General features: G+C 40.4%; 3 protein-coding genes across 11 annotated transcripts; 2 read left to right on the forward strand and 1 right to left on the reverse strand.

Annotated features, from left to right (window-relative positions):
• The first annotated feature begins 15,869 nt into the window (after positions 1-15,869).
• Positions 15,870-18,521, forward strand: LOC106570472 (homeobox protein Dlx6a). Its single transcript, XM_014142852.2, has 3 exons — positions 15,870-16,607; positions 17,256-17,449; positions 17,764-18,521. Exons 1-3 carry the CDS (start codon positions 16,295-16,297, stop codon positions 18,004-18,006), a joined length of 750 nt encoding a protein of 249 aa, XP_013998327.1. The 5' UTR covers positions 15,870-16,294; the 3' UTR covers positions 18,007-18,521.
• A 3,323-nt stretch (positions 18,522-21,844) lies between these two features.
• Positions 21,845-24,336, reverse strand: LOC106570474 (homeobox protein Dlx5a). Its single transcript, XM_014142853.2, has 3 exons — positions 23,843-24,336; positions 23,273-23,457; positions 21,845-23,019 (listed from the first exon to the last, which is right to left on the reverse strand). Exons 1-3 carry the CDS (start codon positions 24,198-24,200, stop codon positions 22,708-22,710), a joined length of 855 nt encoding a protein of 284 aa, XP_013998328.2. The 5' UTR covers positions 24,201-24,336; the 3' UTR covers positions 21,845-22,707.
• Positions 24,337-29,829: 5,493 nt separating this feature from the next.
• On the forward strand, positions 29,830-60,306 carry LOC106570475 (protein argonaute-2). Of its 9 annotated transcripts, none has more exons than XM_014142856.2 (20): positions 29,830-30,578; positions 32,219-32,266; positions 37,583-37,778; positions 40,684-40,804; positions 41,078-41,259; positions 41,612-41,748; positions 42,097-42,249; positions 42,481-42,568; positions 42,811-42,958; positions 43,175-43,294; positions 43,521-43,643; positions 44,756-44,889; positions 45,129-45,313; positions 45,562-45,721; positions 46,226-46,316; positions 46,844-47,050; positions 47,373-47,507; positions 47,614-47,715; positions 48,042-48,241; positions 48,455-60,306. In XM_014142856.2, exons 1-20 carry the CDS (start codon positions 30,554-30,556, stop codon positions 48,561-48,563), a joined length of 2,664 nt encoding a protein of 887 aa, XP_013998331.1. In that variant the 5' UTR covers positions 29,830-30,553; the 3' UTR covers positions 48,564-60,306. The 9 variants fall into 9 exon arrangements, with proteins under 9 accessions (XP_013998331.1, XP_013998330.1, XP_013998332.1 ...); XM_014142855.2 differs by having other exon boundaries at positions 29,831-30,578; positions 44,753-44,889; XM_014142857.2 differs by having other exon boundaries at positions 29,831-30,578; positions 44,753-44,889; positions 46,844-47,038.
• Positions 60,307-60,948: the final 642 nt, after the last annotated feature.

Consider the following 60,948-nt stretch of genomic DNA (forward strand, 5'->3'; position numbering starts at 1 on the left):
ATCTCCATAGTCTTGAAGTTTGGGGCATATTATGATAATTAGCAAATTATGTGATATTGTCACGAATGTGATGATCGTTGATATACAAAACAGCCCTTTTAGTTCTATCCACCTATTCATACTACCTCAGGTAGATGTAGCACTAACTGTGCATATTAGAAAAACTGAATAAGCCTCTCCCATAGCTAGTCTTAGCAACTGTTGCTATGTGTAACATTGTTGACCTCCACCTCTCCCTCACTCTTCAAATGAGGAGGACAAGCCCATCGCGTAACGCTGTTGAAAGCTTTCCGCCGCCAGGCCTCTGGAGCCAAGCGATGACCTCTGACCCTCTTCTCCATGTTCCCTCATTACTTTTTAATGTATCCACGGTTACTTTAGCTGCCTTCCACACTATTCTCCCTGCCTGGCTGCCTAGATCTTAATGGGAGGAAGCACCTCGCTGTTCTTCCTTTGCATAGGGCCTACAAGCAACACACAATTTGTGCTTCATTTTTATTAACCAAAACAGCTAGCTTCTGGTCTGCGTTGCCAAAGCTCTCCCCAGGCAGACAGCCGCCCGCCCTATTTCCTGCCTGGTGATGACAGAATAAGCCCCTGCAACAGTAGGAGACCAGGATGCCTCAGAGGCCCTGGGAAATGCTGCTGTCGTGTGTGAGTGCGTGCGTGTGTGTGTGTGCGAGTGCGTGCGTGTGTGTGTGTGTGTGCGAGTGCGTGCGTGTGTGTGTGGTCTGTGAGATAAGGAGTGTCGTCTCACCACGGTGGTGTTTTGAGCTCTCTGAAATGCATTCACTATCATAGCGATGTCGTGTTTAACGCAGTGGGAGGCAAACACGGAGTCACAGAGGAGAGCCGGGGAAATGTGAGACACAGTAAAATGAGCAAAATACATACATTAAGACTCTCTGTATTCACTCCAGCACACAACAGAGATAAAACTCATTTCAATATAAATGGAAGACATGTGTGTCTTTTATGTCGTCTTTTTGAACATCACTTATGCTCACCAAGGAAATATCAACTAGCAGAAGCTTAGTTTTGCTTGGAAGTCAGGATGTCAATGTTAATTCTCTCCCCGTCGCTAAGGAGACACTCTCTGAGAGGGCGATGATTTCCTCCCCCTGGTCACCGCAGCTTTCAGTCAAAGGACTCTTTCTGTGGACAGTGTTCTCAGTGATGCAGAAATCTCTGTCTCTGTGTTGTGCAATCAGATACAGAGGAACATCTCCAAATCAGGGGTTCTCTCTGTAGGCATTGAGACCCGACACAGAAGGCCGCTACTGATTTTCTAATGGTGGAAAACGTCCCCCCTGCAAGCCTATTTAGAGTAGTTCCTTTACGGAGTGCCTTCTCACTGGGATTGTCATGCTGGTGTGACGATGGTAGGCTATAGTTATCGTTTCCCCTTACATACAGTAAGCAACGGCTCAGTTTCTTTAAGTTATCAGTATCGAAACGCTGACAAGGAGAGAGACACATCAGCAGGGAAATTGTCAACTTCAAGACAAGTTGCTAGGGAGCTATTGTAAACACTAAACATTTCAGGCTGTCAAACGTTCAAAGGTGGAAATCAGTGACACAAATAGCTGTTATGCACTGCCTTCAAATGAGCCCTCCGTACTTCACCTCTCTGACTGCCCCGAGCTGCCACTGAACATTCTGTAAAGGTCGGAGTATGGGAAGGCTGGAAATGACACATGGCATAGCACGCATACTTCCACTCTCATGAATATCAAGAGAGTTGTTCTCCCTCTACAGGGATAGAGGAAGTCATATACAGTATATCTCCATCTTTGTGTGTACCTGATATTGGTCTATCTTCATTGTTATGTCTCTACCATTGGTATGCATAATGTATAGTACCTTTGGAGTTGTCCTTTGTTACAGTCAAGAGTCCTCAGAGTCTGCTTCCATTGGACCATTGTTGTCTTTGTTCACGTATAGAACCACAGAACACACGGCCCCAGCATGTCCAGTCTTAGTAAAGAGCACGGCCCCAGCATGTCCAGTCTTAGTAAAGAGCACGGCCCCAGCATGTCCAGTCTTAGTAAAGAGCACGGCCCCAGCATGTCCAGTCTTAGTAAAGAGCACGGCCCCAGCATGTCCAGTCTTAGTAAAGAGCACGGCCCCAGCATGTCCAGTCTTAGTAAAGAGCACGGCCCCAGCATGTCCAGTCTTAGTAAAGAGCACGGCCCCAGCATGTCCAGTCTTAGTAAAGAGCACGGCCCCAGCATGTCCAGTCTTAGTAAAGAGCACGGCCCCAGCATGTCCAGTCTTAGTAAAGAGCACGGCCCCAGCATGTCCAGTCTTAGTAAAGAGCACGGCCCCAGCATGTCCAGTCTTAGTAAAGAGCACGGCCCCAGCATGTCCAGTCTTAGTAAAGAGAACTGAGTATCACATTCTTTTCTGAACTATTTATTTAGATTTAGTACAATTAGATTGAAATATTAAATATTACATTCAATGCATTTCAGGAGCTGTGATATTATTGAAAGAAAAAGCATGTCAGAAAATAGTTTGTCTTCATTCTACACAGGCCTACACAAATAGATTGAAAGTATATGTGGTAGTAGAATAGACACAATATTGCATTCAAATGTGCACTGAAATAAGGGTATTTATTACTCATTACTCAGGTATTCAATACTTATCCTTTCACTGTGCAAATCATTTTATTTTTTACTAATATGTTCATTTTTACAAAGAATAACATTGCACATAACCCAGTCCAATCACTGGAAGTAAAACAACATATAAGACGAGACCTCAAGTGATGTCAGCTAAGTCCATATGCAAAGTGACAGAGAATCGAGAAAGGGAGTGCGGCTAAGCAAAGGACAAGACAAAAATGACAGGGAATTTTGCGCCTGAATCCTTTTAGTAGCCCAGTGACACATGAATGAGTGGAGAAAGAAAGAGAGAGAGGAAGGACGGAGAGGCAGAGAGAGAATAAGTGAGAGAAAAAAAGTAGACAACCAATTTGGGAGTAATGCAACTAAAAACAGACAAGTGTAATTTCATCCATCTGGGCTGATGTGTAAAAGTGCTGCTCCGAACATTCCCCATGATTCCCCCTGATTGATCTCCTCCCGGATTGAAACGCCTATTATTAGCCACGAGCCTAATAGCACCAGGATGGCCCGCCGCTCTCCGAAGGGCCAATTCTCTGGTCGGTCATCTCTCCCCTCACTCTCTGCAGCTGTGGAAACCAACAAGAGAGAGGGGGGGTGGGGGAGGGTGGGGGATGGAGTGAGAGAGAGAGAGGGAGTGGGGGGCGAGGAGGTCTGGGTGAGAGTGGGAGAGAGAAAGAGGGGGCAAGGTGAGGAGGAGTAGATGGAGAGGGGGATGAGGGGGTGGTTGGAAGAGAAATAGGATGGAGATGGGAGAAAAGAGAGGGATAGGAGGATTGGGTGATGAAGAGAAAGAGAAATATAGGGTCAGGGAGGGTGACAGGTAGTGGTGGTGGTAGTGGGGTAGAACTAATTAAAAACATTCCGGGGTTGAAACGGAGAGAAGAGAGAGTGGAGAGATGGTGAAACAACAATGAGGAGAGGGAAATGCAATACAAACGGTTAATCATACAATTTGATTGAAGTATTTGCCATTTATCTTCTTATGTCATGATATTGAAACAACAAAATGTCTTTGTTCCATTTCAATCACTGCATTTCCTGTAACGATTTCACCCCTCATTGTTCTTGTTCAAATTCAAGTGGAGTTGTGCTCAATATTTATTTTGTAAAACGGTCAATTCATTTAAGAAAATGTGAAAACACTCTGACTTCTAAAGATTTCATGATTGAAGCTGCAATTGGACGTGATTGCCATCATGATGACAGTACTCACGTGACAGGAAATACAACCAGCCCTAATAAATGTGGTTAGACATAGCTTACTCCTACTCCATATCAGAAGTTGGCTGGCTTTCTTTGCATCTATCTGGACAGGTATTAGCTTTACAGGTTATATAATACAGTGTACCCCACTCTGAATACAAGGACAGATGGTCACCAATTTGTTGAATGCATCAAGATAGTATCTAGTTTGCAGGCTGATCCAATGCAACCACTCATGTTTCAACCCAACGGAGATCAATGGTGCCATAGCTACATGTATGTAGTATTGAAATATTTGATATGAGGGAGGTGAATGAGTCATTTTTGGTTGTTGCATCATTGACTTTTGGGTAATTGTAGTCATGATTTCAGGTCTTTGGTCCTTAGTTAAGCACCCATTCAGTCTCTTTTGAGTATTTTTGAATGAGCCCTTTGGTGAGGTTTGTTGCATTTCAAAACACACTGATCACAATGATTGGCTAGTTGGGTCAAATGGCCAGAAGTCTAAAAGTCTAAAACCCTCAACTTGAAAATGGCAGTTGGAACTAATGGAAATAAGAGTTTGGGTACTAAGGCATTAATAACTAAATTATATGGCTAGCAATACAAATTATCTTCCAGAGTGACCATAAAACGAATGCTCTCCTTGTTCTGTGATCCAGAGCTCCGAAAGTCAAATGTAGTTTATAATGGTTCAATCAGTAGTAAGGCAGGTTGGAATGGCTAGCTCGCTTTAACTTCATACAGTAAGGCTGGTCAGAATGGCTAGCTCGCTTTAACTTCATACAGTAAGGCTGGTCGGAATGGCTAGCTCGCAATTCTGCCGTAGCTGGTCAGAATGGCTAGCTCGCTTTAACTTCATACAGTAAGGCTGGTTGGAATGGCTAGCTCGCTTTAACTTCATACAGTAAGGCTGGTTGGAATGGCTAGCTCGCTTTCACTTCATACAGTAAGGCTGGTTGGAATGGCTAGCTCGCTGTAACTTCATACAGTAAGGCTGGTCAGAATGGCTAGCTTGCTTTAACTTCATACAGTAAGGCTGGTCAGAATGGCTAGCTCGCTTTAACTTCATACAGTAAGGCTGGTTGGAATGGCTAGCTCGCTTTTACTTCATACAGTAAGGCTGGTCAGAATGGCTAGCTCGCTTTAACTTCATACAGTAAGGCTGGTCGGAATGGCTAGCTCGCTGTAACTTCATACAGTAAGGCTGGTCTGAATGGCTAGCTCGCTTTAACTTCATACAGTAAGGCTGGTCGGAATGGCTAGCTCGCTGTAACTTCATACAGTAAGGCTGGTCTGAATGGCTAGCTCGCTTTAACTTCATACAGTAAGGCTGGTCTGAATGGCTAGCTCGCTTTAACTTCATACAGTAAGGCTGGTCTGAATGGCTAGCTCGCCTTAACTTCATACAGTAAGGCTGGTCTGAATGGCTAGCTCGCTTTAACTTCATACAGTAAGGCTGGTCAGAATGGCTAGCTCGCTTTAACTTCATACAGTAAGGCTGGTCTGAATGGCTAGCTCGCCTTAACTTCATACAGTAAGGCTGGTCAGAATGGCTAGCTCGCTTTAACTTCATACAGTAAGGCATAATATAATGAACATAGTTTCCTATTCTACAGGCATTGTGGCATACATAAGTATATAAGTGTTTACAAACGTTATCATCTGCATAGCATCAAGTCTCTCTTCCTCTTTTAATATTAGCCACGTGCAGAATGTCATTCACCTATATTACCTTATATACCCTATAAGCAAGGCACAATAATGCACATTCCTCACACTTGCTGTTTAACCAATGGTCACACTTTTGCAATTATCACCTTTCTCTCTCTCAACCAATGGGCATAAATCTTGGAATGTATTTATATGTCAAATTTACCCATGTTTTCTTACTTGCTGCATTACAGGAAAAGTTACCGACAACCCTCCACCTCCCCACCACCATCACCAGCTAAGACCCATCACTGGAACTCCTTTCTCCCAGCGCGGGGGATTCGATTCCAGCTGACCCTCATAGGACTACCTGCCAAAACAGCATCTGGCTCCGAGCTCGGAGATGAGGCCATTCCCCAAACTATTTCATATTGCATTTTGCCTCTATTGTTCATTCAGTTAATGAACGATAAAGCCTTAAACTCGATTGAACATATCATGTTTAGTCCAGTTAACCCACCTCTATAAAGAGGAATATTAGACTGTATATTAATGTATTGTCATCTCCATCCATTTTGTTGTGGCTTATGTATTTTAGGAACATGTATATTTAGCATTTTACTGAAACATTGGGATATGTAAAAATAAGACTATTTCTCCTAGAATGAAAACAATAAATGCATTTTGCAATCAAAGCCATGGTAACTTTAATTCAGCTTTCAAAACATTGGCCATGAGTAAACCCCTTGTTCAAAATGCAGTTTCAGGTAGGTGTTTTGGGGGGCGGTGTAGACAATAGTTAGGAAATATAATCTGACAACTCCTGCATTGTGGCTTTTATGAGAACCATGGCAGTCCAGTGAATGAGTTGGGCTGTCAGTCACAGTGCACATGACCAGGTGTGAACATTTTTTCCTTTTCTTTTTTCCGCCTCAGGTCACTCTGTGCTCTTAAATTACATGTTCCTTTTGTTATAGGCATAAATGCATTGTGTGTGCCACTTCCTCAATGGTTCCCACTTTAGTCAGTGCAAGTTCTCTTGTTTAAGCAAATGTAGGTCAATTTGCTCAAATTTGATTGTGAATTGTGTTTTCTGCTATGTGCAACTCCTGTTCTGTTGCATCAAGGATTTTAATTTCTCTCAATTTTGTTGAAATATTTTTCATTTTCGATGTTATTCAAATGTAAGCCTTTCCTAACCACAGGAATATTCCTTATTTTACTTTTTAGAAAAGCATTGTAGGCTCCTTTTTTTCTGAAAATATACAGAAATGCGATTCTCATAGTAATTTTGCATAACGGTCTGTTAGCCGTCATCCTCTCTACTGAATAGTGTAATATGTTTATGTTCCGTACTGTATGCCACATATATCATTAGGTCTGAGGTTTTTTACATTACATCTGTTCACTTATCCCTTCTAGTGGTTACAACGTGATGTAGATGACTTTACCCACAACAGCGTGGTGCAGGCTAGAGGATTTTACCCACCAGCCGACATGCATGCAAGCAACTCAGTCATATCAGAATTTAGCTCAATTCTGATTATGATGAAAAAGTGATTATGATAACTTTCTAGTGAGAATTTAAAGGTTTTAAATGTTTTTTGTTGTTGTTTTTTTACCTGCCCAGCAACTGTGAATTGGGCCTAGTTTTTGTTTTATAAAACTACAGCACACTGATGTGAAAACTGAAATGTTGATTTATTTATGTGCACTATCCCAGTCCCCATCAACTAAATTGCATAAATATGTTTCATAGTTTCCATATCCCTCTTCCCAACGTTTGTTACCCATTCGTTTGTTTTGTATTTACTAAAAATGTAATTACTTCTATTTTCTGAGATGAGGACAGCAGACTTTACTTTATCAAACGTGTGCACTGATCTAAGTGTGCACTGATCTATCTATCTCGTGAATTACCAGCTCATGAACCCATTGAGCCTCCCGTGATTTGTCATAGAAGTATTGTCTCTCGCACCGTGAGCCATGCTGCACAGTGTATTAACTATGAATACACTCCAGTGATTGTAATTGACATCGCAGTATGGAGTAGAGATGGCATTGCGGACAACTGTATAAGAATACCCTGTTGGAGTTATAACCACCTGCCTGTCACTAGCGGTTCTTTTTTACATCCATTATTAGACAGAAAATGCAAATAAATTGTTGAATGATTATGAACATGGTCTTTTGCTTGCTAATGCCTGCAATGCAGTGAAGAAAACGATATGACAACAATAACGTCTAATGTAACTGGCCCCTCTAACAGTACAACTGGCCCCAGCTTGGCCCCCCCAGTTGAAATGGTCTAGAACCGCCACTGCTGCCTGTTCAGACTCAAATATGCACAATAACTCCTCTTCAGTGGAAGGCCCCGCCGCGGGATCTCCAAGATGAATATGTAGATTTTTTTGTTTTATAGTTGAAGATCAAAGGTGCAGTATCGTAGCCTGCGTGGATTAAAGGGTTCTTCAAATATGATCAGTTGCAGCACCATATTAGCCTAAACTCAAACCAGGAAAACGTTTACACGGGGAGCCTACATGCAAATAGGCCTGTTATTGTCACATGATTTCTGCTTTGTCACCCGTGTGTGTATATGTGAATGTGTGTGTGTGTGTGTGTGTGTGTGTGTGTGTGTGTGTGTGTGTGTGTGTGTGTGTGTGTGTGTGTGTGTGTGTGCGTTTGCGTGCGGGGGCTAACCACTCTATCATATGTAATAATGTCATAATACAGTGTAATAATTCTGATGTTAATGTTATGCATAAAATAATTAGCCTATATTAATTGCAAATAATGTATTCGATAGCAATTCTATGTGAATATATGTGAAATTGTGAATATGCATATATTGTTTTGGGATGTAGACTATAACAGTGATAACACTATTGAGGCATTAAAATATGAATGTAGCCTTGACTTTTAGGGCACCATTGACAGTTGTAGGATTTTCGCACACATGGGAATTTCCCCCCCAAAAAAATATGTCATTCGGCCTCTGCACGCCTAAACAACAGTGGCCTCTATGTGCGAGATGACATGCTAAGCCATCATTCAACTCCACTACATGTTTCATCTGACAAATTGTGCCAATGCAGACCAAAGCTAGAAGCTGCAGTTATGTGATGTTGTTCCTCATTCATTCAGCTGAGTTATATTATGATGTATCTATTTCAAAAGTTAGTGTCTATAGGCCTATACGTGATTGTGTCCATATTTTGCATTTATTGTTGACATTTTTAAGTTCCACATACTAGGCTATGCATGCTTACTATTCTTCAATGGCAATATATATATATATTTACAGTATGGATATAGGGGATAAAAGACATATAACACCAATTATATTTCAGGAGGTTTGCAAATAATTTAACTATTGCCTTTGAAGTATATTAGAAGGATTTGTGATTTAAACCGAAGGCCTTACCGCTGTGGCTGCAAACGAAAAAATTACGAAATGAAAAAATTGCTCACGGAAAGAAAAGGAATCTTTGTTTGTCCCCTTTGTTTACCAGGAGGACTTCTTCCTCCCATTTTACTAATTCATTTTAATGGCTTTCAAACTGGAAAATGGAAATGTTGCTCTTGCCCTCTATTTCGACAGCAGCGTCCTGGCAACATAACACTTTTCTATCATCAGGGATAAACGGCATCGAATAGTACATTCTGATTTTTTTTTTAAATACATGATTGCTGGCCTTCCTGTCTGTCATCTCTCGGGGAAATCCTCTCCTTCAAACCCGAGCTGTGTGCTGTCAGACCTAATAATGCCGCGCATTAAGTCGAGAGAGAGAGAACGCACCAAGAGGGAAGCCACAGTGTTCTTATTTGTCCCCGTCGAAGATAAAAGGTGTTCGGCTCAGCCAGCAGCTTAATTACGATTAATTGCTGCGTAGACATCTTGGTGGAATAAATCGTCCAATTTGTAAATTAGTGATAGGCCTGACTCATTATGCTCTTCCTGTAAAAAACACTATGCAAATAACGTTAGGCCATATTGTGAGATGGGTTTGTATTTGCATAACCAATATGACCATCACAATAAGTAAATGTTTATCCTCAGTATAGGCTATGTTTTTACTATTAGATAGACATTCACTTGATATAAACCATGAGGGAGAAAGTCAACCTCATGATAAATTAATTTGATAAAAAGGCTTGTTTGTTAGGTGTTGGGTTGGCACCTAACAAATGGTGTTCATGCAGTGACCACTTTCTCATATTGACCATGAATAACCTCAACAAAACAATGTATTTTGAGTGTTTCGGTCATTCACAATTTGGAGAAAATTATCAGAAAATTGCTTTATTGATGTTTCTTAGTTGTTCTTTCGTTTCCAAAGATCAGTCTTAGCTTCAGGCTGTTTCAGTCAACGGAGTAATCATTAAAAAAGTAAACATCGAGTGTTTCCAGAGATGGCGAGAAGAAGAAACAGGCGAGCTTAATCAAAAAATGTGGTTCGTGTGTGTGAGTCACCTTTTAGTGCAGTAGTTTGGACTGTGTTGAATAAAATCAATTTGACTATAGAGGGTAATGGTGCAGCTCCTTGTTAATGTTTAATAATTGAGGCCAAAACTAGTTTTTTTTCAACCACACTAATTGCCAGTCAGTCCCTAGTTGTAGCCTATACCTTCACCTACCTATCCTGCTGTTATGGCCTTATAGAAATCATAATGTTTGAGTTGAGTCTTCCTTGTATTATATGATTCTGATGATTGAGAAAGATCCCTTGGCTTCAATTGAAATGAGTCAGATCAGTGTAACGCAGGGATGGGCAACTTTGATGGGGTTGGAGGACACACAAATATCTGAACTCACGAGGGGCCGCAGTTGCTCAAAATATTTAAGTTGTAGAGTTCATTTCGTGCAAATCTACACATTTTGCCATTAAGTGTAGAAAAAATGTTGCTGTTTTAAATCTAGTTTGCGGCAATTCTACACATTTTTCCATGGGGCGGAGAGAAGATATAGCAATTTTATAATTCATTTCATGCATATTTTTAATTTTTAGAGTTCATTTCGTGCAATTATATTCATTTCGCCATGGGTGGAGAGGAACATTTATAGTTTTTTGGGGTGGGGGGTTGGTCCGAGGGCCTTCACCGACTGCTGCCCATCCCTGGTGTAGCCTATTCATTTCAACATGTAAATAAACAGCAATGTTTTGTTATTGTGACCGTAATACTGTATAGTCTATATGGATGATTTACGTTCCAAGCTTTTACGCAGAGTCGTTGTGCGTAAACGTGCGTAGGTTTCGGTGAAGGGTTAGCCTAGCTCTGCTATGAGCAAACAAGGAACTCCGTCTGGTGATGATTGGGGGACTGCGGATGCTCATTGCTCCCCTTCTGATGGATATTACGGTCGGTGACCCTTGTTAGACAGCTGTGTTTCGGTGACCCATTTAAGACAGCTGCGTGTGGTATCTATCTGCGTTCGCTTTCCCCTCGCCACTTCCCTCACAAAGTAGCGGTGGAAATCCATCGACGCCTGTAAGTCTGTGAAGAGCCTATGGGTTTGAGTTCTGGAGACGAGAGAGACTTTTAAATGCTTCTGCTGGACTAGACTGGCAAGTCCCCACGTCCCAAACGTTTATGAAAACAGAGCTCTACAATCATGGAGGTGACATTGCGTACATATCTCTGCAGAGATATGAATGTGTTTTCTGCGGGCTACATGTTAACGCTCAATTACGATTAAACATATGTCGATATGTTCAACAAAGAGAAAATCACAAAGACACAAAGACATACAGACACAGACACACACGCGCGCAGACACACACAGATGCGCACACACAGACAGGCTAGCATAAAGACCGGCAGCCATAGTCATACACACATGCACACGCATTCACACACACACACACACACACACACACACACAGTTCCTTTTCGAAGAGACTTATAAGGCAATAGGCCTTTACCTCAGTAATAATGTTTGATAGTAACCACTGTTATTATTATTATTAGTCTCAGTAGTAGTATTCATATTTGTAGTATTAGTATTATTATTAGTAGGCTATAGTATTTATTGTATGTGTTGTATAGGCTATTCATATTGTGTATTATGTTTCTCTAAAAAGCTGACTTTTTGTGCAAGTAACTCATAGCCCATGCCGTTCCAGTTTAGGAATCCATGCCTATTCCCAGTAGTTTGATGTTTGAGTGATTTTAGAGAGTGATCTATTACCGTTTGTAGGACAGCTTGAATTAAAGACCACTTCTGTAAATCATCACAACCATTGATTTCAAGCTGGAGGTCAATCACCTACTACTCAGGCCAAAGCTAAAATAGTTTTTCATAGCTGCCATTTGATCATTATAATATAAACATTTGGTCAATTTGAGGCATAATCTCCCCTGAATTAGGCCCCAAAATAGAAATAGCTATAGCCATTTAGGTATTGAAAAGAGAGCAACATAGGCCTATGTATTTTGTACATGTATGTGTGTGTGTATGTAGCTATGTACGTATGCATATGTGTGTGCTCTCACAGTCTCATGTCAGAATTAGAAATTCATCCATGTTTCATAAACTTAAAATTTCAAATTCGTTCCAAATGTCAAATTTCGAAGTGTTTAATTTTAAGCTTAGGCATTAACTCAAAATGTTGGAATCAGAGGCAGATGCTTGTGCCCATCCACCATCCCCGTCCACAAGGCCCTAGCAAAACCGAACCCTACTTGAAGGTAACAGCACTCACTGTTGCCCCTAGTGGCCGGTTTCCACGTCATCGCCCGTGGTCCTCAGACATGGATGGACGTCGAATACTGATTTGTATCACAGGTGATCTAGCTGTGTATGTATGTACAGTACCAGTCAAAAGTTTGGACACACCTACTCATTCAATGGTTTTTCTTTATTTTACTATTTTCTACATTGCAGAATAATAGTGAAGACATCAGATATAACACATGTGGAATCATGTAGTAACCAAAAAAGTGTTAAACAAATCCAAATATATTTTAGATTTTAGATTCTTCGAAGTAGCCACCCTTTGCCTTGATGGCAGCTTTGCACACTCTTGGCATTCTCTCAACCAGCTTCATGAGGTAGTCACCTGGAATGCATTTCAATTAACAGGAGTGCCTTGTTAAAAGTTTATTTGTGGAATTTCTTTCCTTCTTAATGCGTTTGAGCCAATACGTTGTGTGACAAGGTATGGGTGGTATACAGAAGATAGCCCTATTTGGTCAAATACCAAGTCCATATTATGGCGAGAACAGCTCAAACAAGCAAAGAGAAACGACAGTCCATCATTACTTTAAGACATGAAGGTCAGTCAATCCAGAACATTTCAAGAACTTTGAATGTTTCTTCAAGTGCAGTCCCAAAAACCGTCAAGCGCTATGATGAAACAGGCTTTCGCGAGGACCGCCACAGGAAAGGAAGACCCAGAGTTACCTCTGCTGCAGAGGATAAGTTCATTGGAGTTACCAGCCAGATTGTAGCCCAAATAAATGCTTCACAGAGTTCAAGTAACAGACACATCTCAACATCAACTGTTCAGAGGAGACTGTGTGAATCAGGCTGAATTGCTACAAAGAAGCCCCTACTAAAGGACACTAATAAGAAGAAGAGACTTGCTTGGGCCAAGAAACACGAGCAATGGACTTTAGACCGGTGGAAATCTGTCCTTTGGTCTGATGAGTCCAAATTTGAGATTTTTGATTCCAACCGCCGTGTCTTTGTGAGACGCAGAGTATGTGAACGGATGATCTGCATATGTGTGGTTCCCACCGTGAAGCATGGAGGAGGAGGGGTGATGGTGTGGGGGAGCTTTGCTGGTGACACTCTGTGATTTATTTAGAATTCAAGGCACACTTAACCAGCATGGCATCCACAGCATTCTGCAGCGATACGCCATCCCATCTGATTTGCGCTTAGTGGGACTATCATTTGTTTTTCAACAGGACAATGACCCAACATACCTCCAGGCTGTGACCAAATAGGAGAATGATGCATCAGCTGACCTGGCCTCCACAATCACCCAACCTCAACCCAATTGAGATGGTTTGGTATGAGTTGGACCGCAGAGTGAAGGAAAAGCAGCGATCAAGTGCTCAGCATATGTGGGAAATCCTTCAAGACTGTTGGAATAGCATTACAGGTGAAGCTGGTTAAGAGAATGCCAAGAGTGTGCAAAGCTGCCATCAAGGCAAAGGGTGGCTACTTTGAAGAATCTAAAATATATTTGGATTTGTTTAACACTTTTTTAGTTAATGCATGATTCCATATGTGCTATTTCATAGTTATGGCGTCTTCACCATTATTCTACAAAGTAAAAAATAGTAAAATTAAAGAAAAAATCTTGAATGAGTAGGTGTGTCCAAACTTTTGACTGGTACTGTATGAATGTAAGTATGTATACTTTATGAAATTGTTCAGCATCAATATAAGCAAATATACTTCATCTGAAAACAATGATGATTATAGCAATTGTAAACATTGCATTTATAGCTTACTACTTAGAAATATAAATGCACCACATCATCATTTTTGAAATGTTATGTTTCCCCCCAAAAAACTATAGCCTACGTCCATCATCACACTGTCCTCAGACCATTTAAAACCAAAAATCCAGTGATCTTTCATTATTTTCATCACCTCAATAATCTCCACTGGTGTACAGCTTCCTATCACGCCTGCGGGACACTATACGATACATTTCCACATTTCACAGAAAACACGTTCGGAGGTCATACAACTGTCACGGTAGGTAGGTGATGCTTCGGTCTCTCCAAAAGGTAATGAATTATAATGTCTCAACTAATAAAGTACCGCGATAGTGAAGCAACAGCACGGAAAAGCCCCTGAATGTTTGGCTTGTGCCATTCAAATCCGATTAGATAAGGTATGGATCTGGTTTCCGTCCTGCGTGTTGACGTGAAACTCGGGATGAGGCATTCTACAGTAGGTTAGATCATTCAGGGATGGCGACGTCTAGGCTGTTATATCTCAGGTAAAGCCTGTTCTAATTCCCTTATTTAGGTTACTAAGAATTGCATTGATTCCTACCTGATTTACTTTATCTGAACAAATACATAAATCCCCATATAGCCTTTACCAACAAAAATACGATTTAAAAAAAAATCTATCATGCAGAAGACGTGTCTTTCTCTGGGGTCTCTTACCTATATGATGTCCATATAGAGGTATCCTAAAACGTCTCGTTTTTTTATGAAGGCCTTGGTTTAAAATCCAATATCAAAAGGCATTTCATATATTTCATATCTACCAACTGTCTCTGTGCTTCTCGCTTGGTCCACTGCTGGAAAATGATTATCCGGCTGGGTTGTGCACTTTTTAAATGCCACAAAGTAAATAACAAGCCTGGCAATAATAGCAAGGTACCAAGTTCTTGTTATAGAAATGGAGAAAATTGAAACTAAACGCTGCATTTAGACAACCATTTTTGATAAGAGGATAATTGAGGCGACACAGGCGTATAATTAGGGGATAATTTATGCTATATACAGTTTTATTCCACCTTCCCAAAATAAACCCAGTCCATAATCATTACAGGCGAATTGTTCTTCATTTTATAGCTCCAATTTGAATGATGTGTGGTGTTTAATCAAAGAGGTTTTGGTTTTAAATGATTGCGACAAAAATAGCTTTTTCATCACCATTTTGAAATAAATGAATGCCACACTTTGGGAAAAAACGTGTTGACGATAATGAAAAAATAAATAATGTGCCGATGTGAAAGTAAATTTAAAGACCGTTTTATTGCATTTGCATTGATAGTTTATATCGCAACAGTTTTTGCCAAACCGCAAACTGTATCATTTGCATGTATATTATACACTCTTAGAAAAAAAAGTTTCTGAATTGAACCAAAAAAGGTTCTATGCTTGCTTCATATATGGCAGCCCTTTAGGTTCTATATAGAACCGAAATTGGTTCCATATAGAACCCTATATAGAATCCAAGGGTTCTATGTGGAACCGATTTTGGTTCAGTGAAGAAGAACACATGGGGTTCTATATCGAACATTTAGGGGTGCCATATATGAAGCAAGCAATAGAACCCGTTTTGGTTCTATCCAGAACCTTTTTTTCTAAGAGTGTAGGCCTACTGAATAAAGGATACAATCGGTTCACCAGGACATCCACTCTTCGTATCTGCAATAGGACTGCATTGTTGTTGTCATCTTGTTGATTTGTTGCATGTCATTTTCTTTGAATAACCTGATCATTACGACAGTATGGAAATTGTGTCAGTATATTTCCAGGGTGATGATATGGTGTGTTCAAAATTATATTCGTTCGTTAGGCTAAATCAAACCGTGGGCTGTGCGTAATTTGGGGTTGAGAATGAATCCTTAAACAAAATGACTATTCCAAAGGGCTTCTATAATTATTATACAAGCTTCTTGCGTTTGACTATTGTCTGTAGGAATTAGGTTATCCTAGTGGTGGCTGCGGTGGGAGTTGGTAAGGTGGGTTAACTTGCGCTGAAGTCTCCGTGAAGCACACAACTGATGACGTTGGGTTGAATGACCAATCGGAAGGCGCTGCCCTTTGGAGACAAACCATTTTACTTGTAGTGTCTGCATCAAGTCTGGAAGCAAGGACTCAATTTTAACAGAATCCACCTTAAATCTCTGCCTTAACTTATGCCCACGTTGCGCCATACCGAGTGAGAAAATCAGAGGAGGAAAAAAATCGAACAAACTGAGAAATTCAGGTGTTAATGGGACAATATCTCTCCGTTGAGGAGAGAGAGACAACAACACAGCGAGAGAACCCATTTGGACTTGAGAGAGGGGGTGAGTGCTCTCAAGGTAGAAAATTTGATGATGACCATGACTACGATGGCTGACGGTCTGGAGGCTCAGGACTCGTCAAAGTCTGCTTTCATGGAGTTTGGTCAGCAGTCTCACTCACAACAGAGCTCTCCGTCGATGGCCGCCAGCCACTACCCGCTGCACTGTCTCCATTCCGGCTCGCACCCAGCTCACCATCAGCACGATAACTCTTCGTACTCCGGCTCCAATTCCTACAACAGGTCGCTACCGTACTCCTACGTGAGCCACCCCCACCACAGCCCATACCTGCCGTCCTACCACAATAACACAACTGGCGGCCAGGCAAGGTTAGACGGCACAGGTAAGACGCTTTCCATTCATGAGAAGAAATATGCTGTATGTCGTTTTCATGAACAGCGATAAAAATGCGAATGCTATTTATTTCTTATCAAATCGGTCAAGAACGAGATAAAGCCAAATAAACGTCCAGCAGATCATTGAGTTTCGAATTAATTTTGAAATGATGTCTGAATTACATGTTATCTGTTGACTCGTTTATTTTTCTACATCGATGTTTATTTCATGGTGTCTCTTGCTTTAGAACACTCCCCCAGATCGCATTCTATGGCCATGCTTTGCACGGGGTATAATGACAAAAGAGGAATCCTCACGAATTATTCTTGGAATTAGGCGGTCTACTCGCTTTGCAAGTTGTAATTAGCATTTCATTGACATGTCATTATGAGCAATATCCTAAATATGACAGAGGATTCAAAGATGATTACAATCAGATTGAGCAAATGTGACATGTGAATATGTATTAGTGGTCTGGATTTAATATAACTAAATGTATCATATTTTCATTATTAGATAGGCCTATTTAGCCATTTAAATTGGAACCTATTATAATCTACGAAATGAAAAAACATGATTTGGGGAATTCTTTACGATTTGTTGTGTAATATTTTTGGTCTTATGTAGTGGACTAACATTGCCCTTTTTTTTGCAGAGCAGCAAAAAACAACAGTGATTGAAAACGGAGAAATTCGTTTCAACGGGAAAGGCAAGAAGATTCGCAAACCTCGGACGATTTATTCTAGTTTGCAGCTTCAAGCTTTAAATCATCGTTTCCAGCAAACACAATACCTCGCCCTGCCAGAACGCGCTGAGCTGGCTGCATCTCTCGGACTAACACAGACACAGGTATTTTCAACACCGGAATTATTATACAGAAGGGTATATATTATGGTATTATTATTAGCCATTTATTATCATGTATTACTCGTATTATTATTAGGCATATTATTAGCATGTATTATTATTATTATTATTACTACCCAACAATTGCTCTGGGTGTTGTGTTGCATTGTAATAATGTCTTGTAGATGTTGTAATCATATTCAACCTTTCTATTGGTCTATAAGCCTATTTATTAACATGTTAATTAATAAATATATTAATGATTGTAACATTATCTGTTATCTGGTCTTCCGTTGCCTTCCTGACATCTCGTGCAGGTAAAGATATGGTTCCAGAATAAAAGGTCAAAGTTCAAGAAGCTGCTGAAGGCAGGTGGCAACCCGCACGAGAGCGACCCTACAATGCCTAGTTCCATCGGCCTGTCTCCCCGCTCTCCAGCAATTCCTCCCATATGGGACGTTTCAGCGTCCAGCAAAGGAGTAAACATGGCGGCCAACGGCTACATGCCCGGTTATTCTCACTGGTATTCCTCCCCACATCAAGAGACAATGCAGAGATAGACTGCGCAAAGGGCGGGGAGGCCCGAGGCCTGACTCGAGACTTTCGAACCTTCATAGTTTTACCTGCACAATTGATTTCCATCAGCCTCGAGATAAAAGTGTTGTCCCGTTCGAACAGCGAGATTCCTTGGCGAAAGGGTCGGCTGCTTGTGAAGGATACTTGGGGACAAAGTCTCTGTGATATGACACACGATAAAGGAACTAACCGTATTAATTTACCAATGACTGTTCAGTGGGATTGCCTTTGTTATGCTTTCATTCATGTCAACATCTGACTGTCAATATACCAAATATAGGCTATCACTGACATTTAGCCCAACACTTGGGCACGGAATGGACTACACTTGCGGGTTGAACATTATGCCATCTTATATTGTTGAAATCTAAACTTCACTTTGACTGAGTGTTTTTCTCGAACATGCAAAACAAAGCATTCTCTCTGTATATATATTCATCAATTTTAGTTGTACATACACTTTTTATGTTTTGTCTTTCATAAATGGAGTAAACCTTGACTTAAAACAAAGTTTCGTGTTTTGTACTGAAAGATAACATGATTGATATATGTCATACATGACTGATGAGCCATTCCTTGTCGAGGTCCTATGGACGTTCTAAAATGTAGGTCCCATAGGTTTTTCATAAAAATATTACAGGCTATCCATCATAGCACTATGTTTCCTCATAAAATATAAATGTCCAATGCACTGCAAGCGAACAAAATAGCCTATAGTCAAATACATAAAAAAACACTAGAGGAAATTAACTTACCCTGTTCCGCTTTATCAATTTATCCCGAAAAAGATGGTCGCTCCATGTCCAGTTAATCTTGTGATTTTCTGCCTCAATTATTAGAAGTATTGACAAAATGTTTTTCTCCTCTCTGCCTGTCCTAAAGCAAGACGTTAAATGCCAAGCTCCACGGGATCGATCTTGAACAAAGCATCCAGCTGCAGTCCCGTTCAATATGAAGGAGATATTTGGGACAATTTATGTGTTTTATCCAAGTGAGGCTTTTTTTCCATTCTCATAAATGCAGGCATAATTAGGGTAATTTTTGATGCAAGCCCGCTGATTACAACGTTTTTACCGTCAAAGATAATTACCTGTAATTTTCTACCACTTTTAATACTAAAAGGCATCTTTATTTGGATTTGAGGTAGCACAGACGGAACAAAAGAGGGAAATTATTAGGTTATTCATATACAAATTGCTGAGAGCAGTGAACGGTTGGGATATTATCTGAAATTACAATGTTGAAAAGAAGAATTTGAAAGTGTCTGCAGCTGTCAAATCGTGGATGCCCCACTGGCACACAGTATACCTGCATGGGCCCCACTTAACTAAAACCTACAGGCCCTATCACCACCATATCTATATGCCTATATTTGCAAATATATATATAAAGTCTGATTTATTGCCCAAACTCTCGTAAACAACCTTTCACTTAAAAAGTTCCTATATTTACCGAGAGTAACTCGTAAAGCAGAAAAGTGCGTGGTGTGCGGAATTTCTTCTACCAAGAAGTATTTTCACACCCAAAGGACTTCCCGCAAATCACTAGCTTTTACAATAAATAAGCTTATATCGTCATAAATCTGTCATGCATTTTAAAGGCTATTTTGAAAATCGTTGCAATAGGAAGAGTCAATGTGCATTGCACATGTTTAATATTATGTAACTCAATTGATTAATATTATATGAACAAAAATATAGAGCTCAGATAGAAAGCGGCTGGAAGTGACAGAGGGAACAGAAGACACAATGAGAAAATCAGAACTAGCGCTAGAAGGGGGGGGGCGAGAGAGAGAGAGAGAGATGACAACACTCCTGTGTGGCTTTCTGGTCAAGATATAGATTGATGCAATATGTTCCAGGATAACCTGATCATATTTGATCAGTTTGGCTTCTTGATTGCAATTGATTATGGCCTATGGAAATAACATTGTCCGAAACGCCTGACAAATTAATAGGCTAGAATGAAAGTCAATATTTACGGGCTTGTGTTGAATGCATGCTTCTCAGATTTGATCCATTTTCGTTGTTTTATTTAGCGCGTAAGACATGGGTTATGTATCACAAATTAACTAGAAAAATATATTCAAAATGTAACCTAAAATAAGGTAGGTTAAAGCCTTTAGCCTAGGCTATACAAAACAAATGCAATCGGTATTTAAAAATTACACGAAAACGAAAGTATCCAACAATCTTTCATCAAGTGATTCACAGAGAAAAAAACAGCCTTACCTTCATATGATTCTTTAGCCTACAATAGTGTTAGCAGTGGTCAAAAAGGTTGGACTTCGGTAGGGAACACTGTCTGCGACAGTACACTAGTGCTCGTGGATGAGTAAGCATATCCAGGTGTGAAAGTGCTTGAACACCCCGGTACCTCTTATATATTGCCTGCAAAATTAGCTGTTATTACTGTCACTGTTTAGTGATGGTGAGCTAGAAAAAAATAATTCTGCCATCAAGAAGCAAGCGCATCTTTGCAAATTATAGATAATTGTCAATGTCCAGATTATGATAATGGGGCCTAATCCTGGAGTATAATTATTGTTGAGTGTTACGGTTGAAGCTGTCCAGTAAAGCTAACTGTCATTATTTAGACTCGATTTGTAGGGGAGTGGAACATGTTCAGTTGGAATTTAACGGGGCTCTTGATATAATGGCATGGTGTGTGTGTGTGTGTGTGTGTGTGTGTGTGTGTGTGTGTGTGTGTGTGTGTGTGTGTGTGTGTGTGTGTGTGTGTGTGTGTGTGTGTGTGTGTGTGTGTGTGTGTGTGTGTGTGTGTGTGTGTGTTGGGGGACGTGGGGTGGAGGGGGCATAAACAGTAATATGAAAATCAAACGTAGAGTTCTCGAGCACTGGCAGTGTAATTATGTGACCACGCGCACTACGTCGAGGTTTTGGATTAGCGTTCAGCAAACCATTTTATTTTGTGCACAATGATTTCACTGATTAGTTGTTTGCTACGGCTATGTTGAGCCAGGACAGTCAGGTCCGTGGGGAAATCAGAGGAGACGGGCATTCAGTTGCATGCACACCATGTTAACATTGGTGTATTGTGTATTATGCATTGTGTATCCTAAGGTCAGATGCTTCGCAACAGTATTTTGTGTCCAGGCCAGATTTAGTTTGTGGTAAACGTGTCCTCTCCGTGTGTGCGCACGCGCGCGCGCGTGTGTGATTGTTTCTTGGTTGATCGTTTATATATGCATAATGATAACATGTTTAATGTAAAGTCTGGAACAAGAACCCAATTACAACACATTCATAGGCCTTGATTTTCGCTTCAGTGGAGTATAGTTTGTTTAGTGCTATTCAGTAGCAACACTCGTTGTAGGAGGCCTACTGCTGGTAGCTAATGATATGTTCAAATGTTGAAGATTTTATTTTACCCGGAAGGTCTGACGGAGGTGGGCTGTGGCCGGGAGCGGCAGAGCTCTGGAGCCGGTCTGCCCCCACAGGAATGTAAATTGTCTCAGATCTTCGTACCGCCCATTCGCCTCCTCTCTGCCATTCAAAGCAACTAATTCTAGGGGACAAAAAGAGAGCACGGCTGCAGACTGTCTGCCAGACCGACACCCATATTCTTTGGGGGAGGTTGAAATCCAGATGCAACTCCAAAACACGAGAGTGAAATGTGCTAACATGATTTAAAGAATAGGCATTATAATAATACATGTATACTAGAATTTACCTGCAAGAAAATAGTATCAACAACAATGTCTGTATCTTTACAATAATCTGATTTAAATCGTGTGAATGATTGATTATTTTGTTTGGTTTACATCTCGTTCACCACGGACAACAAGAAAAAAACTAAATAATATGTTTTGTTATGACTGTTTAATAAAGTAGTAACAATGGCATACCATTCCTTGAATATTTGTCTTTCAGAGGAACATCATTGACAACTCTAATAATGCAATAGTAGGCCTATACCTGCAATCAATTCATCCACATTGAATTGGACGTCAAAACCAATAGACACTCGTAACCTACGGTTCTGTTTTAGTCCGTTATGGATCCGCTCAAAGCATAATGTACTCTGGGCATGTAATATGCGCATAACCATAAAACAGGTTGTAGTACCAAACATGAATAACTACATGACATGACACGAACAAATCTAGCCTAACCTTTTGGCATAGCAGCAGGTAACTCCCCCTGAGAATTCCGCGCTTGTTGAAAATGAAAAATAGCCTAATTGTAGGCCTTTAGCTTAAGGTCAGTATACCAATCTCCTTGTTGATAGTTTTGTCCCCAAATTAATATTTAAAGTCAATCACAAATGTGCACAACTGACCAAATATGTCACACAGACAGCCCAGGCAATTCATCTCGAGTTTGATCTGTACATGGATTTAAAGTGTCTCAGAATGTGGGCACATTTTGTAATGTTACGGGGTCATTGATTTTCAGTGCGAATAGCCTAATCATGAGGGAGGACTTGTTGGTAGGCTATCAGCAATTGTTTTTGTCTAAGTCATAATTCAGGAGGGCGCCATTAAAAGTCTCTGGATTGCATTGTCAATTTAAAACGTTTAATTAGTCTTCCAAAATGCAATAAATTACATGCACACATTTACACATTATACACGTTCTTCTATGACTGTCATCAATACATTGCATATTCCTCTGGACATTTTAAACACGAGTCCCTTACAATGTAAATATTTGTTGAACTGGGTTTCAGTATAACGTCCCAGATCCAAGAACCAAAGAGTGCTGTATCGAGTTGGGGGCCTGGAGGTGAGAATTCATGGCACCAGCCGTGGAGTACCAAGACGCGGAGTTTTCCAAAAAGGTGGAGGCCGCGGAGTTGATGTTCTGCGCCTGGTGGCTGTGAGGCCTGGACGGGCCATGCGTGTCCCAGACGGCGGGGGACTGCGGAGAGTTGCATGCCATAGGGTCGCTGGAGCTCGGACTGTGTTCCGGTGGAAGCTCACCATTCTTCATAATTTTCTTCAGTTTCGACCTTTTGTTCTGGAACCAGATTTTGACCTGGGGATGGATGAGAAATATGTCAAAGTGAGTTAATAAATAACAGCATATTAACATCCCAAAATGCCATTATACAAAAGTACGCATACGAATTAAGCTTTCGATCATTTTTCAAGAATTCATTACGCACACTTTACGCATTACATGTATATTGTAAACACAATGCAAATTTGAACTGATCATTTTTATTTAAAAAACTAAAACACAATGAAACTGAACACTCAATGAAATTGGAGAAAAGTAACCTATTTACCTGCGTTTGCGTGAGTCCCAATGAAGCGGCGAGCTCTGCTCTCTCTGGCAGCGCGAGGTACTGTGTGTTCTGAAATCTCCGCTGCAGGGCAGCTAGCTGAAAACTGGAGTAGATTGTCCGTGGTTTTCTGACTTTCTTGGGCTTTCCGTTTACCATCCTCACTTCAGGTTCTGCTACTTCTTTTTCTGAAAGAAAGAAATCAATTGCTTTATCTGTGGTGTACTAACAAAGTATTTGCATAACACAGTCATATTTCCTGGATATTCCATCTATTTCAGAGCGATCAAATCAAGAGGACATCTGTCGATTTATAGGCGGAAATTGAAGTCAGTGCGTCTCGCAAAGAATCTAACGGGTAGAGGAAAAGTACGTCCTTTTTACAGAATAACTTCGGTGAAAACTTTGTGCCCCTTTACCAAATTTGATTTCAAGAATTTTACCATGATGGAAAAATAGGCTATCCCAGTTTGACATACACGCATGTAAAAATTGTGTGAGGTCGAACACGACACAAATTTGATTGACTAATAATAATAGCCTAATACAAATACAATAAAACTGTGTAATTACCCTGCGGACTTAATGGTTGTACTCTGCTATAAGTTCCAGCATATTGGTGGTAAGCAGAGGCTGTGTATGCGCTGTAGTCTGGGTATGTTTTTGCAGGGTAATTTCCCGCAGATCCGTTTACGCCGTGGTACTGGTATTGATAGGCATTGAGAGGTTTCCCATACGAGGTGGAATTAGGCGAACAATAGCCATGGTGCACTGCTCCAGCCGGGCTATAGTAGCCAGAATCCGTGGCCGTTGACTCGGGTAGCGTAGGGGATTCCTGAGACGGGTGGTGCATTGTGGTGGAAACCTGAAAAGGGTTCTGGAAGTCGGCAGGTTTGAAACTCGGAATCCTTCGGTCGAATACTCCAGTCATAGTTCGAAAGCAGCAACGTTAAATGGCAGCCTAACTCCAATGAGACGTCTGAAGACTGACTGAAGACTACACTTGCATTGTGTGATATGTGCTTACACCGACGGCGTCTCTCGAACTTCTGCCAGCCCCTCAGCAAAGACTTGGTTAAATCCTAAATTGCGCTCTTACGCACTGCAGGGAGGATCTGGTTCCATTGGCCAAGGCGCGCAGGCAGCATACACCCCAACTCGCTCGACCAGTTTGCCATAGGCGATATACGACTCAGGCTACTTTGTTGTGTTTTTACTATCAATCAAAACGGGCAATTAAACTGGGTGTCATGTCATCGATTGACAATTTAGGGTGGTAAATTGCAGTATCCAAAACGTCTACAAGAATATATCAGTCTATCATGAGCTTCAGCATTAAAACATCACGACTGTTGTGTTGCCTGGCATTCATAATTCAGCTTTCGACAAGAAACGAAACAAAAAATGAAATTACTACAGTATTTATCTTACAATGTCTCATGATTGGACTTAATGCAGAGACAGAAATGAAACAGTTTCGATTGCCACAACATAAAATGCAGGTGATGCAACTAACAGATTAAACTAGATCTGTGTTTCACTTGCCTATTCATAAATGAAGAAGAAACAAGTGCTTTTGTGTGATTTTACCCCATATTGTCAGCCTAAAGGCCTATATGCCCATTAATTTGTAGGCCTATGTTAATTTTAACGTCACAGCAAGGTCTACCTCATCCGCATAAAGATGAACATTTCTGCATAAAATTAATTATTAGGCTATATCACACATTTCTCTTACCACGGTGAAAATCTATGGAAACTACCTAATTAAACTCGATTATTTGTCCCTCAACAACGGCCACGTTTAACCACACCGAAAATGCATTGAAACAACGGAAACAGACAACATTCATTTACTTTATCACTATGTTCACTAAGCTCTGTAGGGTCTGTGGATGTTGCACGCAACTGAACAACGCGCGTATTGTAGTAAAATGGCGTCGCTCGGTGGTGAATGAGGGAACGTATGATCACTTTGTGCGAAGCTGTGGAATCAGTATAAAATGGCGCCGCTCGGTGGTGAATGAGGGAATGTATCATTACTTGGTGCGAAGCAGTGGAATTAGCGTCAGCCACACGCGACAAGACATTCCAATAAAATATTTGGGGACCGGGCATCAACGTAGTAGGCTATTGTTGCATACTGTATGTAATCAATCAATTAAGACAAAAAAAAGCCAAATCCAAAATAATGAAGGTTTCTTTAATTGTTATAGGTCTATTCATTGTAGACCTACTCCATCCAGCATTTTGGATTTGAGTACCGAATGTTAACTTTATTTGAGGGTATTTCCATACATATCTGTTTTATCATTTAGAAATGCTGCCCAATATTAACTGAATGGTGAATGATGACTGGAGTAATTTTCTTTCTAAGTCTATAATAAAGATGTTTCTGAACAGTTCTACATGAATCCTGATAATGTCATGAAAAATGAATAGGCCTAATGAGTCAGATGCCATTCAGAGGCTACAACAAAACATGCACACTTTTCATCATTACCTAACAGGGGAGGTTAGCATTATTATAAAAATAAAATAAAACATTGGGGGGCGGGGGTATAATCTTTGTGCCTCTTGTAACCTTCTCACTCATCATTATTCACAATATATTCATGATTGTCCATGATCATGGTAGCATCCAAATGAATGTATACTGAACTAAAATATAAATGCAATATGTAAAGTGTTGGTCCCATGTTTCATGAGCTGAAATAAAAGATCCCAGGAATTTTCAATATGCACAAAAAGCTTTCTCTCAATTTTTGTACACAAATTTGTTTACATTCCTGTTAGTGAGCATTTATCCTTTGCCAAGATAATCCATCCACCTGACAGGTGTGGCATATTAACAAGCTGATTAAACAGCATGATCATTATACAGGTGCACCTTCTGCTGGGGACAATAAAAGGTCACTCTAAAATGTTCCGTTTTGGCACACAACACAATGCCACAGATGTCTCAAGTTTTGAGGGAGCATGCAATTAGCATGTTGACTGCAGAAAGGACCACCAGAGCTGTGGCCAGAGATTTGAATGTTCATTTCTCTACCATAAGCCACCTCAAACTTTGTTTTAGAGAATTTGGCAGTATGTCCAACCGGCCTCACAACCGCAGATCAAGTGTAACCACACAAACCCAGGACATCCACATCAAGCTTCTTCACCTGCAGGATCATCTGAGACCAGCCAGCTGATGAAACTGAGGAGTAATTATGTCTGTAATAAAGCCCTTTGTGGGGAAAACCTCCTTCTGATTGGCTGGGCTTGGCTCCCCAGTGGGTGGGCCTGGCTCCCAAGGACACCTACAGCACCCGATGTCACAGGAAGGCCAAAAAGATCATCAGGGACAACAACCACCTTAGCCACTGCCTGTTCACTCCACTATCATCCAGAAGGTGAGGTCAATACAGGTGCATCAAAGCTGGGACCGAGATGCCATCAGACTGTTAAATAGCCATCACTAGCACCTTAGAGGCTGCTGCCCTATATACATAGATTTGAAATCGCATGCCACTTCTATAATGGAATGCTAGTCACTTTAATAATGTTTACATATTTAGCATAACTCATCTCACATGTATGTACTGTATTCTATTCTATTCTACTTTAATTTAGTCTATGCTGCTCCGATATTGCTCATCAAAATATTTATATACTCTTTATTCAATTCCTTTACTTTAGATGTGTGTATTGTGTGTATTGTTGTGAAATTGTTAGATATTACTTGTTAGATATTACTGCACTGTTGGAGCTAGAAACACAAGCATTTCGCTACACCCGCAATAACATCAGCAAAACATGTGAATGTGACCAATACAATCTAATTTGATTTGAAGTGGGTGCAATCGGCCCCTCTTTAATATAGTTAGGGCCTATATATTTAATTAATTTCCTAATATAAAATTCAACTCAGTAAAATCGCTGAAATTGTTGCATGTTGCGTTTATATTTTTGTTCAGTATAGAAGTGTTCAAAAACATATTCTAAACTCAGCAAAAAAGAAACGTCCCTTTTTCAGGACCCTGTCATTCAAAGATAATTCGTAAAGATCCAAATAACTTCACAGATCTACATTGTAAAGGGTTTAAACAATGTTTCCCATGCTTGTTCAATGAACCATAAACAATTAATGAACATGCACCTGTGGAACGTTCGTTAAGACACTAACAGCTTACAGACGGTAGGCAATTAAGGTCACAGTTATGAAAACTTAGGACACTAAAAAGGCCTTTCTACTGACTCTAAAAAACACCAAAAGAAAGATGCCCAGGGTCCCTGCTCATCTGCGTGAACGTGCCTTAGGCATGCTGCAAGGAGGCATGAGGACTGTGGCCATGGCAATAAATTACAATGTCCGTACTGTGAGACGCCTAAGATAACACTACAGGGAGACAGGATGGACAGCTGATCGTCCTCGTAGTGGCAGACCACGTGTAACAACACCTGCAAAGCATCGGTACATCCGAACATCCCACCTGTGGGACAGGTACAGGATGGCAACAACAACTGGCCGAGTTACACCAGGAACACACAATCCCTCCATCAGTGCTCAGACTGTCCGCAATAGGCTGAGAGTGGCTGGACTGAGGGCTTGTAGGCCTGTTGTAAGGCAGGTCCTCACCAAATATCACCGGCAACAACGTCGCCTATGGGCACAAACCCACCGTTGCTGGACCAGACAGGACTGGCAAAAGTGCTCTTCACTGACGAGTCACGGTTTTGTCTCACCAGGAGTGATGGTCGGATTCGCATTTATCATCGAAGGCATGAGCGTTACACAGAGGCCTGTACTCTGGAGCGGGATCGATTTGGAGGTGGAGGGTCCGTCATGGTCTGGGACGGTGTGTCACAGCATCATTGGACTGAGCTTGTTGTCATTGGAGACAATCTCAACGCTGTGCATTACAGAGAAGACATCCTCCTCCCTCATGTGGTACACTTCCTGCAGGCTCATGCAGCATGACAATGCCACCAGCCATACTGCTCGTTCTGTGTGTGATTTCCTGCAAGACAGGAATGTCAGTGTCCTGCAATGGCCAGCGTTGAGCCCGGATCTCAATCCCATTGAGCAAGTCTGGGACCTGTTGGATTGGAGGGTGAGGGCTTGGGCCATTCCCCCCAGAAATGTCCGGGAACTTGCAGGTGCCTTGGTGGAAGAGTGGGGTAACATCTCACAGCAAGAAATTTTAATGGGACACATTATTCAATTTCTGTTAGTCACATGTCTGTGGAACTTGTTCAGTTTATGTCTCAGTTGTTTAATCTTGTTATGTTCATAAAAATATTTACACGTTAAGTTTTCTGAAAATAAACGCAGTTGACAGTGAGAGGACGTTTATTTTTTTGCTGAGTTTATTCTTACTTACAATAAAACTGGCACCAAATTGGCACAGGACATTATTCTGTTCCTATTGGGGAAAACATAATCCAAAGCACAATCAACTGCAAATGCATCCAATGAGTTTGTAGAGTCACAAGCTTGACGTAGTCATTGCTTGCTAGGAATATGGGACCAAACACTTAAAATGTTGACTCCTTTAATACACTATAAGTGAATTTATTCAAATACTTCAAATGGGGAGACTAGATACATAAAGTGCTTTCATTTCTAAATGGTAAAACAGATAGGAAAGGGGGGTACCTAGTCAGTAGTAAAACTGAATGCATTCAACTGAAATGTGTCTCCGCATTTAACCCAACCCCTCTGAATCAGAGAGGTGCGGGGGGCTGCCATAATCTTCGGCACATACTGTATGTATGAAAATACCCTAAAATAAATGGTGATATTCTGTACTGTCGCCTAATATGAAAAATTCTAGCTCAATTCTAAAATGCTGGAGTATAGAGTAAGATAACAAAATGTAACTTCACTGTCCAAATACTTATGGAGTGAAGTGTAAATAGGCCTATATTACTATGAGGTAGTCTAATGATTGGATTTGTTTGTTCATATTGACCTAATAAGTTCATGGGATGAGTCCTCTGAATAGAACAGAATGAATTAGTGTCCATTTTGTGAAATACAGAAATATGTCTATCTCAACCCCACCAAATACACACACTTGGAGAGGCACACGGTTAGCCACCAGGGAGCAGCACCCCTGGATCAAGAGCAGTTTTAGGTGGTTAAGTGCCTTGCTCAAGGGAACAATGGCAGGAAATGGTGCCAGGGGTAAAACACAGCAGCTTGCCAGTTCAGTTCTGTATTTTTTTCAGAAATTTCTGGCTACTGGTCTGTCTCTCCAACCTCTAGGCCACCTACCACCCCATTGATGTTGATCTCTTTCTGGTAGGCCTAAGTTTACAAGTGGAAGTGAATTTTTTTGAGGAGTTGGCTGGGCCCCTAAACTCAGTTTAGCATGTTAGGCTGCCCCTACTGGTCAAGCCACATTTTTTATTTATTTAACTAGGCAAGTCAGTTAAGAACAAATTCTTATTTACAATGACGGCCTACACAGCCTGGATATACAGCCTGTATTTGAACCAGGGTGTATGTGGTGACGCCTCTAACAATGAGATGCAGTGCCTTAGTCCGCTGCGCCACTCGGGAGCCCATATTTGAGGAGGATAAGCAGGGGGACATAGGACATATGGCATGAGAAGGCTGGGCTGCCTTGGCCTACAAACCTTCTCTACCAATGTGTACAGTAGGCCTAGGCCTACTAGCTACACCAATACAAAATCATCCAGTAACAATAATGAATGTTAAGCTAGTTCGCAGGACGTTTGTGGAATCTACGAGATGGGTTTATCAGTGAGCATTTATTTAAAATACAACATGCCCCGAAAATGACTGCTGTTTCTTCTTCCAGTGAAAGGCATTCGGCAGCGACAAAATTAAGTAAAATTACACATTTGGTTGGTAACGTTACAGCTATTTTAATATTGTAGTGTTTACAGGGCCTAAATGAAATACATTCATTGCACTTTGGTTGATTCATCTTCCTCTGAATTTCGCAATGTTGTAAAATGAACACGGCCAAGGAAAGACCGCGCGGGGATAAGACAGTGGACTGTGCGTGTGACATCACACAGATCCTTCGCTAGCCTCTCTCGGCATAGCTCCGGTTTGTGTGTTGGGGGGATGGTGCCGTGCCGAGGATGATAAAGCTCTCGTGGTGTTGTAATTTACTGCTTGGCTAAAACCTTCCACTTCCTAACCGAGCCGCCCACACTGTTTTATATATATAGTACCCATTTACGTATGTATTTTGGCGACGTTTGAGTAAAGTGGAGTACCCGTACGTACGACCACAGAGTGCACGCTGAACAAACGATAAAATGTATTCCAGTGGAGCAGCTGGAGGTAAGTTTAGCATTTTGCTAGTTAGCAAGACGGATAGCGAATAAATGTGCTGATAGTGATAGTTTGGTCTTTGGGGCCTCCAATCATTTTCACGGTTTTGTTTTCATTTTGTAACATTGTTCGCCAAGCTCAGTTTAACATTTCGTCCCTAGCTAGCTAGCTAGCTAGATCTCGCGTTAGCAAGCCTTGCCACCGTTTGCCCGGCCTGTTGTTGTTAGTTAGTTAGTTAACTAATGTTAGCTAAGCCTGTTGACCTGGCTAACGATAGTTGAAGTCGATTAACTTCATTCTTGTTCAAGTCCAATCCTAAAGCAGGAAACATTTGTACAAATAACATGGTTAAAAAATATATATTTAAAATAGATGGTTGGCCAGTAGCTAGCTACCGAGCTAGCTCAGAGGAACTCATTTTTAGTAGACTAGCTAACGTTAGCCTGCTAACGGGTAGTCGCCTTGTTATCCAACGGCGGCGTGTTAACCTTTTCAAATGTTAGCCAGCTAACTTGGTTTGCGTTGTAATTAATTAGTTAGATACCTCTTAACCATTGCTTGTTGTCTAACTTGCTAACTGACTAACCCGCTACATTTCGGAGACTGTTTGCACCGAGTTATTCTCTTTGTCGTTAGCTACCATTATGGGGACCAGTCAGCTTGCTATATATTGAGCAAGCAACAATCCTTAAGTTGTGCATCATTAGCTAGCTACATTTAACTAGCTAATGAGTTGACATTGAGAATGGGGAACTAATTGTTGGATCACTAACAAAATGCCGTTAAGTGAAGGCCAATTAAAGGAAAGATCCTCTCCCAACATGCTGTTTTAGTTTGTGCAGGTGGGAACATGGCCTGGTATTTAGGTTGGGATAAGCATCCATGGTGACTAGTAGCGTTAGCGAACAGATTTTATGCTATACTACTAGTGGGTGATTTTTTTTTTTTGTTAAATTTTTTATTTATTTCTATTTAAAAAAAAAAAAATTATTACTCTTAAGTTGTTCAAAGTGGAGCCAGTTATGTGAAAATGAATATTTGCTAGAAAATAAGGTTGCATCACTGATACACTGGTTGACTATTTCCAGTTAATTATTTCCAATCCTTCACTTACTGAGAATGATGGTGACCAGTTTCAGGAAGATGGGTGGTTATAGGAGTGGTCAGATTGCCAGGTTGCTGAGCTGCTGGTGTGTACTTGTTGATAAGGGAGCTGAAAAATTGGCTCAGCAGTTGTACATGATTCTGTTCTAAGGCTGATAAGAGGGTGAGGCATTTGGAAATGGGTAGTCAGTGTGCCAGAAGATGCAAGCAGGTACGATATATGGGTTGGAAAACCTACCTCAATGCAGGGATGAGGGATTCCACTAGTCCAAATTATACCTTAATCCACACTACTCCATCGAAGATTGAAATACTGCTAGTTTTCCAGTGTAAACAAGTGTACTGGTAGGGTCTGTAGTAGCTAGCTATGCAGCAATAAACTATAGGGCATGAAAATGAACATGGAGAATGAAGTGACAAGCTTTTATTTGGGCATTATATATAGGAGGAAGTTCTAAGAATATTACAGAACATTTTGTGATCCATGCAGCCTTCATTTAAATCATTGTGAGTCATGTTAATTGACAAATGTTTTTCTCTTCTAGCTGCTGAGATGCTTGAACCACCTCACTCCTCGGGGTCAATTGGCTCTGGTAAGCTTCTTTCACACCAGTCTTAGGGTACTTATTATGGTTTGGAGTTTGAACTGTGGCATGTTTTCCCCCCTTTAGTTAAATTTGTTTGGACTGGTGTGAACCAGGGCTGTGATGATACCAGTATTGCAATATTTTTTTCCATGGCAAAAATGAAAACACAAAGCAGAACAAGCTCTTTGGTCCTTTAATCTGCTGTATGTAAAATATTGTGTGCTATAGCTAGTGTTGAGCGACTAGTGCATTTTGAGGTTTATGTTAGATTATAAAAATAAATAACAAATGGGGGTGTCTTATTTATTCTAATATTTTTTTTACATGAATTGCGTTATGTGGGTTGAATACTGTAACACAGAATAAAACAATTGAAGTCCCATGATGGTAGTGACTGCCCATTTACTTGTCACTTAACCATCATTTATTCACTTGAATAAAATATTTAAATTGTGTATATTACATTTGTTTTATTTGACTTTATTTCATTCCAAGTCAGCATCTCATCTCTATAGAGCTTCTGCCTATGCTGTCTGGCAAAATCACCATTTTTGTATACTGAACAAAATATAAATGCAACGATTTTACTGAGTTACAGTTCATTTAAGGAAATCCAATTTAAACAAATTCATTAGGCCCTAATCTATGGATTTCACATGACTAGCCAGGAGTGCAACCATGGGAGGGCACAGGCCCACCTACTTGGGAGCCAAGCCAATCAGAATTAGTTTTTCCCCACAAGGGCTTTATTACAGACAAATACTCATCAGCTGTCCGGGAGGCTGGTCTCAGACAATCCCGCAGGTGAAGAAGCCGGATGTGGAGGTCCTGGGCTGGCGTGGTTACACGTGGTCTGCGGTTATGAGGCCGGTTGGACGTGCTGCCTAATTCTCTAAAATGACATTGGAGGGGGCTTATGGTAGAGAAAGGAACATTCGGTTATCTGGCAACAGCTCTGGTGGACATTTCTGCAGTCAGCATGCCTTGAAACATCTGTGGCGTTTTGCCAAAACTGAACATTTTAGTGGCCTTTTGTTCCCAGCACAAGTTGCACCTGTGTAATGACCATGCTGTTTAATCCGTGTCTTGATATGCCACACCTGTCAAGTGGCTGGATTATCTTTACAAAGGAGAAATGTTCACTAATAGAGATGTAAACAAATTTGTCCCAAAATCTGAGAAATCAGCTTTTTGTGTATTGAAGAATACTGGGGTCTTTCATTTCAGCTCATTAAACATGGGACCAACACTTTACTGAACAAAAATACAAAACGCAACATGTAAAGTAGTCATACTTTAATGACGGCTGAATACCAACTATCAATCACTTAGATCATGTATTTTCAGGTAGATGCCTTGTGAAGCAACAGCTGCTCTCTATATCACCTCACGATTGAACATTGTTTTCTTCTGTGGCGGTCATAACAAAAAAAAAAAGGCAGATTAGTACCCTAATAAATAATATATTTTATACAAAAGTATATGGACACCCCTTCAAATTAGTGTCCATTTCAGCAACATCTGTTGCTTGACAGGCTTATAAAATTGAGCACACCGCCATGAAATCTCCATAGACCAACATTGGCAGTAGAATGGCCTTGCTGAAGAGCTCAATGACTTTCAAGGCTGTTATAGCATCAAAGTGGGGAACAACTCCATATTAATGCCCATGATTTTAGAATGAGATGTTCGACGAGCAGGTGTCCACATACTCTTGGTCATGTAATGTAGATGCACAATGGATTATGATCGTAGTTAATTACCAAGTTTTAGGTGCTTAAGTCTGTAGACTATTGGCCTGTTGAACTACAACTCCCTACTACATCGCACAGTTCAGGCTGGATCTGATTTATCTCTAGAGAAACTGATGTGTGCATTGAGCTCACAGAGAGAAACACATGGAATTCAAATAATTGAACTGACACCAGTCAATTAGTTAAAAAATAACCACAGTTTCAGTTAATCGCTCAGCACTGGCTATAGCTTGGAAAATAAATGTGACTGGATGACAATGTTTTAATCTTTTTTTATTTAATTTTTTCTTCCAACAGTAGGGCTGTTTTTCCTAAAGAATTTAAATCTGTTTTGTTTCCTTTCTACAATGCTAACGGGTATCTCAATACTGGTGTTGTCCCAGCCCTAGTGTGAATACACTATCTGCACTTGGGAATGCACAAAATTACACAACGTGAGTCGCTCAAAGGGTGGAGCTATAGGCTACTGAATTTAGCCTACTCGCGTCGTACGATGGAGCGGCTATTGCGCTGTTTCTTCCCGCATGTTGTTGGAAGACCAAAGAGAAAGTAATATGATGTTTGGGACACAAGTTATGCTGATTAATGATAATACATGGATTTAACGTGAGACTTTTCTCTAAACAAATGACTGGTATGAACACGATTTTGTTAAGCCATTTTAGTTTGACATTTGGCAATGTGAAACCAATCGGACCAATTTTTTTTTTTTACAAATAACCACACTGATTCAACTATTGCACAGAACTACAGTACCAGTCAGGTTTGACACAACTACTCATTCCAGGGTTTTTCTTTATTTTTACTATTTTCTACATTGTAGAATAATAGTGAAGACGACGACGACAACACTATGAAATAACACACATGGAATTATGTAGTAAACACATGTTAAACAAATCAAAATATATTTGAGATTCTTCAAAGTATCCACCCTTTGCCTTGACAGCTTTGCATATTCTTGGTATTCTCTTAACCAGCTTCATGAGGTAGTCACCTGGAATGCATTTCAATTAAGGTAGGGGCCCTTGGATATACAAAAGAGAGCCCTATTTGGTAAAAGTCCATATTATGGTAAGAACAGCTCAAATAAGCTAAGAGTAACAGTCCATTACTTTAAGACATGATGGTCAGTCAATGTGAAACATTTAAAGAACTTTGAATGTTTCTTCAAGGGCAGTCCAAAAAATAAGTTAATTAGTTACCAGCCTCAGAAATTGCAGCCCAAATAATTTCTTCAGAGTTCAAGTAACAAACACATCTCAACATCAACTGTTCAGAGGAGACTGCGCGAATCAGGCCTTCATGGTCAAATTGCTGCAAAGAAACCACTACTAAAGGACACCAATGATAAGAGACTTACTTGGGCCAAGAAACACGAGCAATGGACATCAGACCGGTGGAAATCTGTCCTTTTGGTCTGATGAGTCCAAATTTGAGATTTTTGGTTCCAACCGCAGTGTCTTTGTGAGACGCAGAGTGGGTGAACGGAGGATCTCTGCATGTGTGGTTCCCACTGAAGCATGGAGGTGGGGGTGCTTTGCTGGTGACACTGTGATTTATTTAGAATTCAAGGCATACTTAACCAGCATGGCTTCCACAGCATTCTGCAGCAATACGCCATCCCCTCTGGTTTGCATGTAGTGGGACTATCATTTGTTTTTCAACAGGACAATGACCCAACACACTTCCAGGCTGTGTAAGGGCTATTTGACCAAGAAGGAGAGTGATGGAGTGCTGCATCAAATGCTCTGGCCTCCACAATCACCTGATCTCAACCAAATTGAGATGAGTTGGACCACAGAGTGAAGGAAAAGCAGGCAATAAGTGCTCAGCATATGTGGGAACTCCTTCAAGACTGTTGGAAAAGCATTCCAGGTGAAGCTGGTTGAGAGAATGCCAAGAGTGTGTGAAGCTGTCAAGGCAAAGGGTGGCTACTTTGAAGAATCTCAAATATACCATATTTTGATTTGTTTAACAATACATTTTTTGGGGTCACTACACGATTCCATGTGTGTTATTTCATAGTGTTGATGCCTTCACTATTCTACAATGTGGAAAATAATGTAAAAATAAAGAAACCCTTGAATGAGTAGGTGTGTCCAAACTTTTTACTGATACTGTATGTGTGAAAACACCCTTAAGGTTACTACAAGCTTCATTCCGTTGATCTACTCGCTTTTAGAGCAGCGGACAGCTTTCGATAACATGATGTCCCACTACCATTTACAAGGGGGCGATGGCAAAACATTTGTATTTATTTTTTATTTTTTTCATTTTGTGAAAGCAAGGAAGAGTAGCTGTCCTTTGCTAGCCTTTAGAGCTTCACACATCTTTAAATGTCTTGATTCTGGCAGGCAAAGAAAATTGGATGTAAAATAGGGCAAGTATAACTGTAGGAATCAATTAGGTAGTGTTTACTGGCAAGAAACACCGGACAACAGCTGACTGCACTGGAGCACATCGGCCATGTCCGAAATCTGTCTTGCCTGCTACTTACTAAAACGACATACTGTGTACTAATTTTACTGCGTCCTATTAAGAACTAATGCAGTAGGTAACATATCAAGATACTAAGCTCACCCATCCTGAGAATGCGTCATGTAATTGTATTGATTCCTGCCATTCATTCATTTGGGTACAGGGCGTCCCCTTATCTGATTATCAGCTGTTGTCAAACAGACTCAGGAATAACGATTCTCTTCTTCAAAAGTGTGCAGTGAATTCTAATAGATGACTAACCAAAATGAGTAGAACATTGAGGCATTTAAAGCATACTCGATTTGAAGATTCACATACTATAATTTTTTTTTATCACATTCCTAAAATGCCTACTATTTAGAACGCAAGTCCGGTCGTGTCCGAATAACCATTATTTTCCAAAGGGACTTGTTTACATCATATGTCCCGAATTTCAGTGGTCTGATATCCCCTTCTCTACCTATTACAACAAAGCTGGTTATCACGTGGGATGCCAGTTATTCTTAGACATGCTGATTAGAAGTTGAAAATTTGACCCTCTCGTCATAGAAGCTTAGCTATCTGAGGAAACGCAGATAATCCCTAGGATTAACAGACCGCTAAAGAAAAGACTGACTTTGAACCAGTTTTGCCAAGGCAGCAGCTAGTCTTCCTGGGGTCCAGCAAAATGAAGGCAGTTATATACATTACATTTCATAACTTCACAACACAGTAAGTGTGTGCTCTCAGGCCACTACTCCAATACGAAATCCATGTGTATGTGGGTGTGAGTTATCGTGTGTGTCTCTTCACAGTCCTCAGTGTTCAGTAAGGTGTCCAAACTTGGTCAGGGCTCACCAACCAAATAGTTTCATGCAGTCAAATGCTTTGAACATACAACTATTCAAATTCTAAAAATAATATTCTAGAACAATCTTGTTGTGCGTTAGCGCAAACTGACCTGGGACCAGGCTAGAACAGGGTGTCATGCTAACTTGTGATAATGAACATAGGAGTTGGAAAAACTGCACAAACACATTGGGACTAGGCAAAACCCATTCCATCTGTACAGTTATTAACTTGTTCCTTTGTTTGCTTCCTACCCCTGACCCCTCTGATCCAGATCCCCCGTCTCCTCCAGTGCCAGAGTATGTGTTCAAACCCCCCTCACGGCCAGACTTTGGCACCATGGGCAGGACAATCAAACTGCAGGCCAACTTCTTTGAGATGGAGATCCCCAAACTGGAGGTCTACCACTACGACATCGACATCAAGCCAGAGAAATGCCCCAGAAGGGTCAACCGGTATGGAACCGTTTTATTTGGTTTACAGGCTTTCACCTGAGTATTCAACTATCTAGTTAGAAGTTGCCAACGTTCCAGAGTATATCTAAGTATTTTTTTAACCTCCTGCTTTGGGCTGGTGGTGTTAATGAGTAGTTCATAAAATCATAATCTATGAGCAGAATTACTTGTTTTACCACAATTAGCTACGAAATCCCTAGTTTGAAAGAGACTGTTTTTCTGGAAGGTGTGCTGCGCCACTTACCCCATGTAAGCTAGGGATGGGCATGAGTATCGAGTACTTGAACGGACGTCAAAACTTTACCTTTAACCAGATATGATAAAAAAAAAAAATGCTGTACAACTATTTGGTGTATTTTCTTGAAGACTACGTTAATTTGCTTTTACTCTAGAGTTCCATTTATGCATATCCATTTGGGCGACATATCAAAAAAACAAGCCAAGTATCACACAATTCTGCTCCCTAAATTCCCTTACCCTTCCATGTCTCTCTCACTCAATTGCGTTCTGACTGCTCCCTCCACACATGCGTGCTGAGTGGACTTAGAGACGTTTTTAATAGGCATTTATTTCTCTAACTGATGGGATACACAAGCTACATTCCTTTCCAAATGATGACAGTTTCATCACAAATTCAAAATGGACTGGCTGACTGAAGGTGGGAAATATGTGTTTAAATAATGAGCTGAAATTATGGAACAATTGCATAATTTTCTGTTTGGGGTTTTAGCGGTTGTCACTAGTTACCACAGCCACAAAGTCAATCGCTATTTGTGACCCACCGGCTCGATTCTGTCCTATGCAGCCAAATTTGAAATAGTATATATTTTTTTACATTGGATAAAAGTAGAGACTCAGCTAGAAAATGGTATGTCACACTACAGTTGAGGAACAATTGAAAAGTAATTCTGCTTTGAAAGTTGATAAACTTGTAACCCCACTTTTGAGAAAATGGCTCTTGAATGTCTTGGTACACCTACTGGAGAGCTCTTTGTCTACACTCATTCAGCATCGTTCACACCCTTAAGCCTTAGCCCCTCCCAACTTTGTAAGGATTCACATGTGAGGCCATGTGCTAAACAGTGAGTACGGTCGTGTACTAAACCACCAAAGCTTTCATAGCTTACGGTTGTGAGTGACGAAATTAAAAGCAGGGCATTCTATCAGATCATTTTAAAACTTGGACACTTTCTCGTTGGCTTAATGTTATATCGTGATTTGACTTTGGTGCTAGTCATTATGTTCTTCACATTTAGTCTCTGGTAAACACACTATCAAATCCCAAGTTTATTTGTCACATACACAGGATACAGAAGGTGTAAACGGTACAGTGAAATGGTTACTTGCAAAATAGAGTTAAAATTTTTTTTTAAAATAAAGATGTGTAGCTAGCTAAATAATGAACCATAATCCCAACTCAGAACGTTACCACCCTGCATGAATCTACAAGTAGCTAAACGCTAACCAACTAGGTTCAACGTTAGCTAGCTAACATTAGGCTATTGCTAGCAATGCAAATGTCTTTGAGATACGAATAATATACATACACGTAACATTAGCCAACGTTGGCTGGCTCTCTCGCTAGCTATCTAACTGTATGCTTTAACTTGCAATGAGACCTACTTTTGGACAAAATTAGAAATGTATAATATATTCAATTGTAGCTAGCTAGACTCTTACCCGTATACACAAATTAACGCTTCTCCCTCTGTCATGGATGCCATGGTTGCCCTTCGTTTGAAGACGTAATCCAGAGATGTTTTATACAACAGCTTTCTGTGTTCTCTTTTCAACTCCCTTGTAATCAAACGCCTACATTTTCTCCTTAGCTATCATACTCTTGCTTCCAACAGGCATTCTACTGATTTCAAAACTCGGTCCTCCAGAATGTGGAGAGCTATCGTTCAAAATCTGCGTTAGAAAGGATTACCTACACATATTAAGCAGCTCATTATAGACCGAAGCGTGCTACATGGCAGACCAATCCGAACTCATCTCGGCATGTCGAATCCATTATCTCAGCCAATCATGGAAAGCGGGAAGGTTCCTGTTTTCTACGTGGCTAAACCAACTAGGCTCGTAATTTAACAATTGTATTCGTATTTACAGATGGCATACAAGTTTGTTAATAAGGCACATGAAAGTTCACGTTTTCCAGAAGGCGTTTCTGCTCTAAAACGTATTTTGCTATAAAAAAAAATGTTAATGCTCAAATGCCTTTCCTGTGAAGTAGTGATGCGCAATATTCACCTAGTTTCCTGAAACGTGTCACATATCGTAAAAACTCATGAAAACCAAAAGGAACATTTTTAGTTTTAGTATAAGGTTTGCAGTGTGGTTAAGGGTTAGGTTTAACATCTGATTTATAAGAAGAGAAATTGTAGAAACAGTTGCGGTTTATGACTTTGTGGCTGTGGTAACCAGTGACGACCCTTGTCTGCGTACTGCTTGTGCCATTTACAATTGGTTAGCCTAGGCTATAAACCCCCAAAATATAGACAGGTTCCACACTGAAAATATGAAAAAAACATTAGTTTGATAAAGACAAAGATCAGATACATTAAGCATAGGTCTAATCACCAAACAGATGTCGTGGCCACAATTCATCCCCATGCAATGTTCATTGTGGAATTGTTAATCCCTTTAGAAAACTCCAAAGAACAGAATAAACTAAATCAAACGTCAATATCGAAAAGACCGATTTTTGGTTTGTAACCCTGAAATGTCTTTCAACTCTCCAAATTGAGCCCTGTTTCAAATGATCACTCTTTGAGAATAACTGTTCCAGATGCACATCACTTCTGGTATATTACATAGTTTTTATGCTATAAAATAGGTGTCTTGACTTTGATAAGGAATGTGTACTGTGTTGATAATGTCTCATATGCTCCATTTTTGTTCTTAGTGAAATTGTGGAGCACATGGTACAGCACTTTAAAACGCAGATCTTTGGGGATCGAAAGCCAGTGTATGACGGGAGGAAGAATCTCTACACAGCCATGCCCTTACCCATAGGGAGGGAAAAAGTAAGTCTCCCCATTTGACCTAAGGTGTTTGTGATGTAATTGTGATGTTATGGGACTATCGATGTGAATACATGCAATGTGATAGTATATTAATGACATCCATTATATTGGATGGAGAGTGGTTTTACCTTGTGTATAGGCTACATATTCCATGTAAGGTCTTGACTTGCCTGGTGATATGAGAAATGTATTTGATTAAGCTTTTTGATGCTTCGACTGGGTAGTCATGCCAATTTTAAACACACTAAAACACCTGTACACGCACACTCACAGGTGGAGCTGGAAGTGACCATCCCAGGCGAAGGGAAGGACAGGAGCTTCAAAGTGGCCATAAAGTGGGTGTCCTGCGTCAGTTTGCAAGCTCTTCAAGAAGCCCTGTCTGGACGACTGCCAAACATCCCCTTCGAGACCATCCAGGCCCTGGACGTGGTCATGAGACATTTGCCCTCTATGAGGTCAGTCTTTTCCCCTTGAAAACGACCAGTATATTTTTGCTAAGTAATATTGGTATTTAATGGTGGTATTTAGAGTTGCATACAAAGTTCTCAGACCAAATGTGCAAATAGGCTTAGCTTTACCATGTCTGCTATAATACATTGGTCCACATACTTAATGACCCTCAAGTCATTTCTTCAATCTTTCCCTCAAATTTGTTCATAAATCACTGTTTTCTGTATACCTATGTACACACCATTTACATCTAGTGTATTTGGCCCTGTTTATTAAAATTCCTCTGTCAGGCTCCTTGTAAAGCCAGATTCTGTTGACTGAGGTGAATCACATTGTCTCCCCACCCTCTTCCACCAGGTACACCCCCGTCGGACGTTCTTTCTTCACCCCTTCAGAGGGATGCTCTAACCCCCTGGGCGGGGGCAGGGAGGTCTGGTTTGGGTTCCACCAATCAGTCAGGCCTTCCCTGTGGAAGATGATGCTAAACATTGACGGTAGGTTTCACACAGGAAATGTCTGCGTCCCAAATGGCACCCTATTCCATAAATAGTAGGGAGTGTGTCAGATTAGAGTACATCTCTGTGTGGGGTGTGTGACTGGAAGGAGGATAGAATCTCATTCCATGGTATGTTTCAGGCAGTAAATACATTTAATTCTTCCTAAAGTGCTGATTGGGTGGGGCTTGTACTTTTGAGGTGATGCCATTGGTCCTAAAAAGGTAAACCCAACCAACTATCCTTAATCGAGTGCAACCAACATAATCGTAAGTTACAATATGTATTTTGAAGCTGGAGGATAGGTCTGTGAATCTCATCGCTGTGCTTGGTGTTTTGTTGTTCCAGTGTCTGCCACCGCGTTCTACAAGGCTCAGCCTGTGATTGAGTTCATGTGTGAGGTTTTGGATTTCAAAAGCATTGAAGAACAACAGAAACCCTTAACCGACTCCCAGAGAGTAAAGTTTACCAAGGAAATCAAAGGTAATCATTCATTACCAGGTAATCAATAGTTGCGTTGGGTTGATTGTTTTGTCTGTCTGAGTGAAAATGCTTTAATACTTATACCCAACAATTATGTATTATAATAATAAATATTGATATCTATTTGTGTATTGAAGTAAAATCTGATTTGAACTCTGTTGTTTCGAAGTTGAATGTGATAAAATGGGAAAATGTTATTGTTCACAGTATGTGTGAATCCGACCATTGTTTTGCCGTTGTGATTCTCAGGTCTGAAGGTTGAGATCACTCACTGTGGTCAGATGAAAAGGAAGTACAGAGTATGTAATGTTACCAGAAGACCAGCCAGCCACCAGACGTAAGAAAGGACACCATAAAAGATTCACAACTACTGCCTCAATTCCTTTAGTATCTTGTGATATAACCAGGCATGGTTTGCATAAGGATGTAAAACAAAAAAAACTGCTTAACATATCTTTCATATACAGATTTAAGAGCAGATGCCAATCAAGACAAACAGAAATCGCCACTTGGGATCTTGAATCCCTTTTGAAAATCCCTTTTTTTCCTCCTTTATTTCTCTCATCTGTTTGACCTCAGGTTTCCTCTGCAGCAGGAGAATGGCCAGACCATAGAATGCACAGTAGCACAGTACTTCAAAGACAAGTACAAACTCATACTGCGCTACCCCCACCTCCCCTGTCTACAGGTTGGACAGGAGCAGAAACACACCTACCTCCCCCTTGAGGTCAGTCTGCAGTCTACCCTCACAACCTCAGATGGTTTACTGCTGGGTTCAAATTGATACAAAGAATGAGGTCCTGGGCGGTATTATAGAAACTCCAGTTTGCCATTGAAACAGCGAAAATGCCTTGTACCTCTACGGTGTGGGAGACTAATCTCCGGGTCGATGATGCCTTCTTAATGTGTCCCTGAGGGTATTAATAAAGTTGTATGTGTCCAGGTATGCAACATAGTAGCTGGCCAGCGGTGCATCAAGAAGCTGACAGACAATCAGACGTCCACTATGATCCGTGCCACAGCCCGATCGGCACCTGACCGCCAGGAAGAGATCAGCAAACTGGTAAAGTTACTGTTACTGGAATTAACTCTAGCACTGAGTGTCTTGAAAGCTGCTTTTATGCACTTAAAGTATGTATTTGGTTGTAACTGAATGTACAATGCCTGAACTGCTGTTATTGAACCATTGGTGGCCTGACCATATGTAAATGTTTTCTTTCAGTCTTTCTGAAGTCCTAGTGTATAATAACCCCTCTGAATTATTACCGCTGAACCTTTACCCTTTTCAGATGAGAAGTGCCAACTTTAACAATGATCCTTACGTGCGTGAGTTTGGGGTGATGGTGAGGGATGAGATGACCGAGGTGAACGGCCGAGTCCTCCAGGCCCCATCTATCCTCTATGGAGGGCGGGTAGGTTTCTGCCATTTAAGCTGACTGATTTGATTAGATCATTCAAAACCACTTATTGCCTCTGATGTGTAAGAACAGTGCACTGATGAACCACAGTTCTGTAGGTATATTATGCAAGAATAAACTTGGTACTGAGCTTTTTGGTGTGTTAACGTTATATAATTTGTGTTTTGAATGTGAGACATATCCCAGTTGGGTGTAATTGTCCTCTTTTTTTTATTGCTTAATCCGTGTAGACTTTGTTTTTTAACCACAAGCTCGGTTTCCATCCAATTTGCAACAGATTTTCATGCAAATAATAAAAAATCTTAATAAACAATGTGCATTTTCCCACCAGAGATGTTTTGATCAAACTGACTTTTTGCATATCAAAGGCTATGCATGATGAAGTAGTGCACATAAAAAAATAACTTTTGCTATTAAATTCCCATGTACCGAATGAAAAATGCAAGTTAAATGGGTTTCCATCGCATTTTCAACTTTACTGATGGTTTTGTCACAAACTGTTGTGTTATACAGTGAATGTGCCCACTCTGGTCTTGGCACATGCGCTCTAGCCTACAGCTGGCAGATACAGTGCGGGTAGGCTACCTACATGAGATTATTATGGATAAGAGCGATATTTGTATCTGTCAAACAGCAGCCAAGCATCGATCATCATGTCACCAGAATAAGACCCTCAATATTTATTGGAAAGGAGCATCATCACCTTGCACTTACTTCACCCTGTGTAGTTCATCATAACTTGTTTAATTTGTGGCCTAATAATTAATAAACTGCATGCTTTCCTGAGTTGTAGTGGGAGGACCACAAAACATATCATCGTGTGACTCCAAGTTCGCTTCGATAGGATGGTTATTATATCAGTATTTGCACATAAAGGTGTTTCCACCGCCATTTCTTAGAGACAAAAAGATCCCACCATGTCGAACTAACAAAATGTCTGTCGGCATTTATAAAATTGTACCTGTATTTTATGTTTCCATTAATCTAGTCGTGACTTTTTTTTCATTTGTCAGGTAATTCATCCGCATGAAATGGTTGGCTGGAAAAGTGGTTACAGACAACTATTTGTTTCTGACCCTTACCTCTTCTCCCTTTTACTCAAGCAGAATAAAGCAATAGCAACTCCCATCCAGGGAGTGTGGGACATGAGGAACAAGCAGTTCCACACTGGCATAGAGATCAAGGTGTGGGCCATCGCCTGCTTCGCCCCACAGAGACAGTGTACTGAACTCCTGCTCAAGTAAGAACTGCATCTGCAAGGATGGGGATCTATTATCAAGTTATTGTTGCAGAAATCTTGATACTATTAAAAACCATTCATTTGTTCTACCAATTCCTTGATGGTATTAAAAACATTCATTACTTCTACATATTCGTTGCATGTTTGCCCTTTATGATTTCCATATTTTCTGAATCTGATTAACATATTTTAGGACTATTGTTTCCCCATCTAACCCCTGATAAACCTGTTTCTCTCAGGGCGTTTACAGACCAGCTTCGTAAGATTTCTCGTGACGCGGGGATGCCCATCCAGGGCCAACCCTGTTTCTGTAAGTACGCCCAGGGGGCGGACAGCGTGGAGCCCATGTTCAAACATCTCAAGTACACCTATCAAGGCTTGCAACTGGTGGTGGTCATCCTGCCTGGGAAAACGCCCGTCTATGGTGAGGAAAGTGGAAACTATGTTCCTAAGTGAATGGCTGTCTCCTGTTTTTATAGATCAACCTGTAAATCCTCTTGGTTGAGCTAGAACGCTGTGCTCTTAAAGGGCTTTTAGTATGTTTCCTGGATTATCTTTCCAACTGTATCAAATCTCATATGTAGACTTTCTAACACACTCACACACCGCTAGCTGTATATCTCTCCTGTTGTGCTGACATGGCCTGTCTCCCTCCCTCCCTGTGTGGTGTAGCTGAGGTGAAGCGTGTTGGTGACACGGTGCTGGGCATGGCCACCCAGTGTGTCCAGGTGAAGAACGTTCAGAAGACCACTCCCCAGACCCTCTCTAACCTCTGCCTGAAGATCAACGTCAAGCTGGGCGGGGTCAACAACATCCTCCTCCCACAGGGCAGGTCAGTGTAGAACCTCTCTCATTAACATGGGCATGAGTACTTGCTGGTTGTTGTCATCAATCAAATGGAGTGTTGTACATTTGTTCAAAATGTATAAACCGGTAAACATTTGTCCATGACATCTGAGACTGATGGCTTGTTTCAACATGCTCATACACCTATACATCCACATGCAGGGCTCAAAGCTTTTTTACAAGGAGCACGTGTGCGCCTAAGTTGAAAAATATAGGCGCACACAAAGGAATTTATGAGCACAGTGAAAAATATTTGAGGTAATGTTAGAATCCTTAAGTATTCTAGGCGCTCTGGTGCTCCTACATATAAATTAAAGGTTGGACTGCAAATTATTTTGGCGCCTATGCAAGTGATATGGTTGCACTGTAGAGCCATGACATGCCGTAAATGAGATTAATTTGTTTCAACTATCATGTTTCTGTCCATTCTTCTGTTCACACTTCTCTAAGGATGGTTCTGGTTAACCTTGTGGGTGTCTGTTCTTCCCAGGCCCCTGGTGTTCCAGCAGCCAGTCATCTTCCTGGGTGCTGACGTCACGCACCCTCCTGCTGGAGATGGGAAGAAACCCTCCATCGCGGCAGTAAGTCAGACAGACCAGACTCTCCATAGGGCCTTGTGTCAACTACCAGGGAATGTAGGGGTGCATCTCAATAGTGTACAGTAGTTTATTTTACTATACCCACAACCATGTTCTGCTAGGGAGGCGGGGTGCATCTCAATAGTCTACTGTGGTTTCCTATATGTCAAACATCACCATCTGAAATGGTGGAAGCAATGGCACTGATACTCTAAAGTCTAGGGGTAAATTTCAATAGTTTACTGTGGTTTATTTGACTATGTCCAACATCTAAAATGGAGAGGACTAAGGAAAACTATAGTCTACCTACCACTCCACCAAGCTCACTGATGGGCTTCCATCTGACTAGCAAAAAAATCTTCTAAGTGTGCCCTGTGCTTCCTCAGAGATGTGATTCTTCATGATTAATCAGAAATTCCTGCTTATCTAGCTATCCTCCATTCACATATAGTTGAGATTGACCTATTCCCCTAGCCAAAATCCCTGATGTGTAATATTGTCCAGCTCACATCCCTGTTCTTCTTTTCTAGGTGGTGGGGAGCATGGATGCCCACCCCAGCCGCTACTGTGCCACGGTGCGGGTGCAGCAGCATCGCCAGGACATCATCCAGGACCTGGCCACAATGGTCAGAGAGCTGCTCATCCAGTTCTACAAGTCCACCCGCTTCAAGCCCACCCGGATCATCTACTACCGCGACGGCATATCTGAGGGCCAGTTCAACCAGGTTAGACTTGAGGTAGACTTGAGGAAATAGGATTTCAATTCAATTGCATGATCTGTAATTGTACTGTACAAACCGTGGGGCATGAGTAAAAAAAAAAAAAATGTTGGTCTTTGTTTTTCTATTGGTTTCTGTTTATTGGTTACTGTTCCAATTTAATTCTGACTGCCCGGTCTTTGTCTTTTACTGAGATCAAATCAGATATTTTGGTTGTTTGGGAGTTAATTTGTAATTGTTCCTTTTTGGTTTGCCCTGCTGTGTTTCTATTGGTTACCGTTCTGACTCCTTGTTTTGAACTGGTATAAATGGACATGCTGTCGTTTTGGGGTTTATCCAGGTGCTCCAACATGAGTTACTGGCGATTCGTGAGGCCTGCATCAAACTGGAGAAAGACTACCAGCCCGGTATCACCTTCGTGGTGGTGCAGAAGAGACACCACACTCGACTGTTCTGCATGGACAGAAACGAGAGGGTTCGTAATCTCTCCAATTCATACTGACCACTATTACTGGAAAATAAATGCGCATGTTAATTGCCTCCATTGGGATATTATATGATTCCTAATGTGTTTTGTTCAGGTTGGTAAGAGTGGCAACATCCCTGCCGGCACCACAGTGGACACCAAAATCACTCACCCATCGGAGTTTGACTTCTATCTGTGTAGCCATGCTGGCATTCAGGTAGGAACCAGCCAGCGTCCAGGGGTGCATCCCAAATGGCACCCTGTTCCCTATATAGGGTACTACTTTGTGTGCACTATATGGGGAATAGGGTACGATGTCTGACACAACCCAGGACACTATAGAGCTAGGTCGTGGAGAATGGACCCACCACCAGCTTTACTAATATTATGTGCTTTTGAGAGAATCTAATTGTAGTTTCTCTGCTCTAAACGTTTTTATAGTTGGGACTTTTCAAATTTCTAGATGTTGGTTATAGTAGAGACAAAAAGTAAATGACTAATCCATTTTCAATAAACATTTCTATAATTTGTAATTCCCCTCAGGGGACCAGCCGGCCATCCCACTACCACGTTCTGTGGGACGACAACCATTTCACCTCAGACGAGCTGCAGGTGCTCACCTACCAGCTGTGCCACACCTACGTGCGCTGCACCCGCTCCGTTTCCATCCCAGCACCGGCCTACTACGCCCACCTGGTGGCATTCCGTGCCCGCTACCACCTGGTGGACAAGGAGCACGACAGGTAAGAGACATCACCATGTCTGCTGTAGACCATGGCCCTGTTCTGATACCTATTAAAGTAACTGTTATTTCCATCATATCACTGCACCATTCAAGTTGTGGTAGATGAGTGATTACCAGAAGGTGATGAAGGTCTTTTATTTATTTTTGTATTTATTTTTTAAAGAATTCAGACTGAAGAATTCACTAACTCTTTCCCCTGTGATCATTCCAGTGCGGAGGGCAGTCACACGTCGGGACAGAGCAACGGGCGTGACCAGCAGGCCTTGGCCAAGGCAGTTCAGATTCACCAGGACACACTGCGCACAATGTACTTCGCCTGAAGCGCCAAGCCTGGGCACCGGGGTCGGCAGGGGTGAGACAGACCCCACAGGGAAGAAGCCTTCACTCCTCCCACCTAACCGCCTTACTGTGTCAGGTGTGGGCATCAGTGGGTTCGTGCTGTCTATCGTCTCTCCTCACCAGTAAGGGGGAATGATAAGTGTCATCCCAAACAAATTGGAATGGTTTCTTTTCCAAAATGTCCACAAGTGTTTTCAAACCCACACATGCAAAACCACTTTCTTCCCCTCTCCCTGGCCTAACCCTGGTCATTACTTGGCAGTAATATGTCCAATTATTCCTCAGAAATCAGTTGTGGTGGGGTGAACTCATTTATTTGACATGTTGTACATTTTGTTTGTATTTGTAAATTAGTAGTTTACAGAGTTTGAGCAAAGGAAAAACTTTTATTAGGAAATACTTCTATCAAAAACTAGAGGGCAGTATCCTCACACTTTGATTGTTTAGAATCTAGACACAAGGTCACACTAAACCGTTTTCTCCATAGTTTTTTTTTATAGGGTGAAAGGGAGGTGGGCATATCGAAGATAAGGGCCTGATGGAAGGTTTATAATCATTCTTTCTCTTCACAACTTTATTATTTATCAGCCAATCAAAGCAAAGTGCACTGACCAGATGGATACTTTGACCAGGACACAAGTACTTAACATGTTGTCTTTTCATTTGTATGTACAGCTATGAATTGAACAGGCCTGTGTACAGTACCAGCCGCAGAGTATTTGTCCGTCAACACTGGTAACCAACACACGTTTTTATGCTGCATCTGATGACAGCAAGCATTAGATTTTCATTTGACGTTGAACCTGTTCACACTTATTTTTAATCAAGACCTATACAGATTAATAATATGAAATCTAAACTGTCGGCAATTGTTGCTCTCTTGCCTTTTTTACTTGGACTGAGTCGTTTTGTCAATCTATGGTCAGTGTTGCAAGAGAAACTTACAAATAGAATGGGACTGGTTCCCAACAGACACCTTTTTATGTTCTCTGAGCCTTGTTACATGTTAAGACATCTACATTAGGGGGGAGGTCAAGTCTCTTCAAATTACATTTTTGTATCCCCTTATTTTCATGTTGTCTTTATAAAAAAATGTATTAAAAAAAAAACGAATGTGTGTAGATGACTCACACATTCGATTTAGGCAATTGGATATGTTAACCCTATCTGTAGTTTTGATCTTTTTAAAATGGTTTCAATCATGGTTTCCTCCCTGCTGGGGGGTAAGTCGTGTTGCTGGCTTCTTGTAGTACAGGCGTTGGTGTATGAATCGGTACAGTAGAGTGAGCCTATGCTCCAAGTGTCACACAGCTTAGGGACTGAAGAATGGGGTGGGGTTCTATTGGGCGGAAAAGGATTCCGGAGACGGATATGTTCTCTTCGTTACTGCTCAGCAAAAAAGGGGGGCAATTATTCGTAGTCAAGCAAAGTTTTTGTTTTTTAATTGTGGTTCTTTGTAGCATAGCCTTGAGGGACATAAGGTATATTTTGAATAAGCTTTTAGAAGAGGTTGTTAAAATTATAATAGAAGCATTTTTTTAATGGCCCATATGTAGTTGAATTAAATTAAGTCAAATTGGCTTTATTTGTATACGTAGAACTTTCATGCAAAAAAAATGTAATGCCTTCCAAAACTGAAATTATACTAATCTTTAGTATATTTATTTTTATTCCCTTTTCTGTTCTCCTGAATAATTCGATTTTAGCAGGGAATTCTTTATGTAGCCTAGATGGGCTGGCTTTTATCCCTCTCTTTTCTAACTATGCATTGTTTTTAACCAAGAGATTTTTAGCAGTGATGTTTCTCAAATATGAATTTAGGGAATTTGTAGAGTAGTAGTAACTTTTTTTTCAAATTTATTTATTTTTTGCTTGGTGCATTTAATAGCGTTTGTAGTGCTTCTTCCCTATACCTTTGTAATGGTATGGGGGATTGTATTTCATTTGTATTGTATGTTTGCTAGCACAAATTCGGTATATACTTTGTTTTACAATCTCTCTTCTTAGCCAAACAAGATTACACATTTTGTACATTGACGCACAAAAGGACAGCTTAATTACAGGTGCTAGACGTTTTTTCTCCTTCACTGTAATGTCACCTTAAATCCACGATGGACTTCACTTGCCGTACGTATGGTAATAGATTAAGCATTTTTTAACAACTTTTTTTTCTTTCTCCCTTAACGATATACTTTACTTTCATTTCTAATTCCCTGTAAAGTAAACCCGAAATCTGACTGACTGGGCATTCTTAGAAATCAAGTACTTGATATTTACTGTTATGTCAATATTATTATTTGGTGCTGGTCTTGTGACTTGTAAATTTGGATGCACTTTTCATAGAAGTGAACTTGGTATGAATTCCATTGATTGGTCGATCCAAGCAGGAAAGTCGAACGTACATTATGAGTCTGGTGCAGTTGTGTTGAAATGGCTGTGTGTTCTACCTCTTGTTACCTGTTCAAGTGTTATGGTAACGTCACACTGCTGGTCATTTCTTCATAATTACACAGGATATTATATCTGGTAGGCATCATTTGAATCTTACATTGTCACGAAATGGAATGATTTTGAACGTTTGTCATGTGACAGTCGGTGAACCTGTGTTCTGTAATCAGTTCTTGTGCACGATCCTAAAGCTTTTTTTCCCTAAGTGGTTAGAGAGCTACATGATCTTTAGTGTTGAGCTGAAATTATGTTGGTCCAACCAAGCTTTTGACTTGTCCTTTTTTTTCCTACGCGCCCATGGAACAGCATTCATTTAGCACCTTTTTATTTGTGGTAAAATGTTTTAAACCAACCAATGCAAAACATACAAAAATATATCACAATAACTTCATTGCATATCCTTGGAGATGGATGGTATGTTACCAAACTGACTGCTGTGAAACATGTTGGTAAAGCCAAGGCTAATAACAATTATAGCTGCTCACCCACAATTTGACGATTACTATTGTAGCCTATGTCATCTGTCTTAAACTATTAGCTTGATACTGAATATGCAACACGTACTGCTGTACTCCCATAGATACACATGGGGTACATGGAAAGGCATCTCCCATGTTGCTTTAATTGGGTTCATTGAATGTAGCTATTCAATGAAATATTGACATTTTTGTTTTGGAACTCATCGTCTAAGCTCTGCCTCACATTTATTCAGGTTATTGTTTGCTACAGTCAATCGTACAGAGGGCAGAAACATGTTGTAGTCAAGTGGACTTGATGTTATTGCTAAAACTTGAGTTGATGTTTTTTGCTATGGAAACTATGATACAAGATGTGTGCTTGTCCATTGAAATGTGAATATTTCCCTTTCAATGTGGATAATGCTCAATGTTTCATACTACCATTTTTCATCAGTTTTCCCAACCTGAAGTCTGCCCCACCCTTTGTTCATCCTAAACTTGTTTCTTGGGAGATGTGGTCTTGTTTTTACTGCTTATATGTGTTTTAAGTTACCTATTTATACACAGCACCTTAGATTATATCGGACCTGTACAGCATTGCTTTTCCTGAAAATATCCAAAACATTTAATAATGTTCTTTTTTGCACTACAATAAAAAATACTTTTGGAGCTGTTGTCTAGTTGAGTCACTAGTGTTGTCTCAGACGGAATGAGAGATCAGATCAGCTGGTTTGATTCATCATGATGCTTACATTTGTTTAATATTAGGCTAGTTTGTCTGGTGAGACCATTAACTCATTGCATTGACAACTGGTCCCAGATAAACACATGTGCACTTCGAAGTCAGACATTCAGATGGTTACACCTAGGCCTATTTGTTGAGAGGGATTCTCCCAGCCAACCAGCATACAGTGGGTGATTCACTGAAAATAATGCCTTTTAACGTATTTGTCAGATAAATAACTGCCACTGGGTTGTGATTGAAACTCCTCCCAGAAGAGGATGCTATTCATGCATTTATTTGTTTTGCGCTTTTGTTTCTATGGCCATGAAAAAGCTTGAAGGTTGTGAGTGAGACAACAGCATATGCAAAGTAACAAAGATGAAACTGACATCTTCCCATGTATTAGGATACTGGGTGGACGTCTGATAGTTGTGAACATTCTGATTTGTATATTGTACTGGTTGTGTAAATGTGTAGCTATAGTCTGATGCCAAAGTTTGTGTGTGGAAAGTGTTCTGCAAGTTGGTTGTTAGATATGTATTACTTGCGTTTATGGTCGCCAGAAATACGACTTCCATAGAGAAATCACATGCATCAACGAATGCGGCAGAACTAGTGTGATATCAGTATGTAGGAGTTATCTGCAAACGTTAATCTTTTTTTGTCAACATACATGTAACTGCCAAAATAATGGTAACATTTCAGGGTTTTTTTCTGGGTCAAAATGAGGCTTGGGTGGTTGCGTGGCAACCGGAAATGTTAGAGGCCCTCCTGTTGGCCGCAGTGACAAAATGTTGCTGTTTTAGGCACATTTTCTGCATTTCTACACATTTTGCCATGGCTTATGCTATCCGAGTGACTCAAACATAACAAAATCAATGGGGGCCTCATGCCATGACAAATACTCCTGAAAGCATCATTTTGGGGATCTTAGATTCTCCTTGACTGTAGCTTTTTATTTTGGTGATTGAGAACCAACAAAGAAATTATATATATATATATAAAAAAAAAGTGTGTATGAGATACCTAGTCAGTTGTACAACTGAAATTTATCTTCTGCATTTATCCCAACCCCTAGGTCTGTTTTCTGCATACTTTATCTGGTTTTAGTCAGTTTGTTTACACTGAACTTTTTCTTTTTACTGTTTGGACATAGGCAGCCTGAAAAAAAAAAACTTCTATGCAGAAGAGAACTCTCCACTTGAGTAAATGAGGGATACAAGGTATAGTGAAAGCAGCTGCTTCCACATGGGTGTGGTTCCTGAGTAAAATCAGCAATTAACATCCCATCATGCTTAGGGTCATATATAAAGATTCTGGGAAGGCCATTATTTTGCCTACCAAGGCTATGCCTCCATATGATGACATTGCCTCGATCCACAGGGCATGAATGGTTTGATGAAAATGATGTAAACCATATGCCATGGCTGTCTGTCACCAGATCTCAACCCAATTGAACACTTATGGGAGATTCTGAGACGGTCCCTGAGACAGCGTTTTCCAACACCAAATGGTGGAATTTCTCATTTGAAGAATGGCGTCACATCCTTCCGATAGAGGTCCAGACACTTGTAGAATCTATGCCAAGGTGCATTGAAGCTGTGCTGGCCCAACGCCCTATTAAGACGCTACGTTGGTGTTTTCTTTATTTTGGCCGTTCCCTGTAGTTATATAGCTATTTACAGTCTTTTTGAGCCAAATCAGGAATGTACACAAGTGAGATATGATTGCCATAGGGAACTCAATAGTTCATGGGTATGTTTATGTGTGGTGTTGTACCAAGAAGTACACTAGTGGCTAGATTGAGATGGAGTGAACATAACAATGGCAAGCCCAAGTAAATAATGATGCAAAATAACATTTTAAATTGTGCACCTACCATCTCCGGTTCTTAATTATTACCTGAAATCCCAAGATGCATATTGACCTCCGCCTAGCGCTTTTCTGGGGAAAAGACCACATTTACATGCACACAGTATTCATATCCTGCTTAAGGTCTTATTCGGGATAAGCTGTTTACATGCACCTTTTGATATCCCGCTCACGAGTATCGGAATATTCCTTATTTTAAGTTCATAGAGGTTAAATGGAATAGTAAGTGGAATATGGACACTGACTGTAGGCCTATAACCTCTCGCATGTAGAGTAATATAGTAACTCCAGCAGAATGATGCATTTATTGCAGTAAAATTATAGAACAAATGTTAATTTTGTCTCGGGAACAGGAGTGAAGAAATTTGATTTCTTTCAGCATCTCTTGACAAAAATGTGACTGCACGTGTAATGTGTTATCTTTGACACTGTACTGCAAGCAGACAGTATTTGCACCACATATGTACCCAAGACTAACAAGTCTTATCAGAAACGTGTTTAAATGTTTTCTCAGCTTTTCATTTCCTTAAAACCGGTCAATCTTATGACATTGGTCCTGTGCAAAATGTACAAATCTTTCCACCTTTTTGAAGTGATTGCGTTTTTTCTCCCAGGTCCCTGAACTAAATGGACAACTTTACCGGTGTTAACTAGATTACTAATGCATTAATTCTATCAATGTAAGACATTTCGGGTTATTGTAAACGGGATATGTTTGTCAACTCAAACTGAATACTTGAGTATCCCGAATAATAACGGAATATTGGTGTGCATGTAAACGTGGTCACTGACTAACAAGTATGTTGATGCGTTTTCTAGAATTAAGACATATCACGTCAATAGATCATTGGAACTGACCAGTACATTCTGACCATACATTCTAGTCCCAGGCCCTTGCAGAAAGAGGCGCTCTCATTTATAAGGCTGGGACAACGAGTCCTATTGGACTGTCTTTGATTATAATACAATGTTGAGATCAATATTTTTGATAAAAATCAATGTTGAGCATTTGCCACCTGATTTGTACTGTCAGTATGAGTATTTGAGGAACACAGATATTGATAACTAAAGGTTGTGAATAATAATTGATATTTTGGTATTTTGTCTCAGCCTAATACATAAAGATAAACGTTGGATCTCTTCTCATTTTATCATGCTTATTTGAGTTGTGTGTGTGTGTGTCGATGACATTTTCAAAGGTATTTGAGATGGTTTAGTTTCTTCATTGCTTAGCTTTACCCCATATTCGTTTTTGCTTGAGATTGTATAGCTTTGTTTTGGGCTGAGTGTAGTACTATGGATCCATTACTTTTCTGTCTTATCCAAATACAGTAATGGCTCCTGCATCAGAGGTGATGCAGACGATGTAAATGACAACAGATGCATGTATCTGTTTGCGCTATTGTATACTATGGGCAAACGAAACCTTTACAAAATATAAAATCAGACTTGTATATACAGAAAGGCCTATCCCCTTTGCCTTTTCCTGTCTTCTCTTGAAGGTCTACAGTTGAAATACCATCCCGGTTTAGTAGAGTAGAACTTATTTTCTTAACTGAAAGGTTACAATTTATGTACTTAAAGCCAGTGTGTGTCATTAAGAAATGTATCCACCTGTAATATGGTTGTATAAAATAATTGTTATGCATGCTCATTAACTTCAATCCACAAACCTTAAACCGATTGGCTCCTGAAAGTGGGATGTAGTCAAGTCAGTCTTTGTTTTCCTAAGTTACTTATCCTTAGCATAGGCTAACGCCACATATTGTCAAATCATTCATTCCACTTCAGTCATCATTTATTACTCAGATTCAATATCATACTGTACATCTTATCGCTGGTCATCAGAATGCAAAAGTTTTCTTTCTCATTTAATAATATCTTTGAACTTAGTTCACTTTCGGATATATCATGGGAACATTTAGAGTTCTATAAAACGCTAACGTTTTGGCTACATAAAGTATCACACAGGTGCAGTCGTCGTGTTTTTTTTCTTCTTTGTTTCTCGTGAGGTGCTGTAATATTAGTGATTTTGGCTTCTGCTTGTCTTAGTTTTGTAATTCCACTACAGTACACACTAGATTAGGGGTATTCAACTCTCCTACAAGGTCTGGAGCCTGTTGGTTTTCTGTTCTACCTGATAATTAATTGCACACACCTGGTGTCCCAAGTCTAAATCAGTCCCTGATTAGAGGGAATCAAGGTCCAGAGTGAATTTGAGGCAGCACTAGAGACTAATGCTGCCTCAACCAACATTTATTTATTTTTTCTTGGAATTTGTCAAAGTTCTTATGACACAGATGACCTCTGACATGATGCTTCATGAGCAGCTGTTAGTGGTCTACAGAATGTTCTCTTGAAGTCATAGATGCAAAAGTTGACGAGTTGGCTTTTCATTTTTGCTGGAAATATAGTTTTGTTTTTAGGATTAGATAGATGTATTTTCTTTCCACAACCTCTGTGCGACGGCTTCAGCATGCCCAGCTAGAAAAGTCTCAGTCCTCTCTCCCCATTGAGTAGGTGGCACTGTTGTTTTTATTGAGTATTCTTTGGTTGAGCTGTTTCCAAGCCCCAGCCCACGATTGTCATACTACCCTTGACCCCCTATAACCCACAGCGATGCTGTCTTGAGAGATCCTATATAAAAAGAGAATGGAGAACCTTCATAGAGCTTCACCAAACGAATGCCATATAGCGGAATTTCGTGCATATAACATGCAAGACTGACATGGGTATTTTTGTATCCTTCTAAAAGCTTAGAGGGCTTCAGAGTGACTTGGCTTTTTATATACCAGCTAAAGCCCTGTTTCCATTGGCACTTTGAAGTCAGCCTGGGGTGGGCTGACATTGGTGGGCTAGCTCGAATTGAGTTTCCTGTGCCTCCAGAAATGATAAATTATGTAATGTTGCTAGGTAGCCAATGTATAGCTGGCTTTGCTAATATTGCTAGCTAGCTATCACGATGTTGAAGAGTTCAATTCACCCTCACCATGCTGTAACTAACATTACCCTATACCGTTGCCAGTGCCAGCCAGACTCAGCTAACTTTAGCAAGCTAAATACATGACTAACTATCTAAACAGTTAACGTCATCGCTAGCATAACAGGCTAGCTAGCGTAATCCCTACCTTGCTTGCCATGGCATTGGCTATTAGCTAGCTAGCTAACCAAGCAAACCAGATGACAGGATTGATATGATGCAGCTAGCTTTCGATACGACCTGGCCAGCAAAAATCCCTGCTAGCTTGTTTCAACTCTTGAGTTGCAAGCTAAAGTTAGGTAGCCAGCATTCGAGGGCTGACTGTTCTCAAAAGTATTTTGTAGTGCAAAAATAAAGGATACAGCAATGGTGGTAATTTGTGTAATGTCTGACTACTGCAGTACTGCTTGTCCATGTGCTAGCTAACAGCAACAAGCCCATACAAGCTAGCTAAACGTGGTGTCAGCGTTCTAGTCGAGCTGGCACCAGTTGTGAAACTGCGCTGGCCCAGGTTTTCCTCGACCCCCGCTTGAATTTGAGAATTCCATTTGAGCTCGAATGTGGCCCTAATTTGAAGTGCCAGTGGAAACAGGGCTTTAGTAAACTACCTCAGAACGGTCTCGGGTGCTAGCGTTGTATATCCCTAATTTATGACGAAAACAAAGAGAATTTATACTGACCAAACAACACAAGTCAATACTGTGTATTATATAGACGTTATTATTTTACATTAAAAAACGAAACATTTACGGATGAACTTTGTTTTAGTATGTGAAGTTCAAGGGACCAAATTTTGTAATTGGAGTAAGTCTCAATGTTCTTACATGCATGTGAGTCCTCCCTTTTTTTAAATGTAGTGATAACACAAACAACCAATGAACACTAACAAAATGAGTTCGGATTCGTTCATGTGGCAATATAAGCTGTAGTCATGACTGAATGATATATTGGCGTGCCAATGGAATGGCTTTTTAGATCGACGATTAATCGACATTCCTGCAATAGGTTTTTGGTAGTATTAAATTGAAATAGTGGGCTGCAGATGGCGAGAAAGAGGCTTGTCAATGGGATGTTGTATGCAGAGCAATAACTACTGAAGTCCAAACGAGGGTTGTGATTTGCTTGACTAGGTTTATTAGGGGGCCTAGTCAAGGTGTATGGCACGTCTCACCTAGTGAGCTACATGAACCTTGGCTTGTGGTCTAGAGTGTGGCATCTTTCATTCAGCGTTTAAGAGATTGCAAGTGGATGTCTGATAAATGGAATATACTTAACAAACCTACACTACCAAACATAAATGGTCCACAGTTAAAGATGTCTGACATGATCTGCATCTCTAAGTGATTTTATCCACTATCGCAATAACCCAGAAAAATAAACTATTAAGCTACAAATTATCAACATTTGGTAATGTTTTTGATGAAGATAATGTATTTTTGCTTGCTACATTTTACAAAGGGAATCAAAATTTGAACTATACTTTGATCAATGTATTGTACATTGTGACATTATATATATATATACACACACACTGATGTAGCCTGCTGGGATATTTCAGTCACTCAAGAAAATCTGAGCTCAACGGAAAGGTACAAATAAAGGCTGTATGGAAATGTAATTCAAATTCTTCTGTCATTATGGTCATCTGAGCAAAAACCATCCTGTTTTTGTTATCGTTTTGTGTGCCTTTTTTAGAGCTCTTTTCCACCTCATATGGGTTGCTTACACATTTTGATTCAGAGCCACAAAATACTTTCTACATGAATTATCATGCAACCTTGAGTGAACATGCTGCATAGAACGATCAGTATTTGTGTTTTGCACTTTCAAGGCAGCTTAAGGCTGGGCAGACAGAAAATAAATAAAGGTATTTTATGCCATCAATAGGAATTATAAGGAATAATATGACTTGGAAGATCTTTAAAAAAAAAAAATACAAATAAAGGAAAGATATATATTCATGAAGTACCTCATAAGCCTGATAAATGCTGCATTGACTTCTCATTTAATCTTTTTCTATTGTCCAATAAAATGTCAATATCCCCCCTCTGGGAGGTTTGATTGTCACACAAGGCTGTGCATATGCCATGCAAAACCTGCTTTCTGACTCAATAGGTCTTGTAGGATGTTCTGCATGTTCACTGTCAGAAGTGAAAGGGTATTTTCTGAACCTGACGCCAAAAGAAAATGTTGTGATTTGTGTGTCTTGAATGCAATTGTTAACAAAACATTTGATCATCTGAATAGTTGCATCCACACATAGTTACCACGTTTTGCTTTTGTTAGGATGCTGTGAGTGTCCATAGAACCTAAAACAATGGGTTCAGTCAATGAAGAATTCATGTCATTTTTCCATCAACAAAACTATGGGAACGCAATGCTGTTCAATATGACTGTTGACTCAGGTATTGCCATAAAAGGGCTGTATCTGCAACTGTTTTTCCTCCCTATCCTACTCTCCCACACCTTTGTCTTAAGATAGCCTTAGAACTTCAAATGGGGTACATTCTTCTAGTATATTTGGCCTTAAGTACGAAATTATGCACTAGAATCCACAACTTGCGAAAAAGCTTGATTCCCATAGACACCTTGAAACCATGCCATGCCCCATTGTCATATATCTACCTCCTATGAATGTAAGTGTCCTAAAGATGCAGTCACTCGATGAATGTATTTGTTCTGTTATTATTACATAGACATTCATCCTCAAATTCTTATCGATTTACTTTTTTTTTGAAAGCCCAAAATGTCCTGTCTTTACTTATTTTCACAGTAAACACAATTTTCAGGGTGCCGTTTTTTAACCCGTCATTGGGGATCTTTTTTGTTTCTTTAAATGTTGATGTAAGCCACGGAGGAGCAAAGTGACCAAAGTTTCTCTTCGCAAAGTCAGCCCTGCACAGTCCTGTGAACTCAAACCTTCTTGCCTGTCATTTAGATTTTCAGTCTCTCTCTTTGTTTTCTTTTACCACATGCCAAAACTGAATTTGCTGTCATTCCAATCATGGAGATGTCTTTTTGTTGCTGGTTTATTTGTTCGGATCCACTGCTAAGCTCCTCGTTCTTGTTGTCGTAAAGTGTAAGTGAGCTTTGATTTCCATTTTACTTTGTTAACCATTATGATTACAAACACAAGCTATGCTGTAAACCCTGTTAGGAAATAATGTGAATACGTATTACTTGATGTAGTTCACTTTGGCTTGACTGTAAATTGCATTAATTAATAAAAAGGTTTGAAGAAACTTTACGTCTTTTTCTTTTACTATGCATATAACAATTTGCTTAAAATGTGAATGGTTTAATCTAGTCTCTATGTATGTTTTGAATAACTAGTTATGGTTCTTTATAGGTGGACATCATCATCGATTCTGCAAGTTATTCATTCAGTAATACCACATCAAATGTCACCATCTTTTTGTTTTTGTCAAGTCTTTCTCCCATTCTTATTTACTTACGTCAGTGGTAGACTTCTCCAAAGACATCCCTTGTTTTAAATTTTACTGACAAAATCTCACTAAACCGATGGTGTGACTGTGGAGGTTCATAAACACCCCAAAAATATATATACATATATTTAGTGCATTTGAAAAGTATTCAGACCCCTTGACTTTTATAACATTTTCTTATGTTACAGCCTTACTCTAAAATTTATTAAATAGTTTTTTCCCTAACCCAAAAATTGGTGTTGACAAATTTTCTAAAATTCATTCACCGAAATATGTTTACATAAGTATTCAGACCCTTGACTCCGTACTTTGTTGAAGCACCTTTGGCAGTGGTTACAGCCTCAAGTCTTCTTGGGAATGGCGCTACAAGCTTGGCACACCTGTATGTGGGGAGTTTCTCCCATTCTCTGCAGATCCTCTCAAGCTCTGTCAGGTTGG

The sequence above is a fragment of the Salmo salar genome, chromosome ssa14 (assembly GCF_905237065.1).
Source record: "Salmo salar chromosome ssa14, Ssal_v3.1, whole genome shotgun sequence".
In the NCBI taxonomy this organism is placed as follows: domain Eukaryota; kingdom Metazoa; phylum Chordata; class Actinopteri; order Salmoniformes; family Salmonidae; genus Salmo; species Salmo salar.

Bases quoted from the DNA above. Each gene is read 5' to 3' on its own strand.
- LOC106570472 (XM_014142852.2), top strand. From the start codon at position 16,295: ATGATGACCATGACTACGATGGCTGACGGTCTGGAGGCTCAGGACTCG. The intron at 16,608-17,255 runs GTAAGACGCTTT...TTTTTTTTGCAG, and splicing joins GGCAAGGTTAGACGGCACAG to AGCAGCAAAAAACAACAGTG. The intron at 17,450-17,763 runs GTATTTTCAACA...CATCTCGTGCAG, and splicing joins TCGGACTAACACAGACACAG to GTAAAGATATGGTTCCAGAA.
- LOC106570474 (XM_014142853.2), bottom strand. From the start codon at position 24,200: ATGACTGGAGTATTCGACCGAAGGATTCCGAGTTTCAAACCTGCCGAC. The intron at 23,458-23,842 runs GTAATTACACAG...TCTTTCTTTCAG, and splicing joins ACAACCATTAAGTCCGCAGG to AAAAAGAAGTAGCAGAACCT. The intron at 23,020-23,272 runs GTAAATAGGTTA...ATCCATCCCCAG, and splicing joins TGGGACTCACGCAAACGCAG to GTCAAAATCTGGTTCCAGAA.
- LOC106570475 (XM_014142855.2), top strand. From the start codon at position 30,554: ATGTATTCCAGTGGAGCAGCTGGAG. The intron at 42,959-43,174 runs GTCAGTCTGCAG...GTATGTGTCCAG, and splicing joins ACACCTACCTCCCCCTTGAG to GTATGCAACATAGTAGCTGG. The intron at 45,314-45,561 runs GTGAGGAAAGTG...TGTGTGGTGTAG, and splicing joins TGGGAAAACGCCCGTCTATG to CTGAGGTGAAGCGTGTTGGT.